We start from the raw sequence: 72089 nt of genomic DNA, 5'->3' as shown, positions 1-72089 counted from the left end.
GTATTTGTGTTCTGAAATAGTATAGTTTTAAATTCTCATAAAACTATGAAAAGTATGTTTTCACTGTACTAGAATAGTATTCTATATCTATACTTGTATGAATACTTGTGAAATTGTAATTATTGTATTATAGTTTTAATTTATTAAAACTATGTGAAGTTGTTTACTTATTCTTACATTAAACATATTATTTAATATCAAATTGTGAGTTATCATAACCATGCTTGATGACCTAAGACTCGCCTGAAACACAACGTTCTTCAGGCGTTGTAATTTGGTACGACAAATGTCACCCCAAGTCTGCCGACTTGACTGTAGCTAACAGTCGGGATGTGAGATTGTCAGTCTCATATATATCTATATACAAGTGTCACGCTCTCCCTCCAGGAGACTCTGGTTATAACTTTCAAGACTTTTGTTTTATACTTTAATAAGTACTTGAACTGTGTCTCACAAAAATTATATTGATATTTACGTGTAGAATAATGAAAAATATCTTTGTAATAGATATGATGTAAATATCCCATAAATTATATTTAATATAATTTATATAGTTATTTTCATCAGATATTTTGAATATATAGAAAGCATATGTAATTCCATAAAGTGTACTGATAAACATGTATGAACCACAAATTATACCTATTATAATTTATATGTTTATTGTTGTAATAATTTCCAAACCAGTAAAATAGTTGTTTATAACAGTCGTAAATTAAATGAACAAGTTTTGTTATTTATACGAGAATTCATTGTATTTTACATGTATTTACCCCCTAAAAACATTATAAAAAAAATAGTGAAAACATAGGGGTATAAACTCACTTGTTAAGAGTGACGGTTTGATGAAAAACTAGGCTTTATGCGGGCAGCACTTCGACTCTAAAGATGACTTTCTTTGACGAAATCGGGGATTTTAGTTGAAAACCGGGTCTTACTCGGGCAGAGTTTCGACTTGAAATATGATTTTTCTCGGAAACTTCGGGGCGTCGAGACTTGCTTCGGGTTTTGGTAATGATATCGGGTCTTCGGGAGGCAAGAGTGGGCTAATAGAGGGTAAAAGTGTGAGAGGGATAAGAAAATAAGCAAACATTCCCGGAGGCCTCGCTTTCTATTTATAGTAAGCTGGAGCTTCGCATTACGCTGAGCGTAAATCTTCGGTACGCTGGGCGTACTGCGTGGCGGTGTACTACGCTGAGCGTAGCTTCGGTACGCTGAGCGTACGAGACGTGTCTTCTGATCGGAACCCGGGTCTCGGACGTGTCGAGTATGCGAGATACGTGGCCTGTTGAACGAAGAAAGGACGACGTGGTCAATCTGAGGCCTAGTCCGAGTACGTTGAGCGTAACCTCGTACGCGGGGCGTAAAGCTTCGGATTTATCATTTAAAACTTCAAAAATTCGTATCTTTTGAATACGACTTCCGTTTTTGACATTCTTTATATCCACGCGTAGGTGTGATTATGCTCTACGACTTCCGTTTTTGACGTTCTTTATATCCACGCGTAGGCGTAACCTCAATCGACGTCCGTTTTCGTCTGTCTTTTTACCGTTGTACTACTATTAACGAGAATTTCAATTCTCGTTTAGGTTGCTTCGGCTAAAAATCACTCGATCTTTATTTCGAGTTTTTAGCTGTCTACTACCAAACCGAAATTTAGAAAAATCATAACTTCCTCATATGAAGTCAGATTTGGACGTTCTTTTTACAGACATTCACAGGTTAACGTATTCTACGACTTTCATTTAGATAGTTAAGGCTAAGAAGTATTTTATTGAAAACTTTATTTTTACGTTTACAGTGTTTTGCCGGTTTTGTTGCGGATCTTCAATTGGTCATAACTTCTTCGTTATAACTCGGATTTGGGAGTTCTTTATATTTTTGGAATCGTTGTTAAAATCTCTATCACTTGGTTCATTCCAAATGATTTTATTTAATATTTCATTTTTGACCTTATTTTTCATCTCAATTAATTTCTATTTTTATTATTTCAAAATAAGTTACAATAGTTAACCTAGACTATTACATTGAGAATTTATAAGTATCTAGGTAGAGTTTAGACTCTAATAACTATAGAATTTCTCCAGTTATGACATTATCCCCCCCCCCTCCGGTTAAAGGAAATTTTGTCCCAAAATTATTTCCAAAAATAAGTATTTATGGACTAGGGAAGAGATGTAGATACTCCTGTTGCATCTGATCTTCTCGCTCCCAAGTGAATTCAGGTCCTCGCTTGGCATTCCAACGAACCTTCACTATTGGTATGCGACTTTGCTTTGTTCGTTTGATTTTCCCTATCCATGATTTCAACGGGTTCTTCCACAAAATTAAGATTTTCGTTTTGTTCGATTTCTTCGAGTGGAATTACAAGAGTTTCATCAGACAAACACTTTTTCATATTTGACACGTGAAATACAGGATGTATGTTGTTAAGCTCGAGTGGTAATTGGAGTTTATACGCTACTGGACCAATCCTTGCAAGAATCTCAAATGGTCCAATATACCTCGGGTTTAATTTTTCACATTTGCCGAAACGTATTAATCCTTTCCAGGGTGAGACTTTTAATAAGACACGGTCACCAACCTAGAATTTTAAAGGTTTTCGTCGTTTGTCAGCATAACGCTTTTGTCTATCTCTAGAAGCTTTTAGTCGTTCCCTGATTTGTACAATCTTTTATGTGGTCTCTCGAATGATTTCTGGACCAGTGAGAGTGATTTCTGGAACTTGACCTTTAGCTAATTGAGTATCTCCTACTTCAGCCGAGCACAGAGGTGATCTGCATTTGCGGCCGTAGAGGGCTTCGAATGGAGCAGTCTTGATGTTAGTGTGATAACTGTTGTTATACGAGAACTCGACTAATGGTAAGTGGGGATCCCATACTTTACCAAAATCTATCACACACGCTCGCAACATGTCTTCTAGGGTTTGAATAGTTCTCTCACTATGCCCGTCAGTTTGTGGGTGGTAGGCTGTACTCATATCTAGCCTAGTTCCCAGAGATTTCTGTAGTGATTGCCAGAACCGTGAAGTAAATCTACTATCTCTGTCTGAGATGATAGATATCGGTACTCCATGAAGTCGTACGATCTCCCGAATGTAAATTCTTGTCAGTTTCTCCATTTTATCGGTCTCTTTGATTGGTACGAAGTGAGCAGATTTGGTTAATCTGTCAACGATCACCCATATGGTATCGTGACCATTTTGCGTCTTGGGTAGTTTGGTTATGAAATCCATGGTAATCTGCTCCCACTTCCACTCAGGTATTTCTGGTTATTGAAGTAGACCTAAGGGTTTTTGATGTTCTACTTTGATCTTGGCACAAGTTAGACACTTGCCCACGTAGGTAGAAATCTCTAATTTCATGTTTGGCCACCAGTAGAGTTGTTTGAGATCCAGATACATCTTATCTGAACTTGGGTGTACGGAGTATCGAGTCTTGTGTGCTTCATTCATAACTACTTCTCTGAATCCACCAAACTTTGGTGTCCATATTCGATTCATGAAATAACGAACTCCGTCACTTTTGATTTCAAAGTTCTTGTCCATTCCTCTAAGTGCTTCTCCTGTCACATTGTCTGGTTTCAAGGCTTCTAGTTAAGCTTCCTTGATTTGTGTTGATAGGTGTGAATGGATCGTCATAGTTAACGCTTTCACTCTTCAACCAGAGTACTCCTTTCTACTGAGGGCATCTGCCACTACATTTTCTTTTCTGGGATGATAACGAATTTCGCATTCGTAGTCATTGAGTAGTTCGACCCATCGTCAAGTGAAGGATTGGGGATCAGGTACACATGGTTGTGCACTGGTCAAGTCCACCACAAAGAACGATAGGACTATTCGTCATGGTTTACTAAAAGTTTAGTAGATATGGTTATGCTTACAAGATTAGGTGTAATTCTGAGTCATTGGAAAAGTTTCAATGAATAACAGAACGAATAATAAGAATCAATTAGGCAGAAAGATAAAAGTTTCTCCAATAAGAAAAGAAGGGAGAGTCCTTTTGTATCATGTTTTATGATCATCTTATAGATTATGAAACCATATTACAATTAATCCTCTAAGGACTTCTTAGTGCATTTCTATGGTTAAGAAGAGGAATCATGAATTGTTGAAATGGTTAAATCAGAAGATGAGTCATACCTCATTCCAAAATCGAGTCCTAGAGTCATGCTCCAAGATTGCGACTTGAGTGACATAATTATAAGAAGGTTTATAACACCAATCGAATGTGGAGTAAGAGATGTTTGTTACTCTTGCACATTTGAAATCGGTAAGTTGTGATGTCTTGGATAAGACAAAGACCAACTAGGACCAATTGTGTGAAGTGTTTGTCTTGATAAGTACCCACACTGACTCTTGAATATTTGTTTGTCAAGGAATGTTTCTTGACAAGAGAATCTTACATGTCAAGAGGACAGTGAGAGTCTTAATGGTATTGAATAGCTTCAAGAACTAATCAAGAGTAAACCAATAGTTCATCACTAGCACACGACTTGAGCTTTGCAACCTATCGTGTTGACATATTCTTGTTTCTGTGCCATTCCAATTAAGTTAACTATGCATGTGAGTTCTATGAGTTCTCATTTAAATGCATAAAGGCAAAGCAAAGCACCTTAATCAATGAAAGGTCATTGATCTATGTAGGTGAGTTGTTGAACAACTTGGAAGACATGGTGGGCACTTGTGCTACCAGGTGGCAAGAAATTGAGATTGAACAAGTTCAGTCCATATGAGTTTGATTTTGTCAAAGACCTTGTCTTATGATAATGGCTGGAATTGACAAAATTCATATGGATAGGAACACATACACCATAAAATCTAAGTGTCATAAGGTTTCTCTCTAATTCATGAAAATGATTGTGAGGAAACGCTTTCACTAAGGAAGATTTTAAGGAGATAGTTGTTGTGAAAATTACGTTCTCGAATTCGATTATGATTACGGCATCCCTCTTCATAGTTCGAATTGTGAGAAGTGGCAAACAGTTTGAACATTTAAGACTTATTGCTATAAGTTCTAAAAATTGTTTATACACACATATGAGCTTTCTAAAAGGTGTATGAGCTTAGATAAAATCTTATCGAAGCATCTCGTATCAGAAATATGAACTTTGGTAAGAAAGTCAATAAGTATTGATTTCTAGAAATTCAGCTAATTTCTGAATACATGTCAAAGCTAGTTGGAGCATAAGTGTTATGCTGGTAAGAAGATAATTATCATGTTAGTGGGAGCATGATTATTATGATTTGCGATTTAGCAATATTAATTATAGAAAACAAAAGTTTCAATACGCAAAGTTGCATAAATTGAAAAGTTGTTTTGCTATAATTAAGGGAGATAATACTATACTTCATTTCGAATCTAAAAGCTTAGATCGATAAATTTTAATCAAATTTAGTCAAATATATATATGAATGTTATGTTGGAATGGTTCAACATAAGAAAATTCTATATATGGAAATGTTAATTGCGTTCTCAAAATTCGATTATGATTACGACATCCCTCTTCATAGTTCGAATTGTGAGAACATGACAAATATAAACATTATAGCAAAAGACTGGTTTAGTAGCATGTCTTTATGTGATACATCATGAATCGTGTCCCATATGCTTCGGATATAGGATCGATTATATGTGCTATGAAGTACAATCTGTTCTAAATTTTCCAAATGCCTAGGGCATTAAGAGGGAAAAAGACCAGAACTGGATATGACTAAAGTGATTAAACAACCCGTCAAGGACAATCTAAGGTTCGCTAAGGATTGGTCACTTGTGATCAGTTGGAAGTATAGTTATGAATGAACCATATCGACATTATTATTAATAGATAAGACTCTATTAAGAATGAGTTGTCATATGGCAAATATGGAAATGTTTCCATAATGGGAGTTGGATATTAAGAATCTATGAAGATTAGGAACTTTTATGCAAGAAGGATGTTCAAAGGAATGTACTTTGATTTTGAGACCTCGCTTTCGTGGAATTGTCTTGTAACAATCTCCAATAGAGCACTTTGTAATTTCATTGGCTGAGTCTTGGTGACTTTTGTGTTGTGACATTACAAAAGGATCATTGCATAAAATGTTAGAATCTAACATATTTTGACAGTGGCAAGAATTTGGCATTCTTACACTCATAACGAGGATTAGGAGTTGTGAAATGAGTATCATTGGTAATGTGTTCAATTGATCTATTTCACAAAGTAAGGACCATAGGTAAACATAGAGTGCATGCTTGGAGCATGGGACATCTAGTGTTCAATTCAAGTAGTAAGTTGATTACTCGAAACAATATACAATGAATAATGTGAAATCATTATGGTGATTAAATAATAAGTGTTTTATTTATACTCACAAGTTTAAGACCATATTGGATTCAATTATTCTTGTGTTTCACTTTGCATGTTTTGACTTCCATAATAACTAGGTTATTCAAACATCCACAGTCGGTCATACGTTGGAAGTAGGTATGAAGCAAGACTGACATGAATCCGTCTGTAGATTGTCTAAGGTGTTTAGACATAGCACAAGTTTGCTGCAAAATTCATGAGTGCTCCTGAAATAAGATTTGAGTATTGGATTAAACCCACACTCACTTGAATCACTTCATGGATTTTATAACGAGTGATTGTGAGACGATAATATCTTATATTCTTGAAACGAAGAGATATGAGTTACAGTTTGCAAATCGGTTGCACATTGATAATACGTAAACGCACCAGTAACTTGGTGTTATAAAACGTATTGTTGTGTGTGATTTGATGAGTGAATAGAGCAAGAATATGAGTCGAAGTTTATCCGTTCCTTTTATCCTAAGGGGATAAAAGCGATATCAATGGGCCCCTTGATGATTTAGTGATGACACCACAAAGCGCTTGGCCAAGCCTGGACTGATTTGATCTGTTCAATTAGTCAGTCGTCATGAATCAGAAATCAGGAAACAACACATGAACAAAGAGAATGATTAAAATCCATGTCTCACTTCATACGATATCTTGTAGAATGGAGGAATATATGATCCCTTATCTAAAGGACGCGCTTCTGATAAGATCCGAGTTGACAACGGCTTTTGAAAGCTACGATTGCTAATCAGGTTCTGAAGTCGTACTTGCAAAATAGTTATTAGACTTATCCAAGCGGGAGACTGTTGGATTAGGTGTCTAAGCCCATAAATATTTTGGTATGTACTTGACATGATTATGAGCATGGTCCTTTTGGGTTGCCTTCACTCATGCAACTTGATAGGATGACAAGATGATAGAGAGTAGAATTTATTATATGGATAATAAATTTGTACTCAAAATGGTTTTATTAATATATTATAAGATTAATATATTATTTGGAAATCATATTATTTAATTGGTATTGATCAGAAATTAATTTGGAATTAATTTGGTGGTCAAAAGAGACTGATTAAATAATTGGGGACTGTTATGCAAATCATTGATAGTTGCATAGATGAGCTGATGGACTCCATAGAGTGGAGTGGACGAAATTTATGGGGAAGCCCATAAGATTTCGTCCATGGGCTCTAAGGAAGGAGTCCATGGGTTGCTTAAGGCTTAAGCAGTCATATTAGGGTTTCCACCTAAAACCCTAGCAGCCACAAGTATAAATAGACCCCATATCAAAGGAATTTCGTTCATGCCATCATGAAACCCTAGAGTGGTCGAAATCTCCTCTCTCCTAAAGTCATCTTGTTGCTTGAGTGTTTGTGACTCCATTAGAGGTGCAACACTTAGGGCACTAGGCTTTCAGAAGTCAAGATCAAGAAGGTTTATGATTGTTATTGCTACATAACAATCAAGGTAAGATGTAAACTCTAATCATATGTCAATTTCGATTATAGTATGCTAGATCTAGGGTTTATAAGCTTTGGATAATTTGCATGTACAATTAGATAAACCTAGATCCAAAGTTCTAGGGTTTTGCATGTGCACATAGGATTGATGTATTGTATAAAACCCATCACCACCAACATATTCAGAACGAAGGCTCTCCTGATGTTTAGCAATATATTCCAACCGTCCCTCCTCAATACAAGTATACACATCGACCAGATATTGTTGAAACAGCCGACATGCATTTAAAATCGGAGACCATATGTGTTCCCGAGCATGAATCTGATACGCATAATACATGTTAACTGTAAGACTCCGAGCATCCGAACCAAGTTCATTTCTCAATTTCAAACGTGGAGACCAACCGTCTTCACCATATGGAAACAAAATTGGATATTACAGTGGCATATAAGAGGGATGAAGCTTACTAATACGCTGTGGCAGACCGAAATTAGAATGTACTACTATATCATACCTTGTACAGTTACTGTCATCACCACTAACTATGCAACCTAATGATCCAGGTGAAGGGAGATCATACCTACGATCTGGAACATTGTTAAACAAACGGACAGAATAAGAAGTTCTATTATGCTATTCTGCAACATCTTTTGCAGTTTTGAATGTTCGTACATACTCATTGTTCAGCCTGAAAAAGGAAACCAGAAACATGATTATACCCTCATCCAAATTCTTTTTTGTTGGACTATCAAAAACTCTAAACCTGTTATCCACTTCTTTTTATGTGTCAAATAAATAAAGCTGAAGAAACCGTGGACCTTTTTTAGGGTCGGGACAAAGGGAACCAATTTTGTGGCTGATATGTCCAGAAATCCTAAACACACACGGGCCACGATTATCATTCACATCGTCATCAACATTTGCTCCAAAAGACGTCATCAAGAACATACTGTTATAAGCTCTAATGCCCCGTAAAAAGTTGTCGTTACCAAAAAGGGCGTAGAAGTCAACAACCATTCTAGAAGGGTAAGGAAGGACACCCAAACCTCCTTTGCAACATCGATGATATCTCGGATGCTAAGTAGTAGATAGCTTCAGATACCTTTCGCTAAACCAAAAAAAAGCCCCACAAAATTCGCAGACACCATCGCAATCGCCAGTCTAGATATTCAGGAAGAACACCTGAACCATGCATTCGTCGAGACAACCGACGATGAACAACTGTAGAGCCATTAGACCGGTCAGTAGACGTGCCAAGGGACGACGCACTGGAGGAGGAGCCAACGTCGGCGCAAGGCGGCTTACCACCATGACCCATAGCCACAGAGTGCAAACGGAAAGAATCCGAAGAACAGTAACACATACAACGAAACAAACGGAACAAAAAAAAATATAGACGACATACAGTTACCTGAAATCAGAAGAACAGACGAAAGGAAGGAAACATAGACGAAGACGGAAGACATGTAACAAAAACGGATAAACATGAAATAGAGTCACAAACCATGCAGAATGAACAACACGTGTACATACATTAAGAATACTTCCATAAAATACCCTGAAAAGAAAACGTATCCACAAGCAAACGACCAACAATAATACAAGGACCATTTCTGCCAACCCCTTAGGAACTTTACTGTTCCTAAGGGGTGCACAACTTTAATATATATATAATAATGAGTCGAAGTTGTTTTGATACTTTTGGACTTAAAAGCACATAAAATTTTAAACAACGATAGCTAGTTACATATATTTCAAAATGCAAGGACCAACTATAAAACGAAAGATATAATGTATATCACAATAAATAGAAGTTGCTTTAATACTTTTGGATTAAAATCATTAAAATTTTAAACAATAAGAGCTAGTTTACATATACTTTCAAAATGCAGGGACCAATTAGAAAAGTATAGATTATCAAATAGCTGTTGCAGTCCGACCCGCTTCTTTTTGGCAGAAAATATATATTCACTTTTCCGCCAAGGGCTTCAAAGGCACAGGTGAAAAACTTGAAAGAAATCAAAGCAAAGCGCCATTGACTTCTCTAATTCCAAGGGTTTTCATTTCCATTTTCCCTCCATCAATGGCGGACGAAGCTCCGACTTCACAAGATCTTGCACCAAACGGCAATCAAGCGCCTGCATCTGTTGATGCCACCATCGACTCAACAGGTCAGGGTGGCACAGCCTCTTCGTGCAACAACAATAACGTTGTCGAGACATCGGGGCTGACGTCTGATGGAGAAAGGGAGAAGTCACTCGAGTACGCTGAAGAGTTGATGGACAGAGGATCGAAGGCTAACAAAGAAGAAGACTATGCCGAAGCTACTGATTGCTTCAGTCGTGCCCTAGAAATCAGGTTAGGGTTTCTAACTCTACATACTGTTTTAATTCAATTAATCATGTAGAAGTCTCTTTTCCTGTTGATTTATGCGAATAATCTCGGGTTCTGCTTTGTTGAAAGCAAACAAACCATGTTTTGAAGTGTAATTTTGTTTCCCGGAGAAGCATACAGTTTTAATTAACAAATTTGTTGTAATTTGTTGATTCAGAAGAATCTGCGATGTATGTTGAATTTTCTATGTTAACTTCTGTTGTGAGTGTAATGTTATCTCCAAATGATATGAGACATGTTCTTTCGAATATTGAAGATGATGAAATCTCTTCCTTTTCTGTTGTATCAGAGCTGCACATTATGGCGAGCTTGCACCTGAATGTGTGAGATCATATTACAAATACGGATGTGCACTTCTATACAAGGCTCAAGAGGAATCCGATCCATTAGTCTCTGGTACTGTTTCCAAGAAAGAATCCACTGAAAAAGGATCCACTAAATCAGCTGAAAGTGGAGAAACTTCTGTTTCAAGCAAAACTAAAGAAGGTACTTCAAATCTTCATAATTCACATCAATAATATTAGAAAATGTTTTCCACAATACAAATGTGGATGACAATGAGATTTATGCTCTTGTTTTTTTGAAGTGGAAGATCAAGATGAAGATGATGAAGGAAGTGAGGGTGAGGATGAAGAAGAAGACGAATCTGACCTAGATTTAGCTTGGAAAATGCTTGATGTTGCAAGGGCAATTTCGGAAAAACAACCAGGCGACACAATGGAGAAAGTAGACATTCTTTCAGCTTTAGCAGAAGTAGCCTTGGAACGAGGTATGCATATTTTGCTAATTGCTAATTACAAACATGACTTACCTTCAACTTTCTAAAATTCCAATTTTGCCCTTTTGTGTTATTCTTACAGAGGATGTTGAAACTTCCCTGAGTGATTATCTGAAAGCTTTATCAATGTTGGAACGCCTAGCTGAACCAGACAGTCGCCACATAGCCGAACTGTATCCTTTCTTTTCTCAAGATCAATACTTTTTTTAAATTCCGACTTTACCCTTTACTTGTGTTTCTGAATTCTGATCTTTCCTTAAAATATAAAATTTCAGAAACTTTCGGATATGTTTATGCTTAGAAATCGGGTCAAAGGGTCAAGAAGCAATTCCATATTGTCAAAAGGCGATTTCAGTTTGCAAATCTCGTTTAAAGAGACTTAAAAGTGAAGTGGAAAGTTTATCTGGGAATTGTGAATCGAGTGTTCTTGGTAGACAATCTTCTAATGCTTCACAAACGAATGATCCGATTTCTGAAAAAGAAAAAGAGATTGAGATTCTCACTGGTCTTTCTACTGAGCTTGAAAAAAAGGTAAATGTAAACCCACAGTTTTTTTTTTTTGGGTTAATTTCAAAAAAGACCTTCTATTTTGTGTTTTTTTTTTCCGGATTAAACCTCAAATTTATTTTTTGTCTTGTATTTTTTCATTTTTCCTGATTTTGCCCTTTTAGTTATTTTTTGCCAAAATGATTGTAAAATGTGAGGGTTTTTTTGAGAAAAACTATAAAAGTTGAGGGTTTATTTGTAAGCATTTAGAAGGTTGAAGGATTTTTTTTCAGAAAAAAATTCAAAGTTGAGGGGTTTTTTCGGAAAAATAAAAAAAATAAGGTCTTTTTCAGGCAAAAGATAAATCTGAGGTTTAATCCGGAAAAAATACAAAATATAAGGTCTTTTTTGAAATTAACCTTATAAAATAACAAGTTCTTTGCTTTATGTATCAGTTTAATTGTTTTATTTATCTTTATAAAATAACAAGTTCCATTTCTTGGGATTGTTTTCTTGAATAATAATTAATTATATTTGTGAAAATGTATCAGCTTGAAGATTTGGAGCAAATTGTATCAAACCCATCATCCATACTATCCGACATACTTGGAATGATGGCCGCCAAGGCGGCAAGAGGCGGAGGAGAGGGTTCTAGTGGCGGCAGCGGTGGCGGTGGATTGAGTTCTTCACGGATTGGAGCTGGTGATAGTTTCGGGTTCGGGTCGACTACTGTTTCAACAACTCAAACCACCACCACCACTGGTGGTGGAGTGACACATCTTGGGGTGGTGGGGAGGGGGGTGAAGCGGGTGTCCATGAGCACAACTGGAACTGAATCTTCTCCAGCAAAAAAAGTTGCATCTGATCCAACGGCTGATAATGATGCGGCTTGAACCCTCTCTGTAGGGGTCGTTTGATTAGATTGTAAGGAATGTGGTTTTTATGTGGAATGAAGACGTATTGGGTATGATTGTCAACAACCTTTTGAGAGGTTTTAGGTTTTAAGAAAAATCTTTGTCCATGAGTATGGATTTAAAGCTTTTATTTTAAACAAAAAAAACTGTTTATCTAAAAGTTATTTCAAGTCATTTACGAGAGTTTTTAGCTTTTTTTTTTAATGTTTTTTTTTTTTACATATTTTAGAAGTTTATTATTATTTTTTTGTCATGCAAATAAAAGCTAAAGTGTTTTAACAAACATATCTTTAGCAATATTAAAAAAAACCACAACTTTTGAAGTGAATATTTTCAGCGAAATCGGTTCCTTTTATTTTAAGGGAATTTTTTAGACATTTTATCGTTTTTATAGTATTTTTTCCCAAAAAAACATTTTCAACCTAACATGAAACTGAAAATTTGTGCTGCGACACTGATTTTATCAAAAAACTTTTTTTTTTTTTGAAGTTTTTGAACAATTTGATTTTGTGAAAGTGTGATTTTGGCATGGAGAAATTATATGTCATTGGGAATTAGGCCTGACAATCGTGTTGTGTTCGGGTTGGCGGGTTAAAATATATCAACCCAAATACGACCCATTTAATTATACAGGTCACGAGTTGACGGGTTTGGAACCTAAACTTATATATGACCCGTCAACCCACTTATTTATACGGGTTTACAAGTTGGCGGGTTCGTGGGTCAGATTCGGGTTCGTATGTTCGTGGGTCGAATTCTATAAATAAAATTGATAATTAAACATGAAATCATGAACAAATTCTTGATGCAAACATATCTGAATTTTAGAAACTTAAGTCTTAAACATCTAAATGAAAATTAAAAACATTTATGCAAACATGTTCAAACTAAAACATTAATACAAACATAGATAAATTTCAATCGCACCCGTTGACATCGGTCGATAATAATTCAATAGTTCATGCCGCCATTCTTCTGAGATACGGAGATTATTTAGGGCAAACGCCAAACGCGTTGCAATGCAAATCAGCAGATGGTTACCCACGGGTCAAATGGTCAATGATATTGGGTATCCTATCCTACTATAAAGTATAAACTGTATAGAGTATAATATTTAATACATTTAAGAAATATATAATTTTTTTTATTAAAATACTAAACGGGTTGGCGGGTCAACCCGTATATTTTTTGAGAAACCCATATATAACCTGTTTAATAAACGGGTTGATGGGTTCGCGGGTTGGCGGTTTTGACGGGTTGAAAAACTCAACCCAAACACGTTTATTTCGTGTCGTGTCGCGGGTCGTATTGCAGGTCGTGTCGAGAATTGTCAGGCCTATTGGGAATTCTAAATTGAAATTTGGCATTGCAATATTGTTTAAATTTTCATCCAAATTTTGATTTCCTTCTTTTGGTGGGACCATATAAAAAAAATACATTTTACAGAAAATAAATACTGATTTCGCACTGAACTCATTATTTTGTAGAAAGCAGAAAATTTTGAACTGTTTTATGAAATTTCTTATTAAATATGACTATATTTGTATTTTTTTTATTTAAATATATGACTATAATTAAACCAGATAACATAATACAATTGGGTGATTGTAGTTGTAGGCGTGTAGCTACATGCTGGTTATAAGGAACGGATAACTTTGTTAACATGACATTTTTGTTTTTGTGACAATTAAATATTCCCTAGATCATCTACAATACAAGTTGTGTACATAGTTGTTTGATATATTAAAATAATAATAATAAATTAATGAATTGAGATCTTTAAAAAGATTTAAACTTATATAAATCTACAATATTATTATCACATATATTAGTGAATGGCATTAAATATGAGATAATGAGAGGTAGATATGTACCCATGGTACCAAGCATACAAAATTAAATGCTTTCATGGTCTCAAAGTTTTAATATGTGTTGGAATTTAATGATGGTATTAAATTTGATATGCACTATGCACTCATTGAAATTATTATTTCTGTTAAAATATAAAATATTATAAAAACGGTTAGATTGTATATAAAGAAGCAAATACACATCCTTTAGGCTTATTTTTTGTTTTGATATATATTTTTTGAAATCAACTTTTATGTTTCTTTTTTTTTTTAATTATTTTGCAACATTTTAGTGTTTTTATTTATATTTATTACTTGCACATCAATAAATTTAAACATTACTTTTAATTTTTCTCTATTTATTGAAAATAAATCAATACTCAAATAATAAAATATTCAAAATTTTAAGATTTATAAAGAAATTAAAAAATAAAATAACTAGTCTTATTTTATTTTTTATTTTTATCATTTTGATCTCATTGAATTTCAAATCTTCATGTGAGCCTCTAAAAAAGATTTGGTAAGGTGAAATTAGGTGGGAATTCATTTCTTGATGTGATAAGAAACCACATCAATATATATTTGTACGATTCAAAATTTTAAAAATAAACATCATGTTTGGATGTTTCATTGGTCTTGTTTAGTTAAATATTAAGAGATAAATCATAATGTATCATAAGAAGATTATATTCGGATAGTATTTTTTTTGAAAAATTTAGGTTGCGTTTAGTTACGGAAAAACAGTTTTCATTTTTTGTTTTTCGTTTTCCCGTTTCAGTTTTTGTTTTTTGTTTTCAGCATTGGAAAATTTAGAAAACACGTTTAGTTAAAACTTATTCATTTTTCATTTTCAGTTTTAGAAAATTAGAAAACACGTTTAGATGTGTATATTTCTATCGGTTTTTATTTTTAGAAAACGGTAGCGGTGGTAGGATGGGGATGAGGGCAACCGGGGGGGGGGGGGCAGTGGTGATGTCGATGATGGAGACGGTGGTGGTGGTTGTGGCGGCGGCGGCGGTGGCAACAGTGATTGCGGCGACGGTTGTGATGCTGGTGATGGGGTAGTGGTGGTGGTGATGGTGATGGGTAGGTCGGTGATTGTGGTAGTGGTGTTGGGTGTGTGTGTGTGTGTTTATAGGGGTGGGGTGGGTGTGTGTGTGTTTATAGGGGTGGGGTGGGTGTGGGTGTGTGTGGGTGTAGGTGTGAGTGGGGGTTGGGGTGAGTGTGGGTGTGTGTTTGTGGGTATGTGTGTGTGTGTGGGGGGGGGGGGGTTGGGGTGGGTATCTGTTTATGTGTGTGTGTGTGTTTGTGGGGGTGGGGGTGGCTTTGTGTTTGTGGGTGTGTGTGTGTGTGTGTGTGTTTGTGGGTGTAGGTGTGTGTGTGTGTTTGTGGGGGTGGGGGTGGCTTTGTGTTTGTGGGTGTGGGTGTAGGCGTGTGTGTGTGTGTGGGGGGGGGGGTATGGGTTGTGGTAGGTGTGTGTGTGTGTGTGTTTGTGGGGGTGAGCATAGGAGTGGGTGGGTGTGGGTAGGTAGGGGTGTGGTGGGTTGGAGGTGTAGAGGTGGGGGTAGGTAGAGATGAGAATAAGGTAGTGTTTGTTTTTTGTCTGCAGATCTGCGTGACCTCTTCTGTCTGCGCCGCGCAGACCTCGCGCAGACATTAGCCTTCGCATACTGTTTGTTTTTTTGAAGACTGCAGACCTAAAAATGTATGCGCGCCCTCTTCTCGGCGCAGATGTGGACCAGAGTCTTCTAACATCTTCAGACATTTTCTAGCCTAAAAAAACATATATATCTTTATTTTTTTAAAGTTTTTTTTAATTTATATTTTTTCCAACTTTATTAATGATAAACAATTTGAAAAAAAATTACAAAACTTAAAAAAAAAAGGTTCGACGATACAAACATGATATTTTTGACAAATTTATAAATAAAGATTTATTACAATAATAGTCGTTGAAGTTGTTTATATAAATATGAAAAAAAAATCATAATATATTCTCATATTTTTTTGCAAAATTTTGTAAAACATTATTTAATACAGTATCGTCAATTTCTCGAGAAAATATTTATGGTACGTTTTTAATGGATTTAATTGAAAAAATCGAAGTTTATTTCCATCCATTTATGTATCAAATTCTTTGATCGCTAATTATAATGTTTAGTTATAATTTTGCAACCAAAGTTGTTGGTTTTTATCAAATATATACGTTAATTCATACCATTTTTATTTTTATTTTTTATACAATAATACATAAAAGTTGATCTAGATTCGTTAATTATTTATAACAAAGTCATAAAAATATTAAAAAATCACTTTGAAGTTTAAAAAAATCAGTTTATTTAGATTTCAGTTTATTTTAGTAGCCCGCAGATGTTAAAAAAACAAACAGTCTTCTTTTTTTAGACTGCAGACGTTTGGTCCACCTCTTCCACTGCAGAGGTCTACAGATGTGGTCCGCAGACTGCAGACATTTTGCATCAGAAAAAACAAACAGCACCTAAGTGTGTGTTTATATTTTGGAAAAATTTTGGAATTAGAAAAATGTGGAAAACAATAATTATTGATTTTCCAAAAATTTCCAACTTCTTTATAATTTTAGAAAACGGAAAATTTTCATTTTCCTTGAAAAATTAGAAAAATAGACGAACTAAACGCGTTTTTAAAATTCTCATTTTTCTTGGAAAATTTTTCTGAAAAACGGCCAATTTTTCCGCAACTAAACGCACCCTTAGCATTTTGCTTGTATATTTAATTATTCTTTGTTATTTTAACATCTAAATTACTAAAACTACCTGATGTTAATTGTGAGCTCAGATGTATGTGATCGTGACTTATGATCTTGTAAACCGGCAACACAAATTTTGATTGATTTTTGTTTAAAAGTGCAAAAAATATTTATTTTATAAGTTTACATTGAAACTATGAACATATAATATTAACATTAGTTTATTTAGATTTTTTTTGAAGGACGATTTTTTAATGACTAAATTATCTATTTTCTAACTTGTCAATGCTTTAGATTTAGTTGAACAAAATCAGTTTTAATGGTTTTGAAAAGAAAAAGGTAAAGAATTTCCTTATTTAATTCCCATAGTGCTTGGATGTATGTTCTATTTAATGTAACCGCAATGGGGCCTATTAATAATTCACCCAACTTATTTTTATCATACTTTATAATTTAATTATTTTTCAATCATTTCAAATTTTGAATTATCCTTAATTATCAGCCGATTTGTGATTAAGTGATAATTTGGCCCCATATAATCATACTTTACAGAACAAATTTAAGAAGAGATATATAACTTTTGTTATTGGCATTTTTTTTAATCGAGTTTGTATTCCCAAATGCCAAATTGGTATAATTGTAAAAACAATTTAAATTGTAGTTGAAAATTAGCTTTTGGCTGAAAAATTAGTTGCTGCATGAGAAACTATCTGGTAATTAATAAGTTATTAGTTGTTAAAGTCGTTTGATGAAAATTAACTATTAAACTATATATATAAAAACTAACAATAAATATTATATTATATGAGATATTATTATAATAAATAGTAAAATTCCTCATATGAAAATCTATTCATTCCTATTATCTCAATTCTCACATCAATATGTCCTTGCTTAAATACATGTTTAGACAACTTTACCTTTCAGAATCAAGTCACGTGCAAATCACATGACACAAAATAGCTTGCAAATTAGTGATATAAAATGTCATAGGTTAAATTTTTTAAAACAAGTAAATATTATAAGATATTTTTAGGGTAAATTAAACGATTTGTCTCTCGTGTAGGTGTCAAAAAGCAGGTTCAGTCATTATTTTCAAAAGTTAACTCAGACCTCCCTTATACCGTTAAAAGTTGTACGCTTCATCCCTCGTTAGTGTAAATTTGCACGTTTTATCCTTTGTGACACATAAAAAAGAGTATAATGCTATTTTCCATTTATTTTTAACATTTTTGATATTTTTAATCTAAAAACTATTTTAATTATATTTCTATTTTGTTGAATAAGACCTGACCACCACCACCACCACCACTCAAAATAACCACAAACCACCAACTCATTCACCGAACCACCAACCTACACCCAAACCACCATCGAACCAACCACATTTACTGTTAACACCACCACCAACCTCCATCAGAAAACCATCTTGCAAATTAGGAAAGAATAATCAGGGTAAATCGGAAAGAATAATCAGGGCATGACGACGACGGATTCCGACGACTTTGTTTCTTCTCTATCGGATCTCATACGAATATCCATACATTTACTATTAACACCCCCGCCAACCTACCTCTTTGATCTCTGTTGTGCACTACATCGTCTTAGATCGACGTTGCCTGGTGTTTCGAACCTTCGCCTTCATCTTCTCAGATCTATGATCGCCGCCTAGGGTTTAAGTACATGTTACTTCCATCCACCGGCTCAGATACAATGGGAAAACAAACACCTTTATCACCACTACTACGATTGTCCTTATTCCACAATTAAACAGTCGACGCAGAAACATGAGATGGTGGAGACGGAGGAAGAGTGAGGGGGGGGGGGGTAATCATCGTCGCCTTTTTTTATCTACCGATCGATGGAGAAACAAGAGATGGTGGTTGTGAGCTACGATGGTGATGGCGACCCACATTGGTGGTGGTGGTGTTATGTTGACTGGTGGTGATGTTATTTACAAATGGTGGCTGTTGGATCGATGGAGAGGAAGAGGAGGTGGGAAAGAGAGGAGACTAAGCTTAGGAAAGGGAAGAGGGAGGAGTATGTTAGATATAGATATCTATTTTCTTTTTCATTTTATTTTTCAATCTAGAAATGATAAGTAAATAAAATGAATCTGAAAAAGAAATTATGAACGGTAAAATAGTCATTTTATATCTGTAGACACTAAACGTGTAAGAAAAAACGAACCCATGGACGGTCCGAATTAATAAACTAAATGTGTTTTTTAACACATAGATAGGGGACGAATGATGTAATTTGCCCAATTTTTATTTCCATGGTACTTTGAATTCTTAAATTCAAAGCAGTAAGAATTCAAAGAAAGATGATAACATCATCGTTTTAGTCTCTAGGTTAGGTCTTAGATGATCATGATTTTTTTTTTTGGTGTATCTCGCTACAAATACTAATTATTGATGCAAAGTGATATATAACACTAGTCGAATTCCCGCGCGTTGCGCGTGAATATAATTATTTATTTAAAATAATAATATTTAACAAATTCTGATTTAATATTTACACATGTAAAACCAATATCAATAGCAAAACAAACTCTATAATTAATATATTAGTTTTATGAATTTTAATAAATTTATATCATTATATATTTCCTCTATTAATTCTTGATTTTATAGACAATTTTATGTTGTGTAAATTATATATCAAACGTATATTGATTACTATGTATAAAAAAACAAAGTAGTATGAAAAAATAAATACAACAACTTTTGATGATTTTATAGAACGTTTTAGGTTGTGAAAATTATATATAAAACGTATGCTGGTTTGCATACAAAACATACAACAAATAGTATGAAAAACACTATAGCTTTTAATAAAATAAAAAAACCACAACATTATAACATTTACATCAAACAAAACTTATTAAACACTTATAAATCATTTAAAATGAGTATTTAGAAATCAACATACATAGAAACATTGTTATAAAAAAATTATGTTCAAATAACCATTGATACGACAAAACTTATTTTTTTCATCACTTTCATTTTAAATCACAAATATTTTCAAACATATGATTTTTTAATCAAAACTTACTTATATACTACTAATATAGCTACAATGTGTATAATAAATAAGTGGAAAATTAAAAAACAGTGTATATAACCATAAGTCTAAAAAACTTTTAAATGTAGTGGAAAATATAAAGGCAAATTACATTAAATTTGAAATCATAATTACATTTAAATAAAAAATAAATTTTTGAGTTGTAGTGAGAATTTTAAACTCTTGATTTGTGCCCAATAATGTAATATAAATATTAACAATTATATGTTATAAAAACAATATTATAAGTATTTATTATTGAAATAATAATTTTTATGCTAAGTTGTAACTAATATTATAATAATTTTAAGTATACGATAAAAAAGATATAAAAAATTGTATTTGAATCAAATTGAATTAAGTTTTTGATTTCAAATTATTTTAAACTATACTTATTTTTAACTAATTTATAAATAATTTATTTTAATAATTTTTATTTCCTATATTATTATTATTATTATTATTATTATTATTACAAATAACAATAACTTATTAATATAATATAATCTATTCTTTAGTTTTACGTTATTTTAGACAATTATTACTTTTTACTAATTAAAAACTACTTATTTGAAAATTTTCATTATTATATTAAAAAAAACCATCATACTTTTTTTATTGTACTTTCATTTTTTTCTTTAAAGCTATGAAATATTGGAAAAAAATGAACGGTTCAAATAAAATGGTAATTTGAATTTCAAAACTATAATAATTGTTATGTACTGCGACCAATTTTCAGAGTGGGTTTGGGGAGTTGGAGTGTTATACTTGAGGTATATTTTGATCACTTATATTTTCTTATGAAAATATTAATATTTTATTTATTTTACTTTTCCTTTACGATAAAGAATGAATATGAAAAAAAGAAATTGACAAATGTAATAAGATAATTTATTTTATTACTATAAAACATTTAAAATTGGGTATATCCATATAAGTTTTGGTAGAACATAAAAAATACACTTTTATAACACACATAATTATTGGTTTTCAACAATAAAGTCATATCATATTAAAAATCATTCGTTCTAATTCGTCATTATCACCAACAATTTGGAATAATAATTGTAAACTCCTTTCATCAAAATTAATTATAAAAAACTTCATCAATGTTATTTACAAAATAAGCGATAGAAACTAACATAGTATATACATACCATAAAATACATGTTGAATAATGTTCTCTTGTACATAAAATATATTTTCTTAACATAAAAAAGAGAGAGGCAACATAAAGATACATACATGTTAACAAATTTAATTGCTCTAACTTATAAATAGCTTGATGGTTGATTTACCAAAAGCTCATGAGAAGTAATTATCAATCTCACTTCATCATCCTGTGATTATAGAAAGATGCATAACACATAAACTTAAAAAATGATCTCAAGTATACCTTTACAAACATACCTAAATTTGAACATTGGTTAATATCTAAAGCTTTACATGCATCCAAATTGAATTTACATGAATTTATATTTAGAAAAGTTGCAATTGCTTTCTTACATCTATGGAACCACTCATATAACTCTTCAAACCCTACAAATATAATCTATCATTTTGTGTTGACATACATGCAATATGTAATCTACAAATTTCTTATATAGACTAAATATTTCATTTAACTCATCAATTAAATAACATGATTTGAAGAATTTTAAGAGTTACAAATCATAATATTTCAATTAATCATCAATTAATTTGTATAAGTTGAATAGTCTTGGGAGTTTCAAATGCATGAGTTTCAAGAAAAAATGGTATTGAAAGTTTCAAATGCATGAGGTTCAAGGAAAAATGCTAGCTTTATAAGATATATAGATAATGCATTTATTACGTCTAATTCTGTTAATGTTTAGGTGCAACAAAAGATTGATACTAATTATTGGTGCAAATGGTACAACATATGAAGTTTTTTATATTCATATTATTTAATTAAATATATATTTTAGAAAAAAAACAATCACATTATTTCAAAACTTTAATAGTATTTCAAAACACTAGTTTATAAATTATTTTAGTAGTTTTATAAAACACTATATTATAATAATCTCAAAAACTATATTTAGCTTATGCGCTAAGCACACTTTTAACACTTTTTTGATTAGTTTTGTAAGTTGATAATTAACAATAATGTTATAAAAAGAAAAAAATAGTTATTTGAGATGAAATTTTACATTATAAATGACTCGGGTTTATCTCTAATAAATAAAGTTTAAACAAAATTAGGACAACTGGTGTATGTGGTTTGCCAAATAGGTTGATTTAGTACAACTATCAAAACTTCTATGTGTTTGGTCCACATGGTTTGTTTTTCTTGCCCCTCTAGACCTTTTGGCCAACGTCGTTACATAAAAGCTGCTAGTTTATGACAGGTCAACCGACCTGGGTTACGTGACTTGCCACTTTGGTAGTTGAATATGGCTAAATGTTTACTTGTCTTGACACATGAGCACCCGCCTTTCACCTTTCACCTTGACCCTTTATCTTCTCTCTTGTCGATCTCGTTCCCCACTTTCTTTCATACTTACAAAAGCGAACAAACCCAACCCATTACCCCATATTCAGCCACCGTGTCAACTATGCTTTTAAGAAGAGTTCTTCAAATCTAAGGTAAAATCTCACCTACACCTTCGATTTTTAGCAAAGTTCAAAAAGTGGTTCATAAGGTTTCAAATATGCTTTTAAGATGGTGAGTTCTTCAAACTAGAGGTAAAAACTCATATTTGTGTTTGTAAACAAGAATACTTAAAGCAAAAGCATACAAAACACTTAATTTATATATTACTATTGAAATAAAACATAAGCAATGACTAACTAAGCTTTTGTGATACTCATTCTGTTTTGGGTAAATTATAACCTACAATGTAGTAAGAGTATAGAATATACAATAAAACGTGTTAGGAACTAAAGTGGTTGTAATGGATGTGTTAGGACTAAAAAGGGTATTTTGGTCATTTTGTGAAAATTTTAAATTTCATGTAAAGTTTTTGATGTTATAAAAGAGAAATAGTATGACTTAAGCATATGTTATTAGATGAATAAGTTCATAGAGTAAAGGGCTTAATGGGTTAAAATGTAGAATACTATAAGTAGGGGTAAAGTGGGAAAATTGAAGAATTGGAAAGTTCTGCAGCTATACCGCGAAGCGACAAGAAATGGGGCCTCGAAACGATTTTGAGGGCGAGAAAATAGTTGACGTAAAATGAACAGTGAAGGCAACATACTTTCAAAATGTCACGATGTAAAGGGGGTTAATCGCGGCGCGGTTGAAAGTAGGATGCCATAACTTTTTATGACAAAGTTTTTAGCAACAGATCCATAATTGTCATAAACGGGAGGAAACAGTGACGCGTTAAAAAGAGTACGTGACACGACGTGTTGTGGCGCAACCCTAGTTAAACCACGAAGCGAAGTCGCTGGTAGGGTAATAGTCAAATAAAATAGACGAGAGTTCTTTGAAACTCTCATTCTTTCACTTTTTGTTCCAAAATTATGAAACACGAAGAAAGAAGGGCGTAGACCAGAGTTTTAAGGAGAGAGCAGAAATTAAGAGAAAGCTAGAAAAGTGTTATCTACTACTTCTAGAATCAAGGGTAAGCTCTATATGCTAACTAATTTGTGAATTTGGGCTGAAATGATCTTAAAGTTTAATAACCCTAATCACGGAGATCAAATTATGTGTTTAATTTTTGATGTACAACGGTTGATAGGAGCTATAATGATATGATTCTAGGTTTATTGAGTAGTACTAGTGGCTAATTCCTTGAAATTGAAGATGAAATTGCTATGAAACCTATAAAATTTTGTGGTTTTGATGAATTGAGTTCATATTATGTTCAATGAAAGTACATAAATGATAAATCCACGGAATATAAGTAATTTGAGTATTTAAAGTTGTAATAGATGTATTATGAAGCTAAATTGAAACCAAGCAAATAAAATGGAAATATAAGGTGAGAAAGAAAGTGTTATACCAGTGGGAGATTATTTCTTAATGTAATAAGACACTTAAATTGTTTATATATGGAGCTATTGAAGTTATTAAATAACTGGGTGTTATGATTAAATGTTCTGATGTTATTGAACATAAAAGAGAAATTTACAAAATCAGTTAGAATACTTAAGAGATGTGTTATTGCTTAGGTTTAGGTGAAGCAAGGGTTGAGACAGGATCTCAAGGAGTCGAAACGAGCTCTTCTCAACTGATTCAAGGTGGGTAATTTAACCTTAATCCATATTATATATTGTGAAATACAATTTAGAATTGTATCATTATATCTATGTTGATATAAATTGTCATTAACAGTGTTTTGATAAGAATATTTGTGTAAGACTTAATAAAGAGTATAAGTCTATTACACAAACAACATTCAAAGAGTATGATGTATGTGATGATTAGGTGATACATGAGTATTGTGACATCTCTAAACAATATATGAGCATCATAATGAGTTATAGGTTGGCAATATTCAATGGAATAAATGAGTAAAGAAAAACTCTTAGTAAAGGTTTTGCTTATTATTGAGTTCGGTTGAATTAATATGATTATACGTTAATACTATGTTGTAATGTGATAATGTTATAGTTAAGTTACTCATTAAGCTTGTGCTTATATTGTGAGTGTCATTGTGGAAAGCAAAAAATGTAAACTCGAGCAACGGAAAGACAACTATGGAAAAGTAGTAGTCGGTTTAATAAGAATTATTGTCTTTTTTGTAAAGCTTTGTAATACTCGAATAGATCATGGATGTATTTTGTACTTTGTATTTTGTATTTACTTAGTTGCGTTTGCAAATACTAAAGTACACCCATAGTTTTGATGTATAAAATGTGAAAAATTTGGGTGTATTTTTATTTTAAAATATTAGAAAAGTTTGGGTGTTACATCTTTAACCTATAAAGCTTCAAAGTTCCAACACAAAAATATTCTAAACCCGACAAATAAAACTGCATCATTCTCCTAAGCATAATATCATCTCATTCCTCTTCTCCAATCTTTCATCAAGAACCTCCAACAGATTCAACAGCTCGACAACAATCTGTAAATCATTGTCGAGGTAGCGATGAAAATGCCATTGTGCTATGAACCGTCTGACCAAAGGAGATAATCCAAGTAACCGCTCTTTCATTTGCTTGCTTATTATACACCTTGTTAAGATTCATGACGACATATCCAAATAGTTTTTTCTTTTTTCTTGGTCCTTCCAAATATCATGTTTGACTGCTAACATGAGGTATTTATTGTGGAGCAACATTCTCGCCATTTGTCGTTTATGATGACAATAGGTTTATATTTTCTGTAAAAAATTGGTGAAATTAACATTTGTTTGATTAATTATATAGAGAAGTTAATACCACTTTGGTTATTTGTTGCATTAATAACTATATGTCCTTTTGGTGGTGATTAGACTCTTCAGTGCCCTTTTGGCCAAATAGATAAATTAGGCATAGCTAATGTAGGGGAGAAATTAGAGGCAAAGATTATTTACCATGTTTGTAATTCCTATAAACTTTTGGAACTGATACAAATTTTATTAATCCTTTATATGGACTTTCAACAACAACTCGGACCTGACTATTGAAGAGTACAACACACGACTACGTTGCATTTTGGGGACAAGTTTCAAAAAAGGGAAGAGAGAAAATTAGTTCTTCGTGTTGAAAAATTGTGTCTTACTTCATATCAAGAAACAAGGACCAAAATGATGCACGACTTGTAGGGGATCCCCCCAAGTGTAGAAATGACAAAAACATTGATTATATCCATAAAGAAAATGAGAGTGACAATAAGGTAAATATGATCATTTATACTGTCTTGTCAAGATACGGGAAATAAAAAAAAAAGTTAGTCAGTCCTATATTGTTGACCATAGGACATTCTTTATTCTTGACTGTGTTTGATATTGCTATGTTGGTCTTTTGTTAAAATTTACTTTGTATGTTATGAATTACTTGTTATTTGAATGAAACTGTAATGCCTTTTTGTGTTGGTTTGATAATGGTAATTGTTTTTATAATTATAGTTTGTATAAAATGGCAGTTCATTTTTTTTCCATTCATTATGAAATGGAGTATACTTTTGTTGTGAATGATGTTGTAGTAAAAATACATTGTTTATTTAAAAGTCTAAACATCATGATTTTTTTGTAAAGTTATAAATACATATAAATATGAAAAAATATTCACAAAAATAAAACAATTGTTATCGGTACAAAAAATATATAAAAAAAAAGAAAAACTTAAATTTTCTTAAAATGACTAGGAGGGCAAATCTAGGAAACTATAGAGGCCACACCAACAATATTTGGGCACTTGACTTTTTAGTTGGGCGATGTAGGGTCGCGTGGTAAAGACGAGACGAGCAAGAAAAATAAACCATATGGATCAAACACGTAAAAGTTCTGAGAGTTGTATTAAATCACCATGTTTTAGGAAACCAGATAGACCGACATTGTATTTTTGTCTAAAGTTTAAGATGGACCAAGAATGAGTCATGTTTATTAATCAGTATATAAAAATAAATAAATTAGTATGTATAATTCATGTTTTTATTTATATAAATAACGTTGACTTTGGCAAAATACTAGGTAACAAGTTGGAACAAAACGGTGAATAAAATTAAAGGTTAAATAATTAGTCATTAAATTTTGAACTTGTGTTAATTTAGTCATGTATAGCATTTAGTAAAACTGTAAAAGTAATTTATGGTAATTTATAAAATAACTTATTGATAGATTAGTTTGAGATAGATTTTAGATAAACTAAGCTAAAAGGTAGTTTTTCCACTAGTTTTCCAATTAAAACCTTAATTTCTTTATGTTTTAATATATCACTGAACATGAAATGTCCCAAAAATTAAAAAATAGATTTTTTATTTAAAATAAGTTTACCACATAAGTCTCTTTAATTAAAATCATTAAGCGACATTCATTTGTTTGAAAACTATAAGATTAACATAGTTGAATTGCAAGACAACAGAAACCAATATCTTCGATGCAAGTGTACAGTCCCGCCGGGCTCTTATCACAAACAACATGCAAAACATTTAATCCACAACTGTAAGCATAAAGCTTAGCGAGTTCCCAAGTCTACCACACATTCTACCATACATACAATGCATACAAACAAAGTTCTCGGCTCTGGCTAACTCTCCTTTCAACATGCATACAACACACATAATCTTCATACGTATCCTCCACCGACACTCTTGCCACTACACAACTTGCCAGGGATACTCCCTGGTCTTTCATATAATTTTTAGGGGCTACATCCCGGTCTTTCATACAATTTCCAAGGGCTACATCCTGATTTTTCATACAATTCCTGCCCATATCTATATCGGGGCCAATGCTAATACTGAAAAACGCCTCATGAGTACATAGTCATATGTAGTCGGGAGCCAAATAGACAATCAAATAGATGATCCTACTCGAGAGCAATAAATCAAACAAGAACCATGCAATAAGGATTTAGACCAAGAGTTCTTAGGCTATCTAACTTAAACTACATACAACCTATAGGGAACCACTATCCTAACATACAAAGGATATACAATGTCATACATGGCATAATAAGAAAACTCATCTGAATCGCAAAATTGGAGAAGCAAAACTACACTCTCAATTCCTTGCACTGATCCGAACCATGTATCGACTATCACCAATTAAAGATTAAACCTCAATCAACAACCCAAATCCTTCAAGTTTGACTGGAGGTCAAACTGGCCAAAAGTCAACGTTCAACCCAGTTCAACGGCTACCATGCTGTGGCGAGCCCTTGGTCGCTCTGTGGTCAACTCTCCTTTCAACATGCATACAACACACATAATCTTCATATGTATCGTTCACTGACACTCTTTCCACTACACAACTTGCCAGGGGATACATCCTGGTCTTTTATACATTTTTCAGGGGCTACATCATAGTCTTTCATACAATTTCCAGGGGCTACATTCTGATTTTTCATACAATTCCTGACCATATCCATATCGGGGCCAATGCTAATATTGACATACGCCTCATGAATACATAGTCATATGTAGTCGGGAGCCAAATAGACAATCAAATAGATGATCCTACTCGAGAGCAATAAATCAAACAATAACCATGCAATAAGGCTTTAGACCAAGAGTTCTTAGGCTATCTAACTTAAACTACATACAACCTATAGGGTATCCACTTAACGATCAATCAATACTATCATTATCCTAACCAATCATGACACCTAACAATATCATATAATCAACAGGCAAGACCCTACCGGTCTAGCATACCATGACACCAAGTGTCCCATATTGCACATACATACCAAGGAGTTATCCTAGATACATGTACTCTAACAGTACCACTATCATAACATACAAAGGATATACAATGTCATATGTGGCATTGTGAGAAAATTCATCTGAATCGCAAAATCGGAGAGCCAAAACTACACTCTCAACTCCTTGCACTGATCCGACCCACGTACCGACTATCACCAATTAAATATCGAACCTCAATCAACAACCCAAATCCTTCAAGTTTGACCGAAGGTCAAACTGGACAAAAGTTAATGGTCAACGGTCAACCCAGTTCAACGACTACCACGTCGTGGCAAGCCCTTGGTCGTGATGTGGCTAAGACCCAACAAAATAGATGCATTGCAGCGTGCCACCATGTCGTGGGCTTTCTATGGTCACACCGTGGTTTTGGCCAGAAAGTATTTTCTTCATTAAGAGATCAGTCTGTTAAGACAACTGTTAATACTTTCCAGAAGGCTTAATGACACCCTAATGGTCCATAATAATCCTGACTTTATGGACATGTATGTCCAATAAATGTCCTTTACCATTTTAGGTCAAAATGACATAATGTGACCTAAATCTCATGCATGGCTCCAAATCACACCCAAGGTCTAGATGTACAAGATGAAACACTCAAGGTACATCCAAGATAGATAAAGTTGCAAGCTTTATTTGGAGTTCTTCCATGAACTCCAACCACCATCATGAAAGGGACATAGAAAGTCATAAAAACTAGACCTAGATAAGGAGTTCAAGCCTTTAAATATGGGAGAAACCCTAATCTTTATGGGCATAAGCTGCAGCTTCACCACACCGTGGTCACTTCTTCACCACGTCGTGGTCACCGGCCAGACGTGATTCTCATTTAAGTGACATGGCCACACTGTGGCCAACAACCTGCCACGCCATGGCATAGTATTTTCCTCAAAATCTTATCTTTGAAATCCTTAAGTCTTTAATCGATTGAATCGAGAAGCCGGGTATTACAAAATCTGTCATTTAGTGTCAAAGTGGTCATTATATCCCAATAACACACTTCCATTTTTCTCCAGCCAGTTAATGTCAATGGACTTTTTTTTTTGGCCATTGAATGTTATTTATTTTTTTTACTATCTAAAACTCTTTGTATGTTATTTCACAACCCGTTATTAAGTTTTTTTTTTCATAATTTGTATACATATATTGTGAAAAACATGTAAAAACAAAATAAAAAACGACGTTGTCAAAATAATTTATGAAAAATATGTAACAAAGAAGCAAAATATAAAGTTGTAAAAACAAATTATTAAAAAAATTAAAACAATTTGAAAAATTAAGTTGTAAAAACAATCGTAAAAAAACATGTAAGAGACTGTATGTTGCCAAAAAAATTAATGACTTTACATAACCAAAATAAAGTTCGATAACCTTAGATAGCTAAAAAGGAAACTCAATAACCTTAAATAACCAAACAAAATTAAAGAAATCTACTGTTACGAGCCATGATGACTAGTTGACCACTTTGGCAAAAATTAAAAAGTTCAGTGATATTTTAAAACTTAAAAGGAATAGTTTAGATGAAGTTTTTATTCCCTTTGGTGACATATTTAAAATTTTAGGAATTCTCGGCTGTTTGGTGTTTCCAAACCAAGAGCGGCGTATTTTTTTGGTAGTATTTTTAGACAGTCTTACTTATAGTGTAATTTTAGGACTAAGAAATACATTAATTAGGTTGGGTTGTTTCAAGACCCCACCTAAATATTGGATGATGTAGTTGTTGTTCTCGGCTAGCTTTATTGCTAGTATGTTTTTAATAAAATTTTGCCGTTCAAAAAAAATATTCAACATAGTTACCGTTATAATATTGATGTTTTTAGTGTGATGGTATAATCGAGATTAGGTTGAGATAAAATTGAATAAAAGTTTAGCTATAATGCGATCTTGAAGTGTGTACCTTGCACACTTTGTTAAGCTAACTTGATATTCGAAACATGGAGGGCAACAACCTTGGTAAGTTTCTACGGGCATTGCTCATGGCGGTGGAAACAAGATGCATATATAACGACTATATATCCCTTCAACAGTTTCGTGCCAAAACCTAAGCATCGTGTCTGTTCCCAACAACACAACTTTCTTGCCTCATCTTAACCGGAATCAACTACCTTTGTATATAATTATACTTGTTAGTTTTACATAAACACACTTTTCCATCACATTTATCTGCAATTTATCTCAAGTGTATTAAACAAAAACAAGATATTTAATTTTTTTTGAATATTAGATTTTGCTTTAAATCCAAATTATATTTTTCCGGATTATCCAAAATTTGGTTTCATGATACCCATAAAATAAGATAGAAATTATAGATTTTGAAAAGTGTTCATTCCTACGATTAGCTAACTTATGGCTACGATTGTGTTGGTCATACAATAATACCACATCAAAACTACATAATTTGATGTTATAGTTGTTATTTTCACAAATTTATTTTGGTCATCATTTTTATGTTACTTTTATCAATATACTATCCTATTTTTAAATAAACTATTTGTTAAAATTTTCACACATTTTAGATGACTTTTTAAACCATATTATAAGTTCAACTTTTAGCAATATTTTTAATTTTACTCGCTAGATCCATTAAAAACATAACTTCATTATTTTCTTTAAAATTATGAAGTGAAATTATGACTTTAATTGCCATGAAAATTTCAATTCGTGGTATTTATATAGTATATAAATGTATGGAGAAAGTGGGGAGAAAAGGAAAATGAGTTCCTAAAAAGAGGAACATTCTATTTGTGAAATTGGCCTTTATTGCCATCATGCCAAATGGTCCCCCATAAAAATATGAACGCCTTTGAGTTGTTAAAGCAAACCAACCAAAATAGCTTTACTTTTTCTTCATCTGGTGCTTGCAAAAGTAGCAATTACGCCAATACCGTGGGGTATTCATACCAAAATTATTTTCAAACCTCAAATTTTCTTATATAATAATAAATTAATTTTATCATCATATTTCATTTCATATAAAATATTAATTATCATTATCCTATAGTATCAATAATAGTGGACATGTTTCTGTATGCACAAACAAATTGCGGGTAATTTGTCAAAAATCTAAAAAGAGCATATAAAATATTATTTTTTTTTTAAAATTAAGTTTTTGAAACATATAAAATGACATAAAATATAAACGTTTTAAAAAGCTATTTTAAATAATTTTTGGATTAACTTTTATGTTTAAAATAAAAACTTTAATCTTCTACTTCCAAAGATTTTTTTAGTACGGGTTTTATTTTTTAAAATATAAAATTATGTTTGACAGATTAATCGAAGAGATAGTTGATAATTAAAAGGTTATTTGATAACAGAAAAACTAATTATTAGCTAATAAAAATAATATTTTGTAAAAAGTAGTTGATAAGTTAGATAGAAAATATAGTATGACATAAAATACATGTAGATCAATTTTTTATTTTTTATAATTAATAAATGATATATTTAAAAATTAAAAAGAAAAACACTATAAAAAATAATGAGATATGATAGAAGATCACGTATCCCATTTAATTCCAAATAATTACTTTTTAAAAATTCAATTCATAATAATCACATATCAATATATTTAATATTTTTTTATTTTAAAAATATTTATAAATATTATTGGTTCAGTTCGGTTTATAATGGTTTGATTTTAGATGAACATAATCGAACCATATCCATTTTGTTAAGAAAAATTAAAAACCACACCATATCTTTTAGTAATTGTTCGGTTATATTGCTTAATTTGGTTTTTCAATTAGCATACTCACGTCTATTAGAAACCGGTAGCAAGAAGCTTGAATCCGTTGCTTTTATTTGTATAAAATATTTAACAAACTAGCAAGTTAAAAATTCTGAAACCCTAAAAGCTTCCAAAAAAAATAATCAAAATAGAGTATTTTTAAAATGAAAATTAAGAACTTCTATTATGGACTGATTTTTTGTTCTTTTTAATATTAAAAGTTAAAGGATTATAAAAACTCTGAAACACTGTCCTAAATGTCTTTTTCTTTTATTTATTTTTTATATCAATTTTGTTTTTCATTCGTTTATGCTTTTTCTTGGTGTAAAACGAAAACTTTAAAACTCTTAAAAAAACCTTTTTTTTCCTGATTTTTTTTTTATCTTTTTTGTTTTTCTTGGTGTATGCTTTTTCTTGGTTTAATCTTTTAATATCTGTCCTCGAGCAAACCGTTTATGAAAATTCAGGAAAAGAGAATTCTCATGATTATATTGAAATCATTGATCCACTTCCTTTTTCATCTTCGTTTCCAAGTTCCATCTGTAACATCCCCCTGATTCCAAAATCCAAACACTTTGCCTTTTCTCCTCCACTTTTCCACAAATTCGATCATAACCCTCTTCTAACAAAGTCAAAAATTACCTCACTAGTCAAATATGGATCTCGTTTGATCCTTTTCTCACCTCAATCACCTTTTCCCCGGCGATTATGGCCACTGATATGCCAGAAACATCCAAACGACAAGCATGGTAATTGAAGAAATAACAAGTAATTTGTATAATTGAATTGATTCTTTTCTTTTTGTTTCCCTGATTTTGATTTTTGTTAACAGGTTTTGTACCACCGGACTACCAAGCGACGTCGTCGTTGATGTCGGCGACGTGACCTTCCATCTCCACAAGGTTAGATTTAGCTTATAGGTTACATTGTTGATTTGTTTCTCCATTGATTGTGATTTTTTTGTGAGTTTAATTGTTTGATGAAATGATACTTTTCAGTTTCCTCTTATGGCTAAGAGTAAGAAGCTTAACGAGATGATGGCAGAACAAGAATTGAAGCATACTGTTAAAGCTACTGACCTGAGTGAGTCTGAAGAAGATGAGCACGAAGAGATACAAGAAGAGAAAATGGCGGGGACGGCGGCGGAGGAGTACTGTCATGTCACGCTTCCGGATTTTCCGGGGGGTTCTGAGACGTTTGAGACGGCTGCCAAATTCTGTTACGCCGTGAAAATTGAGCTCTCGTCGTTAAACGTCGCGCCACTCCGGTGTGCCGGAGAAGTTTTGGAGATGAGTGAAGAGTATTGTGAGGATAATCTTATTTCCAAAACTGAGAGATTTCTTTCCCAAACGGTGCTTGGAAGTTTGAGAGATTCAATCAAAACGCTGAAATCATGTGAGGATTTGTTGCCTTTGGCAGAATCGCTTGGCATTGTTCAGAGGTGTATCGATTCTATAGTTTCCAAAGCTTCGTCGTCGGATCCGTCGCTGTTCGGTTGGCCGGTGAATGAGGTTTCTAATTCCCGTGCCGGTGCTGGTGCTGGTGCTGTATCTTCACGTGAAACGAGTTCGAGAAGAAAGGCAGTGGCGATCACCGGAGGCACAGGCGGCGGAGATAGGTGGTTCGATGAACTTGTATTTCTCAGTCCGCCGTTGTTCAAACGATTGTTACTCGCTATTAAATCTCGAGATCTGAACCCTGAAATCATCGAAAATTGTCTCATTTCCTACGCCAAAAAACACATTCCCGGCGTGAATCGCATTGGTAGGAGATCATCGTCTTCATCTGTACTTTCAGAGATTGAACAGCAGGAGCTATTAGAAACAATAGTCACGAATCTTCCAGAAGAACATGGCCTGAGAACTTCACCGGAGGTGACGATATTCTTCGGAATGTTGAAAGCAGCAAACATTCTGAATGCTTCCGATCATTGTCGAGCAACATTAGAGAAAAAGATCGGATTGCAACTGGAACAAGCAACTTTAGATGATCTTCTAATGCCTAGCTACTCCTACCTAACGGAAACATTATACGACGTCGATTGTGTCCAAAGAATACTTTCTCATTATCTCCATAGTTTAGATCAGATACCACCGGCTGATGCAATTGTAGTCGAAAACGACAATGGTGGCGCCGGCGAGAATCACGTAAGATCTGTAACGATAATGCTCGTCGGAAAACTAATCGACGGTTACTTATCAGAAATCGCATCAGATACAAATCTGAAGCCGGAGAAGTTCTTGGAGCTCGCCTTCGCATTACCGGAACAAGCAAGGCTGTTCGACGACGGACTCTACAGATCCGTCGACGTTTACCTCAAGGTAATCGGCAAATTCCGTTGATCCAAATCCATAATCATATCCAAATCAAAATCAATCACTTCGAAATCTAAAACCTATAAGATCTTCTTGTGTTGCAGGCACATCCATGGATAAAGGAAGACGAACGGGAGAAAATCTGTGGAGTAATGGACTGCCGGAAACTGACATTAGAAGCTTGCACACACGCAGCACAAAACGAACGTCTTCCGCTTCGAGCGGTGGTGCAAGTCCTGTTCTTCGAGCAGTTGCAGCTCCGGCAAGCAATAACCGGAACACTGTTATCCACCTCCTCCGCCGCCGATATTCATGTAGATCAAGAGGAATCCGACGTTGAAGTCGTCGGAGTCACGATGACGTCGGCGGTGAGAGAGAATCAGGTGCTCCGACTAGACATGGATAGCATGAGGACGCGCGTAAACTATTTGGAGCGTGAGTGTTCAACGATGAAAAAAGCGATTGAGAAAATAGACAAAGAGGGCCCACCATCTGTGCCACGTGGCTGGAGGGAGAAATTTGGGTGTACATTTAAGACTCAAGTGTGTGACTCACATGAACCGAATTTCGCTGAGGCTCCAAAGGGTCGAACCCGGATCCGAACCCGAGTCCAAAACCATCGGCACCAAAAACAGCACTAGTGATTTATTATTATTATTAATAAAAAAGAGTAATTATCTTTTTTTATATATATTTATAATGATAATGGATTATATTTTATTTAAGTAGAAAATATTTTATTAGAAATTGTGGTTTTTGAGATTTGATTTTAGTGTTCCAATGTGGTAGTGGAAACTGAAATCTGTTTGGAAGCAGCTTTTAGAAATGCGACTCAATTTTGTTTGGTTGTGACAAAAAAAGGCCCGTTCTAAAATCTTTAGTTGGTTTCAGGGAATAATAACTTTAGATAGGGCCAGCAAACTTTATGATCAACAAAATTGGTAGTATTATGTTGGGTTTTTATTTAGTTTCTGTTTTATTTCATTGCAAGTATATTTTCCATTGATGATAAAGCTTTAGCTGTTTTTATCTTTCAATTTTTATGGTATCATAACGTAATTGGATCCGTGGTTTTTGATTTTATGTTTGAAGAAGGTTTCATGTTGAGGAGCAATTTTGCGGATCGATCGGTTTGGGGAAGAACCCTAATTCGTTGGTATTCAATTGGATGAGTATGGTACTACCAAAGATGATTTGAATAGACACAGTTGGAAACAAACTTTCGAGCCTTCCAAGAGAATGATATCAGTGTTGAAGATTTCTATTCCGTGATATCTAATTTGTGAGAAGAGCAATGTTTGGTATAGTTTTGGGGCTAAATGCAAAAAAGTCACTATATTACAATAAAATTTTGAATTTGACATCGATTTTTTTTTCTTGCAATTATGTCACTATTTTTACAATTTTGTTGCAACATTAACCAAATGATCGGTTCTCCCGGTAATTACTTCTCCCAAATTGCAATAAAGTCATTGTGTTTACCAAAATTGCGATTTTGACACTGTGTTTTTTCCCTCGATTATGTCACTATATTTACAATTTTGTTGCAATATCAACCAAATGACCAGTTGTCATCAATCTAGCACGTTACCAAATAAATGACACGATGATATTGTGACGTGGAAGCCACATCACACCTCTATGTGTCGCGACACGTTTTATCAAATACACCAGACTCCATACGTCTAGCATTGTGTGCATGAAAGAAAAGTCAGTCTGACCCATGGCCACAACACGACCCTCTATAGGGTGCGACGCAGCGAGACAAAAACCTTCCTATAAAAGGAGGGTCACCCCTCCTCATTTCTTTCCACCAATTCTCCCAACTCTCTCTCATCAAATTGAGTAAGTTACACTTACTTTTATCTAACCTACTTAGGTGTTTCAAGAATATTCATGTGAGTTATCTCACTACATTATGTGTGGTAATATATGTCCTTTGTATGTTAGAACGTAAGGACTGTTGGAATATCCTTACTTAGTATGATTTCGAGGACAAAATAATTTTGAGGGGAGAACTTGTGACACCTGTTTTTATAGCAAGAATATTCAAAAGTAACCAAGGAAGGATGCAATGTGTACGATCATCCGGAGTAAGAAAGTATACCCGAAATTACCACACTAATATTTGTTATGATATGATAGCACTGTTGGGTTTTGGTATAATACAACATCCTATGGTGCACATACAACCCTAAATACCTTGGATCTATGTTTTCACTAATTATACATGCAAATGGTTTCCAAGGTATTGAACCTATAACTAGCATGCAATTGTCATACAAACTACATAAAATACTAGATAGTGTAACATACCTTTTTGTGTGGCTGGAAGTCTTGATGTATTTGGCCTTAAGAACTTAGCCCCAATAGTGTGGAAGCCTCAAATGAAGTCACAACACATCAAGGACAAAGGTAGGACTTGAGAGAGAATCTCCATGCACTCTAAAACCTTCATGAACTCCAACGACCGCCTCGCATTTGAGAGTCATGGGTATAACCCAAACCCATACCCATGGGTTTTATGATCCATGGTTCATGTGGCCCAACTCTTTATGTATCCATACATAAACTTGGTCCAACATGGATCATAAGCCCAACACATATAAATATAACTAATTACCATAATTAGTCCCCATAGTTTTAATTAGTCTCTTTTGATCACTAAATTAATTCCAAATTATTTCTTGATCAATACTAATTAAAACATATGATTTCATATTAATATATTAGAACTTATAATATATTAATAAATCATATATAACCTCTTCTCTCAAAAGTCCATCCTAACAAATTGTCCTGATGATATGCAACACAAATGGACCATGCTACTCTCGGGTCGAATACATACCAATAATAGTTATGGGCTTAGACACCTAATCCAACAAGCACTGCATGCTAGTGATAGGCTAGGGATCTTTAGGAATTGCATGATAGAATTGCATGATGTGTGATCATGATAGCCTAGGAAATCTCCTTTACATCATTATTGTAGTTGCTTAGTGTATGCATCATAATTATACATAACTAAGATTTTATAGCATGAGAATGTTTGGCTTGGCCTTATTTCCTGTTCCTTGTTTGGTTGTGGGCCTATGGTAGAATGAAGTATCCGACTGTCTATAGGATCCAACGTTATGTATGATTAGCATGCACGGACGACTGCAGGGTTGGTGGAAGTTTCATGGGTGGGTAGGTATGTGAGTAGCCAGCCAGATGAGGCATGATTAGACACTCTCGAGAGAGTGAGGATATGATGTATATGTATCCTATTTGTTGTACTTGTGGGTAGTTTGTGGTGATCCTTTGAGATAAATACAGGTAGGTGTGGAAGGTAGTATGGGCCCGTACTACTGGAAGCATAGGACCCGTATGAGTAGCAAGGAAGTCACAAACCCCGAGGGTTTCGTCTGTTTGGGATGGTTGTGATGGTATGAATTGTGGCATTTCTAATATATTTTGGTTTATTTTCAGTATGGTAATCACGAGGGGATCGGGTTCTGGATCTGGAGCGAGTGGCCGGGATAGGCCATGGTTGACTGATGAGCAGATACGAGATATGGTTTCCGCTGAAGTGGCTACTGCTGTCCGGGGATCTATTCCGGAGTTGTTTGGGTCTATGAAGACCGCCATGATTGAGTTATTCGATGATCGTTATGTTGCACTTTTTGAGGTCGTTGTTGCTGCAGCTACTGCGACGCCGTAAGGGTTCGGGAAGAGAGGGCTTTCCAGTATCGGGACTTCGACAATACAAAGTCCTCAGAGTTTGATAGGGCCAGGGACCCGATTGTGGCAATGAGGTGGATGTCTGATGTGCAGGGTTGTTTCTTCACATGTTCTTGCCCTGCTGACTAAAAGGTCAAGTGTTCCCTGAATCTTCTTCTATGGGGTGCGAAGGATTGGTGGTAGTTTGTGACATAGGGCTTATCCCAGGCCAAGCGAACCGCGGTAACTTGGGAGCAGTTTATGGACATGTTCCGAGCATAGTATATTCCTCTTGTGGAGCGGGAGTGATTGGCTCAGGAGTACCTGGATCTGAGACAGACGACCAAGTTGGTGATGGAGATCACAAAGATGTTCACTGAGAGGGCTTTGTTTTGTCCTGAGTTCGCTGTTTCAGAGCAAGCTCAGATGATTCGATACTTGAGCCTGCTCAAGATGGATATTCGGTTGTTTGTGTCTACCCAACGATACAGTACCCTCATTCAGCTTCAGGATGCCGCGAGGAGGCGTGAGATTGAGATAGAGACAAAAGCGAGGGAGCAGCGTCAGGCTCCGGTTCAGTCCCAGCCTGCAACGAAGCGGTTCAAGTCCGCCAGATGGCGTTGGAGATTAGTTGAGGGGAGGTACAAATCCTTTGTATGTCACAGGAGTGACGAGGATGGCCATTTTGGTAGGGATTGTTGGCGGAGTGCACAAGTTTGTTTTTATTACGGCCAGGAAGGCCACATCTGAGCTCGTTGTCTTTTTCTCATTTTAGGTGAGGTGTTGGACCCTATGCCCTTAGCTTGGCAGTTACCCGACGGTCGTCATGGGACGACCGGAGTCCCTAGGACAAAGATTTGAGTTGACAGTTCTTTTATTTAGCAATTGATGTGGTATTGGTATTCATCTGTAATTTCTGTTTGTGTTTCAAAGTTCAGTTGTAATCTTGGATGATCAGTTGAATGGAATTATCTTATTTAGCTTAGTTTAAATTGATTTCTTGTTATGAATGGATTAATTATCTTTGTCCTCGATTGTATACATGTTAGAATTTGTGAATGTTGTGTGGGTTCAGATTCTCCTATGTATATGGATATCAGTGGTTGGGATCAATTAGTAGAGTTTAAGTGGGTCCTGGGTATCAAAGGACTGTATAGTTGTCAGATTCTAGCATATTTCAAGTGGGGGAGATTGGATTCTCACAACAAGAAGACCTTGTGACAAGGTTCAGTTCTCAGTCGGATTTCTCCAAGTTTAAGACTTTCGCGCAACTGCTAAATCTTCTGATTTCGCGTCAAGATCATCGTCAGCTATCAGATTTCCTTTCAATTCGTATTAGTTTAAGTTGTGATAGCATTTGTAGGGCATGCTTGTGCTTTAGACTTTCGGATGTTAAGAGCCCAGGTTAAGGGATGTGATAAGGGATTCTTTGTATGTTCTTGTTTGATTGGGGTTTGGAGGTTTGAGGCACGACCCGAAGGCCTGGTAGGGTCAGTTAAGTCTTCTTTGGATCAAGTGTTGTTATCGTTTATCCGATTGGAGGTAAGCCCGAGTGTGGTCAGTGGGTAGCTAAGCAGGGTTGTTAGAGCCAAGTAGGAACTTGGTCTAGTTATGTATGTGATCGTTGGGTTTCCTTGGGTGGGTGCATTTTCATGCGGGGTTAGCATAACGGTAGGTGTCCGAGAGTTCTGGGATTCTTTGTTCCGAGGGACGGTGTATAGCCGAGAAGATCTAGGACTAAATCAAACCGGCAGATATCGGTCAACATAATTTATAAAAATGATGGTTTAGCCTTATCTGCTGGGTTTTGTAAGGAGTTTTCACTGATATGTCAGTGTGTGAGGTTAGCAAATATGATGTGGGATGGAGTTCCTAATTTTAATATTGATGAGCGATGCAAGGCCGTGATATCTTGGTCGGGTTAGGTTGGAAGTCTTGGGTAGCATGAGTGTCACGGGGCGGTTCATTTTACATTAAGGTTGTCCACGATTTCGGGCCCTGAAGGTCCTGGACTGAAAAGTGAATTCTTCTTTTTTGGATTAGCGATGCAGTAAGGAAATTGTTTATCGTCAGGTTGGTTCCTTATTATAAGGACTGTAAGGGTGTCCGAGGTAATCAATCATTATAAGGTGTTGCAGTAGTTGTGCCTCAACCACTAGAGTCTCTGCTAAAATTAGCTTATGATCCTGGCTTTGGATCTTGAATATCGGTATGGGTCTTGGCATTCAAGCAAACTCAGACTGTGTTAGAGGAGTAGGGTTTGAAGGACCCTCAAAGGGTTACTTCTAGAATGGGAGCGAAAAGTGATTTCGAGGATGAAATCGAATTTAAGTGGGGGAGAATTGCAACACCAAGTTTCCAGAACGGATCGATTTAGGGCTTCAAGGAGTCAAATGCATGGTTTTTGGGTAAAACTAGGGCCCACGACGTGACCATAAGAGGGTCATGACGTGAGGAGTGATTAAATTGTTGGATAAGGTGTCTAAGTCCGTAACTATATTTGGTATGCATTTGACCCGACCCGGCATGGTCCATTTGGGTTGCACTTCACCGAACAATTTGTATGGATATACTTTTGAGAATAAGATGTTTATGAGGTATTAATATATTATAAGTTATAATATATTAATATGAAATCATATTATTTAATTATTATTGATCAAGAATTAATTTGGAATTAATTTAGTGATCAAATGAGACTAATTAAATATGGACTCTTACATATATGGATTGGTCTAAGATTTATTTAGGATGGGATAAGAGTATATGAAGTCCATGGATAGTCCATGGAGCTTTTAACCCATGGATCCTATGTAAATGAAAGGTCATGGGTATTAGGGTTTGCATGCATGTAACCCTAATCCTCCATACTATATAAGGGGGTCTTTAACACTTGAAATGGCACTAGAGTGTGTGAGCATAAGGTGGGCTGATTTCTATATAATGTTCTTATTCTCTCAAGAGCTTCCAACTTATTTTGGTGATTTGTGACACCACTTGAGGCATCCACACTATTGGTGCTAGGCTCATAAACTCCAAGCAAATCACTACAAGAAAAGGTATGTAATTCTATCTAGAAGTTTTGTTATTCATGTATCTAGGATTGCATGCTAGATATGATAAGGCTTTGGAAATCAATTTTGCATGTATAATAGAGAAAACATAGTTCCAAAGCTTCTAGGGTTGTATGTGCACCTTAAGGTTGTTAGGATGCTTAAAACCCAACAGTGGTATCAGAGCTTAGGCTTGTTTTCTGTTATATTGTTGTTTATGTGATTTTGCAAAGCTGAAATCTGTCCAGACTACAAAACTCGACGAGTTTTTGCAAGAAAATCGACGAGTTCCTAATGGAACTCGACGAGTTTAAGGTGCTGACAGTATGATGTTCGAGTTTTTTTGGCAAGAATTGGGTTAAGATCATTACCTATAACTGTTTTGAATCATTTAAACTATTTTTATGATATGGTGATGATTATCCTAATCTAATTACAAGGTAATTGTCATACTTTCAAGATTAGTGTCAATATGATTATGCTAAATGTCTTGAATTTGATGATATGAATTATCTTGCACTATGATTTTGAATATGATCATGCATGTTTGTTTATTTGATTATTATGATTAGTTAAATCCATGATTTTATGTTTTAATAGGGTTCATAATTTGTCCTCAAGTTATGGATTACCAAAAGTCATTTTCATTAAAACCATTTAAAGAACTCATAGGTTACATAAAATGAAGAGTCTTCATTTTATTGGCCATTAACTCATAAGTTATGAAGTTGAAGAGTTTTGAAGAGTTTCAAAACTTGCCCTCAAGTTTTGGAATTTGTAAAGACTCACACATTAATACTTTAATTCCAAACTAAACCTTAGAATTTTAAAAGTTTAAAATTCAACCCTTATACTATTATTATAAGTATAATTATATAGATATGTATAAGAATAAGTCAATCTTACCGTTAGTAAGCCTCATACACGAAGTCGGTCTATAAGGGGGGTATAAGGTTACTGCCTATAAAATGACAGTTTAATGGGTGTCCATTCTCACCCACCGCTTCCTTGACCGGTGGAGGGTCGTTAGCCGAACGGGTATGATATGACCTTAATCCTCATTAAAAGTATAATGAAATTATAAAGTAACTAAACCTTTATTAATTCCCAATCTTAGTTACTTTAGGAAAATGTGAAATAGGTGCTAACCCATGAAATTACACTTTGTACCTTACCAAGTAGTTAGTGGAGCGTGTGTGGTTAACTGGCACACTAATAAGGACTAGTAAGAGTGGCAAAGGGTAACTTGATTTTATCATAGATCGGTGGAGCGCGTGTGGTTAACCAGCACATCGATTAGGTGATAAAGTTGAGGGTAACAAGTCAATTTGCATGGTTATTCACACCTTGTTTGTGATCCTCGACATCCCAGTCACAAACTTGAGAGGGCATAATCGAGATTCAAACATGCCATTGAAAGTCCAATGTATCTCAAAAGATCTAGGAGTTTCAAATCCAATTAAAACTTAATAATCTTTTTCGTTTTTCATGGTGGAAATTGGTAAATCGTCATTTACATACCTTCAACTATTTTATAACTTGGATTACGACATCCCTCTTCCAGTTATAAATAGGTTGTTGGGCACTAGCCTTAATATTTCATTTGGGTGACTTATTAAGGACTAATTTATCTAATTAAAACTTGTCTTTCTTTCTTTCAGATGTCTTCCAACACTGCTACTGTCTCAAACCCTACAGGCTCTTTTTCCCTCATGAACTTGTGTGTGAAGATCACTTTTGATGGTTCCAATTTCAATGAATGGATTAGGAACATCAGGATGATCACTCGCTACGAGGGGAAGGAATATGTCCTTGATAAGGAACTGAAGGTTGTTGATGAGTCGACTACTACTCCTGAGGAGGTTGCTGAGTACACTACCCATGAGAAAGATGCCACTAAGGTGTCTTGTATCATGTTGGCCACAATGATAGCAGAACTCCAGAAATCCTATGAAGATTTCTACCCTTTTGAGATGCACCAGGATCTGATGGATAGGTACCATCAGAGTGCTCGTCAAGAGAGGTATGAAGTCATTTCCTCCATGATAACAGCTAGGATGAAGGATGGTGAACCCATCACCGGCTACTTGCAGAAAATGCAGAGGTTCGTGGACCGGTTATTGAAGCTTAATGTGGACTTCCCTGAGGACATGGCAATTGACATCATTCTCCATTCCTTACCTCCAAGTTATGATCAGTTTCTCATGACTTATCATATGAACAGGGAGGAAGTCACACTCAGCAAGCTTCAAGGACTTTTAAGGACCGCTGAAAGTGTCCTTAAAAGTACATCAACTGTTACTCCTACTCCTACTACTGCTCCTGTTCTGGCAACTGGGCAGGGAAAGGGGAAGAAGAGGAATACCCCTTCGAAGGGTACCAAGGGAAATCCCCTTGATGGCTCATCTTCAAGTGGAACCAAGAAAGGTTCCATTCCTCCTTCTTCAAACCCAAAGGAAGCACAATACTTCTACTGCCAGGAAAAGGGGCACTGGAAGCGAAGCTACCCCAAATACTTGCAGGATGTAAGGGATGGGAAATTAAAACCCACCCATGCATGTATTTATACTATATTGTCTAATAACTCATTGCGTTCTAACTCTTGGGCACTTGATACAAGTTGTGGCATTCACATTTGTACTGATTTGCAGGGCCTAAGAAGAAGTGAGAAAGTGGAGCACGGGAAGATAAACTTAATCATGGGGAATAGGAAAGCATCACCTGTTACCAAGATAGGAGTTTATTCTTTATTGCTTAATAATGGGTTAATGTTAGATTTGAATAAATTTTGTTACTCGTCTGAAATGGCGAAAAATATTATTTCTTTTCATGGCTTGTACAAACAAGGATTTTCCTTTTCATCTGATAATGATAATGGTGCTATTAATGTTTATTACAATGATGTATTTTACTTTAAAGCATTACCTTGTGATGGTGTATATGAAGCTGTGAATGTTGTAGATAGTCTAGGAAATAATGTATTGTGTATTGATTCTTCAAATAGTTTAGATAAAGCATCCTTGTGGCATTATCTTCTTGGACATGTTAACAAGAAGCGCATAGGCCAACTCCAAAAGGCTGGAGTTTTGGAATCGTTTGACCTAAAGTCGGATGATAGTTGTGAGCCTTGTTTACTTGGAAAAATGACAAAGTCACCCTTCACTGGTACTTGCGAGAGGGGTGAGGGTTTGTTGGACCTCATACACACAGATGTGTGTGGACCCTTCAAAACCGTCACAAGGGATGCTAATCGCTACTATGTGACTTTTACTGATGATTATAGTAGATATGGATATATCTACTTAATCAAGCATAAGTCAGAAACCTTTGAAAAATTCAAAGAGTTTAAGTAGGAAGTGGAGAATCAACTGGGCAGGAACATCAAGATACTCCGATCCGATCGGGGAGGAGAGTATCTTAGTATTGAGTTCCTTGACTATCTTAAGGAATATGATATTGTCTCACAATTGACACCTCCTAGGACACCACAACTGAATGGTGTGGCTGAGAGGCACAATCGAACCTTGTTAGACATGGTTCGTTCCATGATGAGTCGAGCTTCGTTACCTATCTCATTCTGGGGGTATGCCTTAGAGACTGCCGTCCATATCCTTAATCTAGTCCCTAATAAAAAGGTTGCCAAAACACCTCACGAGATGTGGACTGGGAAAGTTCCCAATTTAGACCACATCAAGATTTGGGGTTGCAAGGCTTTCGTGAGGCGTGAGTCTCACGACAAGCTTGAACCTCGAAGTGAGAGGTGTATTTTCATCGGCTACCCACAAAGATCCTTTGGTTACCTCTTCTACATACCTAGTGAGAATGTGGTCTTTGTAGCTAGAAGAGGAGTCTTTCGTGAGAGAGAGTTCATAAGCCAAGGAAACGGTGGGAGCCAAATTGACCTTGAAGAAATTCTAGAGTCAAGTGGTGACGGAACCTCAAACCCTAGCAATCAACCTGAGGAGGAAACTCTTGTTGATCTAATAGATGAGTCTGTACCTCCAAGGCGTTCCACTAGAGTTAGGAACACACCTGATTTTTATTATGGTTATCATATCACTGCTGAAGGTGATACACTTATCAGTGATAGTACACTGATAGATTTGGATGAACCTAATAACTACAGGGAAGCCATGGCAGGCCCTGAGTCTGCTAAATGGAAGGAGGCTATGGACAGCGAGATTCAGTCCATGTATGACAATCAAGTTTGGAACTTGGTTGACAATGTACCAGGTCGTAAGACAGTTGGGTGCAAATGGATCTTTAAGAAGAAGACCGACATGGATGGGAAGGTACACACTTATAAGGCGCGACTGGTTGCGAAGGGCTTTACACAAACTCCAGGAGTTGACTATGATGAGACCTTCTCACCAGTAGCGAAGATTAAGTCTATTAGGGTTTTGCTAGCCATAGCTGAATTTCATGATTATGAAATATGGCAAATGAATGTCAAAACCGCTTTCCTTAATGGAAAGTTGGCTGAGGATGTTTACATGAATCATCCATAGGGTTTTGTCGATGCTAAATACCCTAATAGAGTGTGTAAGCTTGAGAAATCCATTTATGGATTGAAACAAGCATCTCGTAGATGGAATCTTTGTTTCGATGAGAAAATCAAAGAGTTTGGATTTTCGAGAAGCGAGGATGAGTCATGTGTATATGTTAGGGCTAGTGGGAGTATTGTTAGCTTTTTGGTATTGTATGTGGATGACATACTACTCATAGGAAATGACATCCCAACTCTGCAGGAGGTTAAGTCCTGGCTTGGGAAGTGTTTCGCTATGAAGGACCTTGGAGAAGCTGCCTATATCCTAGGGATAAGGATATTGAGAGACAGGAGTAAGAGATTAATTGGACTTAGTCAGAGTACCTACTTGGACAAGGTGTTGAAAAGGTTCAACATGCTGAATTCCAAGAAAGGGGATTTACCGATCCAGCACAATGCCAAACTGAGTAAGGCTCAGAGTCCGAGTACAGAGGCTGAGATAGCTGAGATGAGTCGATTACCATATGCTTCCTCTGTTGGCTCGATCATGTATGTTATGACTTGTACTCGCCCTGACGTGTCCTTTGCTTTGAGCATGGTTAGCAGATATCAGGGTAACCCTGGCATGGCTCACTGGACTGAGGTAAAGAATATTCTCAAGTACCTGCGGAGGACTAAGGACTGGGTCCTTACCCTTGGTGGGAGTGATGACTTGAGAGTGGTTGGGTATAGTGATGGTAGTTTTCAGACTGACAGAGATAATTTCCGCTCTCAGTCAGGCAGGGTCTTTACCCTCAATGAAGGAGCAATTACTTGGAAAAGTTCCAAGCAGGAGACAGTAGCTGATTCAACTTGCGAATCAGAGTACATAACAGCAAGCGAGGCAGTAAAGGAGGCGATATGGCTAAAGAACTTCATCGGAGATCTTGGAGTTGTACCAGCTATAAAGGAGCCTATGGAGATTTTCTGTGACAACAATAGTGCGGTTGCCTTAGCCAAGGAACCAAGAGATCATGTTAGATCAAGACACATTGACAAAAAATATCACTTTATATGACATAAGATAGAAGAAGGACTCCTCGTGGCAAAGAGGGTATCGTCAGAAAAGAATCCTGCAGATCCCCTCACAAAGGGACTGACTAGGGTTAGGCATTTGCAGCATGCAAGAAGCATCGGGCTGAGGGACGATATTAGTTTTAATAATTAGATTTCTGAAACTTGTAAAATGTAATTAACATTTGATGATTAAATAAAAGTTGTTATTTATTTACGAGTAAAGTGTTACTATCCTATGTTGATCGTTTACTATTGTTTCAATTTTGCATGTTTTGACTTCCTGAATAATTATATTATTCGAACCCCCACAGTCGGTCATACATTGGAAGTAGGTATTGAATTAAGACTTTCATGAATTCGGATTGTTGATTTGTCTAAGGTGTATTAGACATAGCAATGGTTGCTGCAACATTCATGAGTGCTCATAAATTATGAGTATTGGATTAAACTCACGCTCACTTGTATCACTTCATGGAATTTATCTCGAGTGACCGTGAGACGGTAATATCATATAAATCTTCAAACCTAGAGATATGAGTTGTTGACTATGAGTTGGTTATCTATTGATTGTACGAAAATGCATCAGTAACTTGATGTCATAAAACGTGCTTTTGTGCATAATTCAACAAGTAGTTAGTACAAGCATATGAGCCGAAGTTTATCTGTTCCTTTTAGGATTAGAAGCGATATATGGGCTCCTCAATGATTTTGTTTTGACATATGTGCCGGGCCCGGTCAGAACCTAATTGATGTGTTCAATTTAGTTCTATGTCAAAAAAATCAATAGATCGAGAAACAAACTGTTGGACAATAAGTACGACATTGTTCCATGTATTTGTCCGGCTGGTATCTTGAGAACAGAGGATTGTATGATCACTTATCTAAAATGGCACTTCATGGTTCAACAGAGTTTTAAAGAGCTACGATTATCGGTTGGTTCTTGAAGTTATACTTGCAACTATAGTTATCAGACTTATCCAAGTGGGAGACTGTTGGATAAGGTGTCTAAGTCCGTAACTATATTTGGTATGCACTTGACCCGACCCGGCATGGTCCATTTGGGTTGCACTTCACCGAACAATTTGTATGGATATACTTTTGAGAATAAGATGTTTATGAGGTATTAATATATTATAAGGTATAATATATTAATATGAAATCATATTATTTAATTAGTTTAGTGATCAAATGAGACTAATTAAATATGGACTCTTACATATATATGGATTGGGCTACGATTTATTTAGGATGGGCTAAGAGTATATGAAGTCCATGGATAGTCCATGGAGCTTTTAACCCATGGATCCTATGTAAATGAAAGGTCATTGGTATTAGGGTTTGCATGCATGTAACCCTAATCCTCCATACTATATAAGGGGGTCTTTAGCACTTGAAATGGCATTAGAGTGTGTGAGCATAAGGTGGGCCAATTTCTATATAGTGTTCTTATTTTCTCAAGAGCTTCCAACTTGTTTTGGTGATTTGTAACACCACTTGAGGCATCCACACTATTGGTGATAGGCTCATAAACTTCAAGCAAATCACTACAAGAAAAGGTATGTAATTCTATCTAGAAGTTTTGTTATTCATGTATCTAGGATTGCAAGCTAGATATGATAAGGCTTTGGAAATCAATTTTGCATGTATAATAGAGAAAACATAGTTCCAAAGCTTCTAGGGTTGTATGTGTTGGATTAGTGTCTAAGTCCATGACTATATTTGGTATGTACTTGACCCGACCAGGCATGGTCCATTTGGGTTGCATGGCATCATGCACTTGGATAGACTAAATGAGAGAAATAAGACACTTATGGTTATTAATATATTATAAGTTCTAATATATTAATAATAAGAATAATAATATTTAATTAAAATTGATCAAGAATTAATTTAGAATTAATTATGTGATCAAAAGAAGACTAATTAAATATATGGGTTGATTGTGTAAATCATCCATAACTTATATAGTGGGCCAAAGCTCCATGGATAATCAAGTTGGGTTAAACCCATAGGATGCTCCATGGATGCTCCATGGAGGTTACATAACCCATGGGTCATGGAAACGAAAGGTCACGACAATTAGGGTTTACATGGTGTAACCCTAATTGTAACATACTATATAAGTATCATATTATTCACCAAAATTGGCACAAGTGTGGGAAAAAGAAGGGCTAGCCGATTTCTTGAAGTGTGGATTTCTCTCTAAGTTATTCCAAGAGCATTTGATGTTGTGTGAGCCATTTGAGGTGTCACATTTGAGGCACTAGGCACTCATGCCCCATGGAGTCAAGCTACACTACAAAAGGTATGTATTCTATCTATATTATTACCCAAGTATCTATGATTGTATGCTAGATAGGGTAATACCTTGGAATATTAGCATTTGCATGTATATTAGAGAAAACATAGATCCAAGGTATTTAGGGTTGCATGTACACCATAGGAGTGTTAGAATGCTCAAAACCCAACAGTAGTAGCAGAGCCTAGGGCTGTTTTCGATTATACTTGATGCAAACTGATTTTTCGAAGCCAAGAATCTGTCAGGACCTGAAACTCGACGAGTTCATGTATTAGAGCATGAACTCGACGAGTTCCATGAAGAACTCGACGAGTTTGTGTCCCATAATGCATTTCTTCGTGCTTTTTGGCAGGAATTGGACTAGGAACATTACCAAAAGCTGTTTTTGGACTTGTAAACCTATTTTTGATGTGGTAATGTTCATACTAATCCAATTTCAAAGATAATTGTCAATAGATTCATGTTTTGTATTAGTTTAAGTGTTATTCTAATTACATGAAAAAGTTTGATTCCAATTATCTTGTTCATATGAGTTGCTTAGATTAATAGAAAAGGTTGATTGATTATGTGTCTTTGATCCATTTTAATCTAAGAATTGATTCTAAAATGTGTTTGTGTAACTTGTCCTCAAGTTACATGAAAAGTTACATTAAAGTTTCTTAAAACTCATAGAAGTTGGCAATGGTTACAAAATGAAGAGTCTTGTCCTCATTAAATGGTTTTATGACTCCATAAATTGTCCTTAAGTTATGGAGGTTCAAGAGTCACTTCATTAAATCATTAAAATGTGTAACCTTAATTAGTTCCATAAGTTACAAAAAAAAAAGAAGAGTTACATTCTTTAATAGTTTAAAGTCTTCCATAACTTGTCCTCAAGTTATGGAACTTGAAGAGTTTTTTAATTAAAACTACTTTAAACACATAAGTTATGGAATTAATTAGTTTTGAATAGTTTCAAAACTTGCCCTCAAGTTTTGGAATTTGAAAAAGTTTTCACTTATGAATACTTTAATTCCAAGTTAGCCCTTAGAATTTTAAAAGTTAAATTCAACCCTTATACTTTATAATATTATAAGTTAATAATATTTATATATATGTATAAGAGTAAAGTCAGTCTTACCATTAGTAGGCCTCATTCACGAAGGCGGTCTATAAGGGAGGTATAAGGTTACTGCCTATAAAATGGCAGTTTAATGGGTGTCCACTCTCACCCACCGCTTCCTTGACTGGTGGAGGGTCGTTAGCCGAACGGGTAGGACAAAGACTATAATTCTCCCTTCATTAAAAGTATTAATGATAAATACTAAGTAACTAAACACTTATAAATTCCCAATCTTAGTTACTTAGGAAAATGTGAATAAGGTGCTAATCCATGAAATTACACTTTGCACTTTGTTTAAGCCGTTAGTGGAGCGTGTGTGGTTAACCGGCACACTAACCTGGACTTAACAAGGTAGGCAAAGGGTAACTTAATGTTTATCATAGTATCGATGGAGCGTGTGTGGTTAACCGGCACATCGATTGAGGGGTAAACACTTAAGGGTACCAAGTAATTTGCATGGTTACTTCACACCTTGTTTTGTGATCCTCGGCATCCCAGTCACAAAACCTGAAGGGCACACTCGAGATTGAAACATGCCATTGAAAAGTTCAATGAATCTCAAAAGATCTAGGAGTTTCAAATCCAATTAAAACCTAATAATACATTTCGTTTATCTTGGTGGAAATTGGTGAATCGTCATTCACCTACCTTCAAATATTTTATAGCTTGGATTACGGCATCCCTCTTCTAAGTTATAAAATAGTTTGTTGGGCCCTAGCCTTAATATTTCATATTGGGTGTCATATTAAGGACTTTAGATCAACTATCTTGAATATCTCCCAAAAGATGTCTAAGTTCAGACATCTATGATCTTCCCAAATCTCTTGGAACTTTACTTCCTCCACCTCCTCCAATTATTCTCCCTAACCCACAAGTTCAAAGGTCACTCAATCCCTATTGGCAAGCAAGGTCTATGTGTGATCGCATCTTGGAGATGAAGTCACATATTGACAAGCTGGGAGAGTTGGGTGTCAAAGTCTTAAGAAGGTTGGATGTTCAATCACTTTCTAAGTCACATAGTAAGTTCCTTATGGACTACTATGTAAAGGACTATGACATGACCCTTAATGATCTTATCTATTTGCTTTGGGGTGCTTAATCAGCAATGATTTGGAGCACTGGCAGAGCAAATCTGATTAGTAGATCAACTCCCAAAACCTTCAATGGACATTGACAATGGTAACATTGGATACCCAGAAAAAGCATTCTCTTCCCAATGGAAAGGGATTGGCCATAGTCAACCCGGTTGACCAAATGGTAAAGAGAAAGGCTAAGTCTGAGATAGTCCCATTACCAAAGAGTCCATATGTTTACCTTGCCAAAGGAAGGGACATTGATTGCGAAGCTGCCTATTTACCTGAAAGATCAAAAGGTTGATCAAGTCAAGAAGTTTGACTCTTCTTCAGATAAAAGTCCACTATCTAACTCTGTTAAGTTTTTGTTATGAGATTCTCATTACATGATGTGACTGGGTCACATGTTGATGCTTTAAGAATCAAAGAAAAGTGAAGAAATTTAAAGGAAGTACATGCTGATTCTGATCACGAAGATGGATTTCAATCGCATCAGAATTTTTGAGCTGTTACTTAGGAGTTATGATATATTGCTTAGGAATAGATAACAACAAGTTTTTCATATGCATTTGCACTGTAAGGATAAGTTTTTTCCGCAAAGTTTTGAAATAAAATAAAAGGTTTTAATTTTATATTTATTTTAAATATCCTTACAAGTGGCATTTATGAAAAATGGTTGTTTATATGATTCCATTGATAGCAATATTTAGGAAAAAAATGGACTTGATTCTTTCGTTTGTGGTAGTGTCATAATTTACCAAATAAGGAAAGATTCTCATTCCCAAGGCTTCAGTTGGATAGAAACTTGGAATCATGCAAGTTGAATAGTATGATGAATGAGAACTTTCAAGCATTGGAAAATTAAGACTTGTTCACATGGATGTGTGAATCAAGTGAAGGACTAAGGGATCGAGTACACATTCTTGTGCACTGATCAAGTCCACCAGAAAAGATCGATAAGACTATTCGTCATGATTTACTAAAGTTTAGTAAATATGGTTATACTTACAAGTTTAAGTATAATTCTGAAACATTGGAAAAGTCTCAATGTATGGCAGAACGAATGGGAAGAATCAAATTAGGCAGACAGATACAAGTTTCTCAAATCTGAAAAGATGGGAGAGTACTTTAGTATAATGTTTTGTGATCATCTTAATGATTAAAGAACCACATCACAATTAGTCTTCTAAGGACATCTTAGTGCATTCTTATGACTAAGAAGAGGAGTCATGAATTGTTGAAATGGTTAAATCAAGAAGATGAGTCATGCTTCGTTTCAAAACAAGTCTTAGAGTGATACTCCAAGACTATAAGTTGAGTGACATATCTTAAAGAAAGGTTTATAACACTTGTCAAATGTAAGAGTAAAAGTGTCCTACTCTTGTACATTTGAAATTGGTAAGTTGTGATGTTTTGGGTTAAACAAAGACCAACTTAGGCCAAGAGTGTGAAGTGTTTGTCTTGATAAAGAAGCTGCACTATCTCTTGAATATTTGGCAAGATAGTCTTATATGTCAAGAGGACAGTGGGAGTCTTAGAGATTCTGAAAGCTTTAAGGTCTAATCAAGAATAATAACCTGTAGTTTAACACTAGCACACGACGAGAGGTTTATAACCTATCGTGTTGACATATTTCCTTTTCTGTGCCCATTCCAGTTAAAGTTGGCTTTGCATATGAGTTCTTAGAGTTCTCAGTTGGTTGCATAACAACTTGGAAGCAATGACAGGCCCTTGAGATGCCAGGTGGAAAGAAGTTAAGATTGCATAAGTTCAGTCCATATGAGTTTAGATTTGTCATTAACCGTGTCTTGTGACTATGGTTTTGACGATTCACATGGATAAGAACACATACACCATAAAATCTAGGGGTCATAAGGTTTCTCTCCGATTCATGAAAATGATGGTGAGGAAACACTTCCACCAAGTAGATTTGAAGCAGATGGCAAAAGGTCTAAACAATTGAGACTATGATTACGGCATCCCTTTTCATAGTTCTGAAATTGTTTAGACACACATGCATGCTATCTAAGGAAAGGTGTATGATTTTGATAAAGTTTTATCAAAGCATCTCGTATCAGAAATCTGAACTTTGGTAAGAAAGTCAATAAAGTATTGATTTCTAGAAGTCCAGCTGATTTCTGAGTACATGTCAAAGCTAGTGGGAGCATAAGTGTTATGCTAATAATCATCATGTTAGTGGGAGCATGATAATTATTGTTAGTATTGCAAGTTAGCAATGTTAATTATAGAAAACAAAAGTTTCAATTCGTGAGGCTGCAGGGATTGAAAAAGTTGTTTTGCTATAATTAAGGGAGAGGATATACTTCATTTCAGTTCTAAAGGCTTAGATTGAGACCTTAATCATCTTTAGTCAAGAATATATACATGAATTTCATGTTGGATTGGTTCAACTTAAGGAAATTCTATATATTGCGTTCTCAAAATTCGATTATGATTACGGCATCCCTCTTCATATTCAAATTTTGAAAACATGGCAAATAAACATATTGTAGCAAAAGATTGGTCTAGAATCATGTCTTTATGTGAGACATCATGAATCGTGTCCCATTTGCTTTGGGTACAAGATCTTTTGCATGTGCTATAATATTTGTCCTTTCTAAAATTTTCCGAATGCCTGGGGCATTAAGAAGGGAAAAGGTCTAGAATTGGATATGACTAAAAGGATTAAGCAATTGTCGAGGACAATCTAAAGTTTACCAAAGATTGGTTGCTCAAGGACAGTTGGAAGTATACTGTTAATATTGGAAGGACCATAATGACATATTCTGAAAAGAGGCATCTCTCGTTCAGAAGTGATAGTCAAAATGAGAATATGGAGTTGTCTCCATAGGTGGAAGTTATATGTGTAAGATTAGAAGACTTAATGCAAGAAGGATATTCAAAGCAATGTGCTTTGAGACTTTGTCTCCATGGAATTGATCTCCATTAGAATAACCTGTAATGACTGATGACAAGTCTTTGTGACTTTGTACATATTCATTACAAGAGGGTCTGTGCATATAAGTTTAAAATCTAAACAGATTTTGGTAAATGTTAGGAATTTGGAATTCTTACATTTTTCGATAAGGATTTGGGAGTGTGAATTAGAATCATTGAAAGTACGTTCAATCGATCTATTTCACAAAGTAAGGATCATAGACAAACATAGAGTGCATACTTGATGTATTGCAAAGCTATTGTTTAGAAAAACATAGTGTACATGCTTGGAGCATGGGACAACTAGTGTTTTCTAAATTCAAGTATAAAGTTGATAAAACCGAAACAATGAATAATGAGTAATCAGTATGGTGATAAATAAAAAGTGTTTTATTTATATTCATAGTTTGATACCATATTAGATTCATTTATTTTTGTGTTTCATTTTGCATGTTTTGACTTCCAGAATAAACTAGGTTATTCTTCCTGAATGACTAAGTTATTCAAACCATCCACAGTCGGTCATATGTTGGAAGTAGATATGAATCAAGACTGTCATGGGTTGGCTTGTAGAGGTCCAAGTTGGTGGACAAAGTGGTGCTACAACACTCATGAGTGCTCATAAGTTCTGAGTATTGGATTCAACCCGCGCTCATTTGAATCACTTCATGGATTTTATCACGAGTGATCATGAGACGATAATATCATATATTCTTCAAACCTAGAGATATGAGTTGTTACTATGAGTTGATAGTACATTGATTGCACGAAAACGCATTGGTAACTCGATGTTATAAAACGTGCCTTTGTGTATGATTCAATAAGTAGTAGAACAAGCCATATGAGTCGAAGTTTATCCATTCCTTTTACCTTCGGGATAAAAGCGATATCTGTGGGCCCCTCGATGATTTAGCAATGACACATGTGAGTGCTTGGCCAAGCCAGGACTGATTTGATTTATTCAATCAGTCAATCATCATGAATCGGAAATCGGGAAACAAAAGATGGACAGAGAGAACGATTTATAATCCATGTCTCAGTCCATATGATATCTAGAATGGAGGAATATATGATCCCTTATCTAATGGACAAGTCATTGATAAGGTCAGAGTTCAGTTACAAGGTCAGAGTTCGACAGCAGCTTTTGAGAGCTACGATTGCCAGTTGGTTCATGAAGTCATACGAAATAATAGTTTTAGACTTATCCAAGTGGGAGACTGTTGGATTAGTGTCTAAGTCCATGACTATATTTGGTATGTACTTGACCCGACCAGACATGGTCCATTTGGGTTGCATGGCATCATGCACTTGGATAGACTAAATGAGAGAAATAAGACACTTATGGTTATTAATATATTATAAGTTCTAATATATTAATAATAAGAATAATAATATTTAATTAGCATTGATCAAGAATTAATTTAGAATTAATTATGTGATCAAAAGAAGACTAATTAAATATATGGGTTGATTGTGTAAATCATCCATAACTTATATAGTGGGCCAAAGCTCCATGGATAATCAAGTTGGGTTAAACCCATAGGATGCTCCATGGATGCTCCATGGAGGTTACATAACCCATGGGTCATGGAAACGAAAGGTCACGACAATTAGGGTTTACATGGTGTAACCCTATTTGTAACATACTATATAAGTATCATATTATTCACCAAAATTGGCACAAGTGTGGGAAAAAGAAGGGCTAGCCGATTTCTTGAAGTGTGGATTTCTCTCTAAGTTATTCCAAGAGCATTTGATGTTGTGTGAGCCATTTGAGGTGTCACATTTGAGGCACTAGGCACTCAAGCCCCATGGAGTCAAGCTACACTACAAAAGGTATGTATTCTATCTATATTATTACCCAAGTATCTATGATTGTATGCTAGATAGGGTAATACCTTGGAATATTAGCATTTGCATGTATATTAGAGAAAACATAGATCCAAGGTATTTAGGGTTGCATGTACACCATAGGAGTGTTAGAATGCTCAAAACCCAACAGTATGTGCACCTTAAGGTTGTTAGTGTTGGGTTTTGGTATACTACAACATCCTATGGTGCACATACAACCCTAAATACCTTGGATCTATGTTTTCACTAATTATACATGCAAATGGTTTCCAAGGTATTAATCTTACAACTAGCATGCATTTAACATAAAATTATAATATACTAGTTAGCATGACATACCTTTTGATGGAGCTTGAATTCTTGGTGTATTTGGCCTTAAAGAGCTTAGCCCCAATAGTGTGGAAGCCTCAAATGGAATCACAACACACCATGGACAAAGGATGAACTTGAGAGAGAATTCCATGCACACAAAAGACACCATGAACTCTAAAAAGATACATGTGGCGATTTTGGGCAATGAAGTATCTATTTATATGTGGGATTTCTAGGGTCATGGATATAACCCAAATCCATACCCATGGGTTTTATGATCCATGGTTCATGTGGCCCAACTCTTTATGTATCCATACATAAACTTGGTCCAACATGGATCATAAGCCCAACACATATAAATATAACTAATTATCATAATTAGTCCCCATAGATTTAATTAGTCTCTTTCGACCACTAAATTAATTCCAAATTAATTCTTGATCACTACAAATTAAAACATATGATTTCATATTAATATATTATTACTTATAATATATTAATAAACCATAAATAACCTTCTCTCAAAAGTCCATCCTAACAAATTGTCCTGATGATATGCAACCCAAATGGACCATGCTACTCTCGGGTCGAATACATACCAATAATAGTTATGGGCTTAGACACCTAATCCAACAGTCTCCCACTTGGATAAGTCTAAAACTATTATTCAAGTATGACTCCAAAATCCCGACTAGCAATCGTAGCTCTTAAAGCCGCTGTCAAACTCTGAATAAATCAAATGACATGTCCATTAGATAAGGGATCATATATTCCTCCATTCTAGATATCATATGGATTGAGACATGGATTATAATCATTCTCTCTGTCCATTTGTTGTTTCCCGATTTCCGATTTATGACGACTGACTAATTGAACAAATCAAATCAGTCCAGGCCCGGCCGAGCACTTACGTTTGTCATCACCAAATCATCGAGGGGCCCACATATATCGCTTTTATCCCGAAGGTAAAAGGAATGGATAAACTTCGACTCATATGGCTTGTTCTACTACTTGTTGAATCATACACAAAGGCACGTTTTATAACATCGAGTTACCAATGCGTTTTCGTGCAATCAATGTATAACCAACTCATAGTAACAACTCATATCTCTAGGTTTGAAGAATATAAGATATTATCGTCTCATGATCACTCGTGATAAAATCCATGAAGTGATTCCAATGAGCGCGGGTTGAATCCAATACTCAGAACTTATGAGCACTCATGAGTGTTGTAGCCATTTGTCCAACATCTTAGACCTCTACAAGCCAACCCATGACAGTCTTAATTCATATCTACTTCCAACATATGACCGACTGTGGATGGTTTGAATAACTTAGTCATCCAGAACAATGACCTAGTTTATTCTGGAAGTCAAAACATGCAAAATGAAACACAAGAATAATTGAATCGAATATGGTATCAAAACCTATGAACATAAATAAAACACCTTTTATTTATCACCATATGATTACACATTATTCATTGTATACTGTTTCAGCTATCAACTTTATTCTTGAATTTAAAAAAATAGTTGTCCCATGCTCCAAGCATGTACACTATGTTTTCTAAACACTAGTCATGCCATACACCAAGTATGCATACTATGTTTGTCTATGATCTTTACTTTGTGAAATAGATCAATTGAACATAACTCCAATGATCCTCTTTTCATAGACCCAAATCCTTACTGCAAATGCAAGAATTCCAAATTCATGCCATTTACTGAAATCTGTTAGATTCTAAACTTATATGCATTGATCATCTTGTAATGATTATGCACAAAGTCAGATAGACTTGACAACAAACATTACAAAGCATTCTAAAGGAGATCAACTCCTTGGAAACATCATTCTTGCATTAAGTTTCCTAATCTTACACAGATTGAATAATTTCTAACTTTGAAACATTTCCATATTCCATTTTGACTATCACTTCTGAACAAGAGTTTCCTCCTTACAGATTATGTCAATATGGTCCTTCCAGAATTATCATTATACTTCCAACTGTCCTTGAGCAACCAATCTTTGGTAAACCTTAGATTGTCCTCGACAATTGTTTAATCCTTTTAGTCATATCCAATTCTAGACCTTTTCCCTTCTTAATGCCCTAGGCATTTGGAAAATTTTAGAAAGGATGAATATAGCACATGCAATCGATCCTATATCTGAAGCATATGGGACACGATTCATGATGTATCACATAAAGACTAAACCAGTCTTTTGCTATAATATTTCCATTTCAATTTGCCAAGTTCTCATAATTCAGATTATGAAAAGGGATGTCGTAATCATAATCGAATTTTAGAACGCAAAAAATGGACCCTATATTAGAATTTTCTTATGTTGAGCCATTCCAACATAACATTCATATATATACTTGACTAAATACGATTAAAACCTCAATCTAAGCTTTTAGATTTGAGATGAAGTATAATTTCCTCTCCCTTAATTATAGCAAAACAACTTCTTCCCAATTGAAACCTTTTGTTTTCTATAATTAACATTGCTAACTTGCAACCTTTATCATAATTATCATGCTCCCACTAACATGATGATTATTAGCATAACACTTATGCTCCCACTAGCTTTGACATGTACTCAGAAATTAGTTGAACTTCTAGAAAAAACAATACTTTATTGACTTTCTTACCAAAGTTCAGATTTCTGATACTAGATTGCTTTGATAAAACTTTATCAATATCATACACCTTATCTTAGATAGCTCACAGGTGTGTCTAAACAATTTCAGAACTATGAAAAGGGATGCCGTAATCATAGTCTCAATTGTTTAGACCTTTGCCACTTCTCACAAGTCCATGTTAGTGTGCCGGTTAACCACACAGCTCCACTAACGACTTTGAGAATGCAAATATCACAATTGCTATCTACTTCAAATCTACTTGGTGGAAGTGTTTCCTCACCATCATTTTCATGAATCGGAGAGAAACGTTATGACCCTTAGATTTAATGGTGTATGTGTTCTTATCCATGTGAATTGTCAAAACCATAGTCACAAGACAAGGATAATGACAAATCCAAACTCATATGGACTGAACTCAATCTTAATTTCTTGCCACCTGGCAGCTCAAGGGCCTGCCATTGCTTCCAAGTTGTTGTGCAACCAATTGAGAACTCTAAGAACTCATATGCAAAGCCAACTTTAACTGGAATGGGCACAGAATATGTCAACACGATAGGTTATAAACCTCAAGTCGTGTGCTAGTGAAGAACTTCAGGTTTTATTCTTGATTAGTTCTTGAGACTTTCAAGACCTTTAAGACTCCCACTGTCCTCTTGACATATAAGACTTTCTTGTCAGATATTCAAGAGATAGTGTGGATTCTAATCAAGACAAACACTTCACACAATTGGCCTTAGTTGGTCTTTGTTTTATCCAAAACATCACAACTTACCAATTTCAAATGTACAAGAGTAGAAAACTTTTACTCTTACATTTGATAAGTGTTTTAGACCTTCTTTAAGACATGTCACTCAAGTTACAATCTTAGAGTATAACTCTAAGAATTGTTTTTGGAACGAAGTATGAATCATCTTCTTGATTTAACCACTTCAATAATTCATAACTCCTCTTCTTAACTATCAGAATGCACTTAGAGGATGAATTGTGATAAGGTCTCAAAATCATTAAGATGGTCTTAAAACATGATACTAAAGTACTCTCCCATCTTTTCAGATTTGAGAAACTTTTATCTTTCTGCCTAAATTGATTCTTCTTATTCGCTCTGCCATACATTGAAACCTTTTCCAATGTCTCAGAATTACACTTAAGCTTGTAAGTATAACCATATTTACTGAGCTATAGTAAATTATGACGAATAGTCTTATCGATCTTTTGTGGTGGACTCTGACCAGTGCACAAGAATGTGTACCCGATCCCTTAGTCCTTCACTTGACTCACACACCCATGTGAACAAGTAGTTAGTCTTAATTTTTCCAATGCTCGAAAGTTCTCATTCATCATGCTATACAACTTGCATGATTCCAAGTTTCTATCCAACTGAAACTTGGGTGATGAGAATCTTTCCTTATTTGGTAAATTTAGACACTACCACAAATGAAAGAATCAAATTCATATTTCCACTCTTGCTCTTAATGGAATCTTATAAGCAACACAGATTTACCTTTTATTTTAAAACTTTGCGGAAAAACTTATCCTTACAATCCATATGAAAACTTGTTGTTATCTATTTCTAAGTAAAATATCATAACTCCTAAGAAGTAGCTCAAGAATCCGATCTTCAAACTATGCCATAGAAATCCATCTACGCGATCAGATTCAGCATATTCCTTCTTTAAGTTTCTTCACTTTTCTTTGATTCTTAAAACATCAACATGTGACCCAGTCACATCATGTATCAAGAATCTCAGAATAGAAACTTAGCAGAGTTAGATAGTGGACTTTACCTGAAGTAGAGTCAAACTTATTGACTTTAACATCCTTAGGTAAATTTGGCAGCTTCGCAACCAATGCCCCTTTCTTTGGCAATATAAACATATGGACCCTTTGGTAATGGGACTATCTCAGACTTAGCTTTTCTCTTTACCATTTGGTCAACCGAGTTGACTATGGCCGATCCATTTCCATTGGGAAGAGAATGCTTTTTTGGATTCCCAGTGTCATCATTGTCAATGTCCATAAAGTTTTTAGGAAGTTGATCTTAGCAAATAGATAAGATCATTAAGGGTCTTGTCATAGTCTGTTTCATAGGTGTTCCAAAAGAACTCACTATGTGACTTAGAAAGTAGTTGAGCCACCAACTTTCTCAAGACTTTGACACCCAACTCTCCCGGCTTGTCAATATGTGACTACATCTCCAAGATGTGATCACACATAGACCTTTGCTTGCCAATAGGGCTTGAGTGACCTTAAACTTTTCAGGAACTTGTGGGTTAGGGAGAATAATTGGAGGAGGTGAAAGAAGTATGATTTCCATGGGACATCATCTTCATTTAGGAAAGCTTGTTTCAAGAGATTTGGGAAGATCATAAATGTATAAACCAGACATCTTTTGGGAGATACTCAAGATAGTTGATTTAAAGTCCTTAATATAACACCCAATATGAAATATTAAGGCTAGGACCCAACACAATACTTTTATAACTTGGAAGAGGGATGCCGTAATCCAAGCTATAAAATATTTGAAGGTAGGAGAATGACGATTCACCAATTTCCACCATGAAAACGAAATATATATTATTAGGTTTTAATTGGTTTTTGAAACTCCTAGATCTTTGAGATTCATTGAACTGTTCAATGGCATGTTTCAATCTCGAGTGTGCCCTTCAGGTTTTGTGACTGGGATGCCGAGGATCACAAAACAAGGTGTGAAGTAACCATGCAAATTACTTGGTACCCTTAAGTGTTTACCCCTCAATCGATGTGCCGGTTAACCACACACGCTCCATCGATACTATGATAAACATTAGGTTACCCTTTGCCTACCTTTTTAAATACGAGTTAGTGTGCCGGTTAACCACACACGCTCCACTAACCGACTTAAACAAAGTGCAAAGTGTAATTTCATGGATTAGCACCTTATTCACTTTTTCCTAAGTAACTAAGATTGGGTATTTATAAAAGGTTTAGTTACTTAGTATTTATCATTAATACTTTTAATGAAGGGAGAATTATAGTCCTTGTCCTACCCGTTCGACTAACGACCCTCCACCGGTCAAGGAAGCGGTGGGTGAGAGTGGACACCCATTAAACTGCCATTTTATGGGCAGTAACCTTATACCCCCCTTATAGACCGGCTTCGTGAATGAGGCCTACTAACGGTAAGACTGACTTTGTTCTTATACATATATATATATATATATATATATATATATATATATATATATAAGTATTAACTATTAATATTATAATAGTATAAGGGTGTATTTTAAATATTTAAAATACTTGGTGGTTTAATCTATTCATTAAACTATACTCTTAATTTAATTAAACTTAAACCATGTCTTTATGGAATTATTAACTCTTTTAATTAGACACTTTAATTAATTTAATGAAGTCCATAAAGTTTGAACTTTAACTTTTAAAATTCTTGGGTTTGGAATTAAAGTGTATATGGAGTTTGACTTTACAAATTCCAAAACTTGAGGACAAGTTTTGAACAATTCAAAAAACTTATGGTTTCCATAACTTATGAATTTTAAAGTGGTTTAATGGAAAAAACCCTTCAAGTTCCATAACTTGTAGACAAGTTATGGAAGACTTTAAAAGCATTAAAAATGTGACTCTTCATTTTTTCATAACTTATGGAATTTTTATGGGTTTTAAAATTCATAAATGTGACTTTTCATGTAACTTGAGGACAAGTTACAAAAACACATATTATGAACAACTTTAAGATTAATTTGGATTGAAAACAACTATCTCATAATTTTTCCTATTAATCTAAACAAACTCATAAACATGAACATTCATAATCAACATTTTTCAAGCATCATATAAACATGTATAAAACTTGAAACTTTGATTAGTATCCTTTATTTGGATGAGAATAAACATTACCATAGTATCAAAAAACAATTTTTATGAACAAAAACACTTTGCGATAATGATTCTAATCCAAAACAGGCCAAAAAACTCGAAGATAAGCTGTCAGGGGGTCCAACTCATCGAGTGCATGAACCAACTCGACGAGTTGGATGAATTTGTTCATGGACTCGTCGAGTCCATCACTGGACTCGTCGAGTCTGCTGTCCCGACAGCAAAAAATTCGATTTTTTCATTTTTTTTTCAGCAACTTGCATCAAGTATAATTGAAAACAACCCATGGCTCTGATACCACTGTTGGGTTTTGGTATACTACAACATCCTATGGTGCACATACAACCCTAAATACCTTGGATCTATGTTTTCACTAATTATACATGCAAATGGTTTCCAAGGTATTAATCTTACAACCAGCATGCATTTAACATAAAATTATAATATACTAGTTAGCATGACATACCTTTTGATGGAGCTTGAATTCGTGGTGTATTTGGCCTTAAAGAGCTTAGCTCCAATAGTGTGGAAGCCTCAAATGGAATCACAACACACCATGAACAAAGGATGAACTTGAGAGAGAATTCCATGCACACAAAAGACACCATGAACTCTAAAAAGATACAAGTGGCGATTTTGGGCAATGAAGTATCTATTTATATGTGGGATTTCTAGGGTCATGGATATAACCCAAATCCATACCCATGGGTTTTATGATCCATGGTTCATGTGGCCCAACTCTTTATGTATCCATACATAAACTTGGTCCAACATGGACCATAAGCCCAACACATATAAATATAACTAATTATCATAATTAGTCCCCATAGATTTAATTAGTCTCTTTCGACCACTAAATTAATTCCAAATTAATTCTTGATCACTACTAATTAAAACATATGATTTCATATTAATATATTATTACTTATAATATATTAATAAACCATAAATAACCTTCTCTCAAAAGTCCATCCTAACAAATTGTCCTGATGATATGCAACCCAAATGGACCATGCTACTCTCGGGTCGAATACATACCAATAATAGTTATGGGCTTAGACACCTAATCCAACAGTTAGGATGCTCAAAACCCAACATAAAGCTGAATTATGTTGAGCTCATGATGTGAGCAATAAGAGCTCACGATGTGGGATGAGCTGCAGCCCAAGCCCATGATCTTATAGGGTTTCCTTCATATTTAAACTCCATAAACTTCATTTTAGGATTCCAAAACAACATCCTCCGTCCCTAAGCTCAGCAAAACCCTAACCATAGCCTCTCCTTGTGATTCTTGAGCTTTTGGTGGAGTTTTGGTGGTTTGGAGAAGAAGAGATCACCATTAAAGCACAGATTCAGCTTGGAAGCTCCGTTTGCAACCTCAAGCAACACCTCTGGACCATTGTGAATAACCAAGATCCAAGATTTATGTTTACTTGTTGCTAGATCTAAGGTTTTATGCATATTTATACATCGATGAAGAGTTAGAATGTTGGGACTCCATAAAGTTAGAAACTTTTTGGGTCATTTTGTCACACCCCCGAACCAGAGGGCGGAAACGTCCGGGGGCTTGTGCGTGACTTCATCTTGAAATATCATTACAATGAATATAAATGAAACATAACATCATCATTACCATGCATAATATAATACAACTGTCATTGTTTACATCAAGTACAATCTTTTAAATAACATGACCAAAACATTCAATGTATGATGTTTAACAGTACACAAAACAAAATCTCCTATTCTTGTTGATTCTTCTGCTTAACGAGTCCCTGAGAATACAAGTTATTTTGAAAACGTCAACATATATAATGTTGGTGAGTTCATAAGTATATTTGAGAAAATGATTTGTTTAACTTTGTAATCACAAGAAAATCCTGTATTTTCTTAAAATAGTTTGGTATGTTTATGTCTGATCTTGTATTAATGCATGTGTGTTATTGTTTAATAGAATGTCAAAAGTGATTGAAGAGAATGTATATAGAATGCCCCCGGACAAACCGATGTTGTCCGTAAAAGAAGAATAGTTAATGCTGTCGTACCAACACCGAGGTGGGGTACCAGTGTGAGTAAGTTACCGAGTAATCCAATCATAAAAGAAAATAGATAATGCTGCCGTACCAACACCGAGGTGGGGTACCAGTGTGAGTAAGTTTCCTAGTAATCCAACATAAAAGAAAATAGTCTTCCGCAAACTTCATAACGTTAATTCCTCTAAGTGAGTCGTTATAACCATACTAAATAATGACAATTTCACCTGTCTTGGCGTTTGTGAACGCCGACTGAAAAATTGAATAAGGTTATAGTCACCCTAGACTGATGTAGTCTAACTGTAGCGAACAGCTCAGGTGTGAGGTGTCATCCCCGTATAGATCTATACACAAAACCCCGATCTCCCTCAAAGAGACTCTGATTATAACTACAGGCTACGATCGAACACTTAATACGTGTCAACCGACAAAAACTCACTAGATCCTTAATCGAATTTACGCGAAGATAAACGTATAAAACTCATCCCAGGCCCAACGAACCATGTAAGTGAGCCACTAGGGCATCACTAAACATGTGAGTCATTTCAAAACCTAATATGAATGAGATTATATAACACGGGCCCAAAATATATGTAAAAGGACAACTAAGGCCCATTTCACATGTACGGTATTTATAGGTCTAAATAGCACGCAAATAGTATACAAAACCTATCAAACATATAAATGGGCCACTAAGGCCCAATAACCTAGAAAATGATCAAAATTAATCCGTTTGTTAGTTTATCGTTGGTTTTGTTTCAAGTATTCACTAAAATAGCACAAAAGGCCCACTTTTTGTAAAAATGACGTTCTTGGCCCAATAAGCCAAAATTTACAATTAAGGCCCAATTTCCATAAAAATAACACTATAGTCCCCATTTTGTTCAAAACTTGTGTTTATGACTAGTTTGTGGTAAAAATAATATTTTAAACCCATTTTTGTCAAAAATATCATTTTTGGCTTGATTTTTGTGAAAACACACACTTTTCTGGTTTTTGGCTTTTCTGACCTAGTTGTTGGAAAATTTGTAGAAAAATCATCGTAAATAGAAATTTGGATCCGTAAATTCTAGAAGTTTGGAAATTTTGTCTAACTTGTTCACAATTTTTCTCATCATTTTTAATGGCTTCTAACAAGTGTGAAATTGCTCACCTTCACAGGCTGGTCCGAAAATATTTCAAATCTGATAGGCAGTTTTGTAAAATTCGCCAAAAATTGTAGAAAAATCGTATGAAAACGTGAGAGTAGTCATTTTAAAGGTATAAACCTGAACGTTTTTCATGTAAAACAGTTTTAAAAATATTATCATTTAGGTGGTCAAAACAGTTCGAGATTGGACCAAAACGTTTCTGTGAAAGGCTGATTTTTGAGTTTAGTTTATAGATCTTGGAACACAACACTCATTTTTACTATTTTAAGTGTATAAATCCCAGATCTACTAGTTTACATGTATTATATGTGATAACACATACTTTTCTCAAGGTTTTCATGTAGATCCAAGTGATAAACTTAATATTCTTAACATATTTTTAGATTTATGAAGTAAATAACACATAACCACCAAATAAATCATGAAAAACACACATATTCATGCATACACACATAGATCTACACAACACAACTTGTATTCTCCCCCAAAACAAAGTACAAATCGAAAATAGGGGGTATGAACTCACCTTGGGGTGATGGATCGGTTTTGATGAAGAAGTGGAAGAAGATTTTTGATCCTAACAAGCTTTCTTGAGTAGATCTTGAACTTAGATGGTTCTAAGAACATAGTCCACAAAAATATAGGTGTAAGAGGAGATTTTGAAGAGATCAAGAAGTTAAATCATAGATCTAATTGAGAACTTACCAAAGTTGATGATCTTGAAGAAGAATGTCTTGAAATATACTCTAATTGTCAAAAATTTAGAGGAAAATGTAGGAGTGTTCTTGTGAGTGTTTGATAGATTATTTGAGAGAGTTTGTAAGTGAAATGTGTATGTGTGTATCTTGGCCGAGAGAAAGAAATAGGGAGGGAAGAGAGAGAAGTGACCTTTGCATGGAAGTATGAGAGTGTATTGATACATGAGAGGTAATTAGTGTGGAAGTCCTACATGTAAAAGTGAGGTGTCAACCTCTTCCCCATGCAAGATTTTTTTTGCTAAGTGATGTTGTTGGGCCAAGAACTTGGGCTTGGAAGGTAGGAATGGAATAGTTTGAGCCCATTAAACTTTAGTTAGGATTTTTGGAGCCTAATCATAAAATTTTCGGCCCATTGGGCCTTTAGGGTATCTCACGGCCCAATAGTATAAAAGAATGGGTTCTAAAGTTCATTAAGGTTAATTGGAGTTGTTATGGCCCAATAAGGCCCATTAGGGTTAGAATGAATCATTCTAGGCCCAAATGGTCCAAATTGTTATAGATTTGATGAACTGGTGATTTCTTGGTCCCTTAGGCCCAATAAGAGAATCCTAGTCCATAATGAACTTGAGCCGGGATTTCTAGGGTTTCCAACCCTTACTTGCTCATATGAGATGTATTTGAACGAGCATAGAGTGTAGTATTCACTTAGAGTACAAGCCTTACAATAGATGATGGTTTCATGAGAATAAAATTTCCTAGCAAAATGCCAGTTGTGACATCATCCCCCCGTTAGAGGGAATTTCGTCCCGAAATTCTTTCGAAAGGTAGGTTCATGAATGAAAGAATAGGTGAGGGTACTTCTGCTTCATCTGGTCTTCGCGTTCCCATGTGAATTCCGATCCACGCTTGGCATTCCATCGAACCTTCACAATCGGAATACGGCTCTACTTCACACCCCTGTCCATAGTTTCGACCGGTTCTTCGACGAACAGAAGATTCTTGTTTATCTCGATCTCTTCCAAAGGAATGACCGAGTCTCATCTGATAGGCACCTTTTCAGATTCGAGACGTTGAATACGGGGTGTACGTTGCTGAGTTTGGCAGGTAGTTGCAGCCTATAAGCCATTGGACCAATCTGGGCAAGAATCTCGAACGGTCCAATGTATCACGGGTTCAGTTTTCCCCATTTCCTAAAGCGAATCATTCCTTTCCAGGGAAAGACTTTCAATAGTACCCGACCTTCGACTTGGAATTCCAGAGGTTTTCATCATTTGTCAGCATAACTCTACTGTCTATCTCGTGATGCTTGAAGTCGAATTCTGATTTGGATTATCTTCTCTGTCGTTTCGCAAATGGTTTCTGGTCCAGTGAGAGTACTGGCAAGTGATCTGCATTTTCGACCATAAAGAGCCTCGAAAGGAGCAGCCTTGATGCTCGTGCGATAGCTGCTATGGTATGAGAATTCAATCAAGGGCAACTGGGTATCCCATGACTTGTTGAATTCAAACACCCAGACTTGTAGCATGACTTCGAGTGGTTGAATGGTCCGTTCGCTTTGGCTGTTGGTTTGAGGGTGGTAAGCAATGCTCATGACTAGCTGTATTCCTATAGCCATCCGAAGTGACTGTCAAAATCTTGAAGTAATTCCGTTATCTCGATCCAAGCAGTGCTTCCTCCGCAATATTCTCCGGCTTTGATGCTTTCCAAGGCCGGTTGTAGGTGTTGACAGTGTTTTGTTCTTTCTTCGTGAGCAGACGAGTATGTTATTGATGAAAATAATGAAAAGGCTGACTAGGAATGGTTAGGAAAACTCGGTTCGTAGGGTCCATGAATACCGTGGGAGCATTCGCTAGACCGAAGGGTATCACAACGAATTTGAAATGGCCGTATCGAGTTCGAAAAGCAGTTTTTGGAATGTCCTCTTCTCGGACTTGAAGTTGATGATAACCGGTTCTTGGATCTATTTTTAGAGAAATAACTAGCTCCTTGAAGCTGGCCAAATAGATCGTCAATCCGAGGGAGTGGGTATCGGTTTTTGATAGTGAGCTTATTTAGTTTTCTAATACTGATGCGCATTCTGAAGGATTCGTCTTCTTTGACGAACAAGACTGGAGCTCCTAGGGTGAGAAGCTTGGTCTGATGAATCCTTTGCTTCACAATGCTCCTAATTGATTGGATAATTCCTGAATTTCGGCGGGAGCTAACCTGTAGGGTGAATTGGCAATTGATGTGGCTCCCGGTATGAGGTCGATTCGAAATTTCGACCTGTCTCTCTGGGGTATTCCCGGAAGTTCCTCGGGAAATACATCCGGAAAATCGTACGCTACTGGAATACCTTGTATGCTTACTTCTTCCTTGGCCTTGTCCACAACGTGAGCGAGGAAAACGTAGTTCTTCTTGTGCAGCCACTTCTGTGCCTTAATGCATGAGTTAAGACAAGGATGGCGCCAGGTTTATCACCATAGGTTATTAGAGTTTCGTGATTGGGGAGGTGAAGGCAAACGGCCTTCTCGCGACACATAATATCAGCACGGTGGGGGCTTAACCCAACCATGCCGATTATCACATCAAAACTCCTAATATTTACTGGCATTAAATTTATTTGAAATGAATGGTTGTTTAGTGTTAAGGTATACCCTACATAAATATCCTAGGTTAATTCGGTTTTTTCCATTAGCCATCTCCACCGTGAAGGCTTCGTTTAGCTTCTGGGGTTGTTGTTTTAGTAAGTGCTCGAATTTGTTATTAACGAAGCTTCGCTCAGCTCCACTATCGAGTAAGATGCAAGCAAAAGAGTTGTTAAGTGGGAACGTACCAGTAACAACTGTCGGGTCTTGGACTGTTTCGCCTTGACCCAAGGTCAGGACCCTTCCTGATCCTTCTGCTCCTTGATTGTTAGCCTTGGGGAAATTGCGCCTGAAGTGACCGGTTCCTCCACACCCATAGAAGGTGTGACTGGTCTCATCATTGGTGTTGTTGTTAAGGTTGTTGCGATTGTTGTTGTTTTTGTTTGGCTGACGATTCTGTCGTGGATAAGTTCTACAGTATTTGGTGGTGTGACTCTTTCGGTTGCATTTCTTACAATGCGGCTCCCGGCAGGCTCCCTTATGATGGAAATTGCACTGGTTGCATTTTGGAAGACTTCCAGCATATGCTCTCGCTGGTGTTGATGTAGTAGGGGTCATGGTTGCATGGACAACAACAACATGTTGCTTCTTCGAGAACCCTTGAGTGGGTTGTCCCTTTCTCTTACTTCCAGACTTCCGCTTCCTGTTCTTAAGCTTGGGGTTTGGAGTGCCTTGATAAGCTGTCACTTGTTGGTTTCTGTGCTCGTTCCTACGGCTGGAGTTGTCGATGCTATTTCCACATCCATTGGTGTTGTTTGCGTTGAGTTGTGCCATAGCAGCGGTTACTGCCGCTGTTACAGCAGCTTGGAATGTAGCAGAGTCCATTTGCAGGAGCGGTGTCTTGTGGGTGTGCTTGTTATTTCTGTGGGATGAATTTTCCTGCTGCATGATGATAAACCAGATCGTAAGTAGCGATCGTCATTCCTGGTTGTACTTTACAAATTTCGCGTCTTGTCGTATGATTCTCATTGTTTCCATCTACATCCCTATGATGTATTTACGGTAGTAGGTAATCGTAAATTTGGCACGATCGTTACGTCTATCCTTAGAGTATATGTGTTGTTTTTGGTTTCGAGATCCTTAGGTATCTAGCGGTTTCGAGGGTTCGGTTGTGCATACCAGTGAATTTATGAAATAACACGAAATAAGGAGGACAAATAGTTGTTTCATTAGTGAGTACCATCTTAGCACATGAAAGAGAGTCATAACGGATAGTAGTGGGGGGCAAGAAAAGACTTATCCTAATCGTGGCGGAAAGTGTCTGGTGGTGGTTCTGATGAAGTGGATGCACCTCGGAGACGAGCTACTTGTCGCTCGGTATCTCGTAGTCGTACCTCCCAAACTAACTGTCTTTCTTGGGAGTCTCCGTTCACTTCCTGTGTTTGTCCCTCATCTCTCTCAACAACAACCGCATTTGGTCCGTTTGATTTGGGGTGTCCTGAGCTTGGTTGCCAACGTCTTGGGTGCGCTGGACCATGACTGGGAGGGCCCGGTCAGCTGGTCCTCTATGACTAAGATCGAAGAGACCTCGGTTCCTACCGTAGTGTGGTCGTATCCTCTGCTGGTGACTCAATCTCCAAATATCGTGTGCCCATGGGGCGCGGGGCCATCAGGGCCCATACGATAAGCCGATACTCTGGCTTTGTATGGAGGATTGATGACATCAGATTCTGCATCCGAGTCATCATCATCATCGCCCTCGAGCTCTTCCTCTTCGAGGTTCACTACTGGCTCGGCGGGTTCATCTGTAAGTTCTACTTCATGTTCCTCCTCTGGTTCTTCCTTTGAGTCTTCTTCTGCGTCAAGCCACTCTGCATTCCTCTGACTAGGGAAATAGGGGTCTCCTGGCTAATGATGCCCGTCTATAGTGTATTGTACGAAGGGTTATAATTACTAGAACCAAATAGCACACCAAATACTCCTATAGTATTTAAATTTTGTTTAGGTTTGATTCTATAAGCTCTTTAGATAATTAAATGGTAAGTTTTTGATTCATTGGCCATCACAATTACTCCCGAACACATGTTGGTCGTATTTTGAATGAATGTAGTTGATCAGGCTACATTCACCCCCAATACGATTACATAACTGCCCGGGTTTAATAGTGATGTTCAAATCCTCCAAAGACTTTTACTGTTCTTGTTGTGTTATTACTCTAAAATCCACACATAAGTATGTATTTTAATTATTATGTTTAGAGTAGTTTAGTCCCATTGTATTTATAGTTGCATATCTTGTATGGTTAGATATGCCAGTTCACTATAAACAATGCTCTGATACCAATCTGTCACACCCCCGAACCAGACGGCGGAAACGTCCGGGGCTTGTGTGTGACTTCATCTTGAAATATCATTACAATGAATATAAATGAAACATAACATCATCATTACCATGCATAATATAATACAACTGCCATTGTTTGCATCAAGTACAATCTTTTAAATAACATGACCAAAACATTCAATGTATGATGTTTAACAGTACACAAAACAAAATCTCCTATTCTTGTTGATTCTTCTGCTTAACGAGTCCCTGAGAATACAAGTTATTTTGAAAACGTCAACATATATAATGTTGGTGAGTTCATAAGTATATTTGAGAAAATGATTTGTCTAACTTTGTAATCACAAGAAAATCCTGTATTTTCTTAAAATAGTTTGGTATGTTTATGTCTGATCTTGTATTAATGCATGTGTGTTATTGTTTAATAGAATGTCAAAAGTGATTGAAGAGAATGTATATAGAATGTCCCCGGACAACCCGATGTTGCCCGTAAAAGAAGAATAGTTAATGCTGCCGTACCAACAC

General features: G+C 35.5%; 2 protein-coding genes across 4 annotated transcripts; both read left to right on the top strand.

Annotated features, from left to right (window-relative positions):
• The first annotated feature begins 9776 nt into the window (after positions 1 to 9776).
• Positions 9777 to 12576, top strand: LOC145109394 (Tetratricopeptide repeat (TPR)-like superfamily protein). The gene is made up of 6 exons (XM_079046533.1): positions 9777 to 10158; positions 10484 to 10680; positions 10781 to 10963; positions 11055 to 11145; positions 11248 to 11503; positions 12010 to 12576. The coding sequence occupies exons 1-6, from the start codon at positions 9884 to 9886 to the stop codon at positions 12349 to 12351; spliced, it is 1344 nt and encodes a 447-aa protein (XP_078902659.1). The 5' UTR covers positions 9777 to 9883; the 3' UTR covers positions 12352 to 12576.
• Positions 12577 to 32492: 19916 nt separating this feature from the next.
• On the top strand, positions 32493 to 35759 carry LOC145109393 (BTB/POZ domain-containing protein At5g66560-like). Of its 3 annotated transcripts, none has more exons than XM_079046532.1 (5): positions 32493 to 32815; positions 32899 to 32968; positions 33065 to 34387; positions 34486 to 35051; positions 35477 to 35759. In XM_079046532.1, the coding sequence occupies exons 1-4, from the start codon at positions 32775 to 32777 to the stop codon at positions 35020 to 35022; spliced, it is 1971 nt and encodes a 656-aa protein (XP_078902658.1). In that variant the 5' UTR covers positions 32493 to 32774; the 3' UTR covers positions 35023 to 35051; positions 35477 to 35759. The 3 variants fall into 3 exon arrangements, with proteins under 3 accessions (XP_078902658.1, XP_078902657.1, XP_078902655.1); XM_079046531.1 differs by having other exon boundaries at positions 35474 to 35759; XM_079046529.1 differs by having other exon boundaries at positions 34486 to 35759.
• Positions 35760 to 72089: the final 36330 nt, after the last annotated feature.

The sequence above is a fragment of the Lactuca virosa genome, chromosome 4 (genome assembly GCF_052849685.1).
Source record: "Lactuca virosa cultivar CGN04683 chromosome 4, Lactuca_virosa_CGN04683_v6, whole genome shotgun sequence".
NCBI lineage: Eukaryota > Viridiplantae > Streptophyta > Magnoliopsida > Asterales > Asteraceae > Lactuca > Lactuca virosa.
This window is presented reverse-complemented; position numbering and strand designations above follow the sequence as displayed.

Coding starts and splice junctions, on each gene's coding strand:
- LOC145109394 (XM_079046533.1), top strand. CDS start 9,884: ATGGCGGACGAAGCTCCGACTTCACAAGATCTTGCACCAAACGGCAAT. Junction 10,159..10,483: donor AGTCGTGCCCTAGAAATCAG/GTTAGGGTTTCT, acceptor CTGTTGTATCAG/AGCTGCACATTATGGCGAGC. Junction 11,146..11,247: donor AGTCGCCACATAGCCGAACT/GTATCCTTTCTT, acceptor ATAAAATTTCAG/AAACTTTCGGATATGTTTAT.
- LOC145109393 (XM_079046532.1), top strand. CDS start 32,775: ATGGCCACTGATATGCCAGAAACATCCAAACGACAAGCATG. Junction 32,816..32,898: donor ACATCCAAACGACAAGCATG/GTAATTGAAGAA, acceptor TTTTGTTAACAG/GTTTTGTACCACCGGACTAC. Junction 34,388..34,485: donor CCGTCGACGTTTACCTCAAG/GTAATCGGCAAA, acceptor CTTGTGTTGCAG/GCACATCCATGGATAAAGGA.